The sequence below is a fragment of the Cervus elaphus genome, chromosome 24 (assembly GCF_910594005.1).
Source record: "Cervus elaphus chromosome 24, mCerEla1.1, whole genome shotgun sequence".
Lineage (NCBI taxonomy): Eukaryota > Metazoa > Chordata > Mammalia > Artiodactyla > Cervidae > Cervus > Cervus elaphus.
The window spans coordinates 58,690,080-58,762,168 of record NC_057838.1 but is presented as its reverse complement, the minus strand read 5'-3'; the positions used below and the strand labels follow the sequence as shown (position 1 = coordinate 58,762,168).

General features: G+C 42.9%; 2 protein-coding genes and 1 pseudogene across 3 annotated transcripts in view; 1 reads left to right on the top strand and 2 right to left on the bottom strand.

Annotated features, from left to right (window-relative positions):
- Nucleotides 1-9,745, bottom strand: part of TKT (transketolase) — a 23,379-nt gene extending 13,634 nt beyond the window's left edge. Inside the window, exons 1-2 of the mRNA XM_043885251.1 lie at nucleotides 9,496-9,745; nucleotides 83-200 (exon numbers count right to left, since the gene is read on the bottom strand). Of these exons, the coding sequence (XP_043741186.1) occupies nucleotides 83-200; nucleotides 9,496-9,602 (225 nt within the window). The 5' untranslated portion in view covers nucleotides 9,603-9,745. The remainder of the gene's footprint in view (nucleotides 1-82; nucleotides 201-9,495) is intronic.
- An 11,102-nt stretch (nucleotides 9,746-20,847) lies between these two features.
- Nucleotides 20,848-63,383, bottom strand: DCP1A (decapping mRNA 1A). 2 transcript variants are annotated; one of them, XM_043885252.1, is made up of 10 exons: nucleotides 63,167-63,383; nucleotides 60,497-60,537; nucleotides 58,146-58,273; nucleotides 42,845-42,911; nucleotides 37,558-37,696; nucleotides 35,489-35,602; nucleotides 29,097-29,846; nucleotides 27,097-27,162; nucleotides 25,126-25,344; nucleotides 20,848-24,821 (listed from the first exon to the last, which is right to left on the bottom strand). In XM_043885252.1, exons 1-10 carry the CDS (start codon nucleotides 63,359-63,361, stop codon nucleotides 24,741-24,743), a joined length of 1,800 nt encoding a protein of 599 aa, XP_043741187.1. In that variant the 5' UTR covers nucleotides 63,362-63,383; the 3' UTR covers nucleotides 20,848-24,740. The 2 variants fall into 2 exon arrangements, with proteins under 2 accessions (XP_043741187.1, XP_043741188.1); XM_043885253.1 differs by lacking the exon at nucleotides 35,489-35,602 and having other exon boundaries at nucleotides 63,167-63,321.
- LOC122683390 lies at nucleotides 30,073-30,224 on the top strand (annotated as a pseudogene).
- Nucleotides 63,384-72,089: the final 8,706 nt, after the last annotated feature.

Sequence of the window (72,089 nt, the reverse complement as noted above, 5' to 3'; positions counted from 1 at the left end):
GGCTGGGCTTACATCAGGTCTCCTCCTCACCGTTCCAGGGCCCACCCAGGCCCAGGGGAAGGGTGGTGGGCTGGCCTCCTACCTTGGAGAGAACAAAGCGGTCGTTGTGAGGGTTCCGGGGATCCAGGGCCTTGTAGCGCATGGTGTGGAAGAAGAGGACAGCCATGATCTCAGCAGCGCTGCAGCATGACGTGGGGTGGCTGTGGCCCGGGAGAGACATGGACACATGTATCACGGCCCCAGACCCCTGACTTCAGGGCTCACCACACCCGAGCACTGCGGGTGCAGGTGTCAAGGAGTCACGGGCCTGATTTGTCAAGGAGTCACGTGATCTGGGCCCTGGGAGGGCTGCATGGGGTGTCAAGGAGGCCACTGCTGGCAGCATGGGGGTTGCACCCTCAGAGACATGGAGGAAGAGGGGCCCAGGAGATGGTGGTAGCCCCTCTAGGACCAGTGAGCTAAATTCCAGTGGGACTGCCCAGGACTCTGCCCACTTGCCAGGGCAACTTGGCCTCCATGGCCCTCACGGATCCAGGCCCCCCATGGCTACGGTCAGGGGTTAATGGACTGAGACTTCCAGTAGACTCCACCCATAGGGTGGGGTAGTCTGGCAATTGGGGTTTTAGGCTCTCCAAGAGCATCACTGGGCTACTCAGCAGCTTTTTAATGGGCATTCTGAGGGCTGGTATAGCACCAGAAACCATGCTTTCATACAGAATTGAAAAGGCAAAAGCAATCTCTTATCTTCTACAAAGGATACAATCCTAAAAAAATAAAAATTCCTTCTGCCTGAGACAAGAACTGGGGTGGGGCTGACAGTAGCCAAGAGCCTGTCCTGCCAGGTCCTGGTGGGGTCAAGGGGGCTGCCTTTATTAGGCTCTTGTTCTATTCACAGCACACTTATTTGAATGGAGACTGGGCAGAGGACTCAGCTAGAGATAGTACATCTTAGAGATGAGACTTGTTCAGGTTTCTCAGGACCCACTTGGGTGATTCAGCCCCAGCCCCCAGGTGTAGAGACTAGGGTTCCTGGCAGGACATGCTATAATTCCTGAAGCCCTCTGGTCCACAGTCTGATTACAGCGTCAGCCTCAGGGCACGTGTCTCCCAGCCGCCCCCTCCACGCTGCAACATGCCCACTGCCAAACCCAAGGGCACATGCACCATCTGGAGTTCACATGGGCCTCCCTCCTCCCTGCAGCCGGCTCCCCGCACGGGTTAGGGGTGAGTCACTCCCAGAGCAGACACATTAGTAGAGAAACCCGGAACTGTCCATGCTGGTTTAGTAGCCACATCCCCAGCACACAGTTGACTTATACTTAACCATTTCTACGAACTCCTGGGTCATGGGGAAAGACACTAGACCTGAAAGAGGGAGGTGAGGAAATGTGAACGAGAAACCTCTTCCCTGCCTGGCAGGAACCCAGCTTCCCTTGTCCTTAGCACAGAATTCAGTGGGGCAAGGGGGGGGGGGGGATGGACGGACACCCCAGTCAACACCGGCCAGGCTGACCTCCTGCCCTCCCCTCCCTCCGAGGGCAGCCTCATCCCTGAGGAGCCCTGTTTCAAAAGTCAAGATCCTATAAGGAGAACAGTGGGGGAAGGATGCGGGTAGACAGCAGGCCAAATTGCTCCAAGAGATAGAAGGCAGGCCCAGGATGGGGCTCAGCCTCTCCTGCCCACCAGTGGTTTCCAGGAAGAGGCTTCAGGGATAAAGGGCCTGGCAAAAGCACTTTCTGCACATGGCAAAAGCATGCTCGCCTGGGCAAAGTTGACATGGAAGGAGGCAGGTTATCCATGAAGAGACACCAGAAACTGAAAAGTACTTGATTTTAACCAGGCTTCCCTAGTAGCTCAGTTGGTAAAGAATCTACCTGCAATGCAGGAGACCCGGGTTCGACCCCTGGGTCGGGAAGATCCCCTGGAGAAGGAAATGGCAACCCACTCCAGTACTCTTGCCTGGAGAATTTCATGGACAGAGGAGCCTGGCAGGTTACAGTCTATGGAGTCACAAAGAATCATGCAGCGCATGAGGGTTGACCCTATAATATTTTACTCCCTTGAAAGCCTGCATAATGGACACACTGCTGGCCCTACCTTCATAACTGCCAAATAAAGACATACAGAGTAAGGGATGCTTAGGGTCCAGGCATCCGCCCACCCCCCCACCCCAGAGCTTTCAGGGAATTCCCCGAGAGGTGTCCCATGGTGGGGATATGGGCCACTCCGGCTGTGTGACTTCAGCTTGTGCTTCAGCCCCCTGTGGCTCAGCTTCCTCACTTGTAAATGGGATGCTATGTGGGGACATCCTGGGTCAAGGAACTAAGACAGTGAACTCAAAGTGCCCAGGTCACCATCAGCCACCACCATCTGCTGGAAGACCAGATGCCACACTGCGGTCTTCAACAGCACCTCCCACTCATCAGCAGGCTGGGACTGAGACCCTCTGCTGAGCATGGGGCAGGCAGGCAGGAAAAAAGCTGAGGGTTGAGATGGGGCTCTGCTGAACTCCTGGGAGACAGTTACTTTTAGGCTTAACCTACTAGAGGAGCGCCAGTGTACAGACTCTGTGGCCCGAGGACCTGTGCTTCCCCAGCAACTCCAGCCTGCCCTGGGGGGGCCTACCTCACATGCTGCTGAGGACACACCTATTAATATAAATGAGCTAGAGATGGGGAGAGGCAGGGACAGGGTGGGCAGCTGCAGGGAACTTTATCTGCTAAGCAACTCTTTGTGATGCATGGGAGTTACAAGGCTGTTCTAAACCCTGTCTACTTATTCCCAATTAGTTCAGTCTATGAAGGTGGTGCTGAGGGAGCTGGGCCTAAGTCTCCCAAAGCCCTCCCCACCCACCCCAGGGGAGGACACACCTTCCAGATGTTCCCTTCTCCCTTCCCCCTTCCTTCAGCACTCTGTCTGCTCACAGGTTTTCCTGCAGAAAAAGTGCAGAGAAGATCCCTCAGCCCTCTGGCCGGGCTCCACTCCATTATCAAGAGCTAATACTGCCAGCTGCCATGACGGCCCTTCTCCCGGCCCTACACATACCTCAAGGCCTCAAACAATGAACAAACCAGGGAGGCGAGCTCCGCCAGCCTCTCATGCCTCAAAACAGGAAGAAAAATAATCTGTTATGAAGAAAAAACTAAGTTCCTGAAGGAAAAAGTGAGAAATATGAGTTGAAAACACAACAGTGAAGATCCAACCTAAAAAGTTAAAAAATGCAGTGAGCTCAAAGACAGTAGAAGGAAAAACAGAAATTTATGAACTACGAAGCAAATGCACGATTTTTAAAAATCGAAGCCAACAGTAAGCTCTTCAGAAAAGAAAAAAAGATAAAAGGTTTAGCTAACTTCTGTTAAGGCAGGATCCAGAAAAAGGAAAGGGTGCTATTAGAAGTGGAGGAATGGGCATAAGAACAGATGATAAAATACTCCAAACAACATGATACAAATAAATTTGGAAACAGGAAAATGTCTAGGAAAAAATGATTTACCAAAACTGATTCAGGAAGAGATAGAAAACCTAAGTAACCTTTTAACTATTAAAAAGACCAAATCAACAGCTGTAAATGCACATTCCCTAAAGCCCAGTATCTCCACTTCTAGGACCACACTCACAGCGAAACGTGCAATGATCAGATCTGAAAGCCACCTTCACATCTATCAAGAAGATACTTAATGACAACAAATTTCTGGAATACTATGCAGCAATCTCAATAAAATCTCACAAATATGACACGTGAACAAAGCTCACTGCAGACAGATCTCTACCAGGGAAGGCCATACTGTTTATGAACTTATACTATAAGGAAAATAATAAAATGCAAAACTCAGGGTATAGCTCGTTCTTGGGGGAACCCTCCTTCTATGAGGAGGGAGAGACACCCAGTAGGTTCTAAAGCCCTGTAATATCCTAGTTCTTAAGCCTGGTGGAAGGTATACTACCAGGTCCATTATTTATAACATGTACATCAGTTATACTCTTTTTTAAGGCATATGTTAAAAAAAAAAAAAAAAAACCTCAGGAGAGAATCCTAGGATGCCAAGGCAGAAGCAAACGTTAGAAAGCCATCCTTGTTCTTCCTGTTCCAGGAACCATGAGGGGTGGCTCCTGCCTGAGAAGACTGCCTCCACGCTTCAGATTGAGCCTTTTCACTGTAGTAGCCTCGGGCCTGAAGAGCATCTGGCACAAACAGTGCACAAATAAATGATGTGCCAAGCTTCTAAGACCCCAGGGATGTGAACTCTCTGAGACTCAGTTTCCTCCGTGTAAAATGGAGATATAGCAGAATCTGAATGAGGTAGTTTCTATGTGTAAAGAGCCTGGCACAGTGCATAGAAAAATGGCAACTGCTCAGTAAAATCCTAGCTCTAAAAATGTCAGATATGAAATCTAACCTCCTCATCTGAGGATAAGACCACTGAGGTCCACAGAAAGGAAATGCCTTGCCCAAGGTTGCAGTCTACCATCAGAAGAGCCAGAAAAGCAAAATGCTAAGAGTAAGTGAAGAATGAATGGATAAACAAAATGTAGTTTAACCAAACACCTGACTATCCAGCAATAAAAACAAAGTACATTCACTACGTGCTACAACATTAATGACCTTCCAAACATTGTGCTAAGTGAAAAAAGCCAGACCCTCAAAGATCTCATTCTGTAGGACCCCATTTATATGAAATATCCAGATGAGTTAAAATGGGAAGTGGTAAATTCACTACAACTTACTGCATTAATAACTCACTGTCAATACATTAAATCTACTAGAAGCCTCTGAATCATACACTAAGAATGCCATGATATGAAAATTATACCTCACTAGAGCTGTAAAAGGATGGTTTTTAAAAAGAAGAAGGTGCTCAGGGCCCAGATGAGGAAGTTCTTGAGTGGCCACACTCCCTTACCCAGTTGTGCAGTCCTTAGAGATAACAGCCAGGCCATGGGTGCAACTGACTTCTGAGCAAGAAGGTCAAACAGTGCAGGCTCCCGTCAGCCAGACCCACATGCTGGGGGAGCTACCAGCTCCTGCAAGCCCGCCTCATGGAGTGCACTTGATCTCACTGTTCAGGGAAAGAGTACAGAGTCTGCAGAAGGACCCAGCATCCAGGGCAGGCAACTGTCATGTGCACAATAAGGGAGTTCCTGATGTTGTGGGACTGGAGGCCAAGTCCAGGGAGGGGTCAGAGAGATGGTGGCCCAGGGGCCACAGTGTCATCAGCTCATGGAAGCCAGGAGAACGTCTCAGGCCCTGAGTAGGTGCACCAGGTTCTCAGCTTCAGGGAGCACCTCCCACCAGCCCTGCTGAGCTCAGAGGCAGAGAACAGAGTCACTGCAGGACAGCCAGATGTCCTCACAGGGAGTTGGGAAATGCTGCTTGCTGCTGGGGAAATCCCAACAGGCTTGTTCTTGCCTCAGTCAGGGCCGAGCTGGGGTGAAGACAGACCAAATGGAGAAGGCCTGGGCAGCAGTTCTCTGCCCAGATAGGCTGGGCCCACAGGGGCCCTCTGAGCACTCCAAGTCCCTCATCACCAGAGCTGGGTGGCAAGGATGCACTTTCAGCCACTTTAAGGTCACAGGGACTCTCTCCAGGACATGAAACCCACAACAGGTGGTGGCAGGACCCCAGAGTTCACTCATTCTGGTCCCCCAGCCCCATTCTCAAGAAACCCAGTTTGAAAACCATCTAGCTATGAACTTCTTTAGAGATGGGGAAACTGAGGCCTCAGACGGAACAGGGTCTTTTCAACAAAGGCACAGTCATTCGGCACACAGCTACGGTGAGATTCTTGTCTCTCTGTGCCCACCAGCTGGGCCTGGCCAGACCTTCTGTTCCTGAGTACCCGCCCCAACGCTGTGGGTCAGAGCCCTGGGGACCTCTAAGCACGGACTGAGCCTTCAGATTCAGGTTTGACTCTGATGGAGTCCTCAGATAACACTTAGCACTGTTTGGATACTGTGAGTCTAGCGTGGTTGGTGAGAACTATGAAATCTCTACCAACAGCCTTAGAAGTCAGGGCCCCTCTGACAAGGCCACGGAGTGTCATCTTTTTTTTTCCTTGGCTGCACCAGGTCTTTTTTTGCAGCATGTGGGATCTAGTTCCCTGATGAGGGATCGATCCCAGGTTTCCTGCTTTGGGAGCTCTATGTCTTATCCACTGGACCACCAGGGAAGTCCCTGAGTATCATCTTTTAAAGACTGGGTGACTTGGACCGTTGCCACGGCGACCACAGCTCCTCCGGCACGCGGAGGGAGGGCGAGGTGACCTGGAGCAGCTTGGCTACTGCACAGTGAGCCCTTTGTGCAGGCTATCCCTCAGCTCCACGACACAGAGGCCAGTGTCCTCACTTTCCAGGCCCGGGGACGTTCACTGTCACTTGCCCAGTGATGGCAGAGGAAGGGGAAAGTTACCAAGATATCAGGACCCCATGGTCCTCACCGACTCACTATCAATCCAGCATCTGCAGTGACCATGCAAAGCCTTTTGGTCAAAGTGTTGTTTGCATCACCGGGGATGTAAGCTCCCCTAGGAAGGAGACAGCCTGGCAGCACGGTCCCTTTGACCATGATTGCACAGTGCCAAGGCCTCAAAGCTGTGCCTTCACTTTGCAGAGCTCATGCACTGTCATGAGGGAACTGCCTCAAAACAAACATCTTGGAGGCCTGTTCAAGTCTTCCTTTATTGGTTTTTTTGTTTGTTTGTTTTGCACACAGAACTCTTGGCACATGCCTTTCAAAATCTCTTTTGACAGAGGTTACATAGTAATGTTACTTCCTTCTGAAAACTCAGTTTTCTAAGTATTTCTTTTTTTTTTGGTCTTAAGGCATGTTTCTCTTAAGTATTTCTTTCCTGAATCGTTTAGGCTTGCTCACAACTCACAGGAATCACTGTATCTTTCACTTTTTTTCTCTTTGTAAATGGACACTTTGAGTTCAGTGAGTTCTTCCTTCAGGCATTACAGTATAAACCTGCCTGTAACTCAGCTGCCAGATCCACTATCTTTTCTCAGTAGAAATCAGAGTTTAACTATCCAACAAAGATCCATGCAGAAGTACCACTAGACACCCTCTCCCTTTGGGAGCCCCCCACCCCAAGTTGTAAGTATTTGTTTCATTTCTCTCCAAGTGCTTTCAAACTTCCTGAGATGCCCATCACTGAGCCTGGTCTCCCCCTTTCCAGTTTTTCTCTTCGCTGGCCTGGTGCTTCCCACCTGTCCAAGAAGTCTTCCTGGTAACATGAGCCCCTCACTGGAGCTTAGGATTTTATGTTTTATTAAAAACATATCCCAGGAGAGGGTGAGATGTATGGAAAGAGTAACATGGAAACGTACATTACCACATGTAAAATAGATAGCCAACGGGAATTTGCTGTGTGGCTCAGGACACTCAAACAGGGGCTCTGTATCAACTTTAAGGGGTGGGAGGGGGAGTGAGGTTCAAAAGGGAGGGGATACATGTATACCTATGGCATCTGGTCCCATCACTTCATGGCAAATAGATGGGGAAACAGTGGAAACAGTGGCTGACTTTATTTTTCTGGGCTCCAAAATCACTGCAGATGGTGACTGCAGCCATGAAATTAAAAACACTCCTTGGAAGGAAAGTTATGACCAACCTAGACAGCATATTAAAAAGCAGAGACAGTATTCTGCCAATAAACGTCTGTCTAGTCAAGGCTATGGTTTTTCCAGTGGTCATGTATGGATGTGAGAGTTGGACTACAAAGAAAGCTGAGCGCAGAAGAATTGATGTTTTTGAACTGTGGTTTTGAACTGTGGAGAAGACTCTTGAGAGTCCCTTGGACTGCAAGGAGATCCAATCAGTCCATCCTAAAGGAGATCAGTCCTGGGTGTTCATTGGAAGAACTGATGTTGAAGCTGAAACTCCAATACTTTGGCCACCTGATGTGAAGAGCTGACTCATTTGAAAAAGACCCTGATGCTGGGAAGGATTGAGGGCGCGAGAAGGGGACGACAGAGGATGAGATGGTTGGATGGCATCACCGACTCAATGGACATGGGTTTGGGTGGACTCCGGGAGTTGGTGATGGACAGGGAGGCCTGGCGTGCTGCAGTTCATGGGGTCGCAGAGAGTCGGACATGACTGAGTGACTTAACTGAACTGATGACTGATTCATGTTGAGGTTTGACAGAGAGCATAATTTTGTAAAGCAATTATCCTTCAATAAAAAATATATATATATACATATATATATATATGTATATATATATATATATATATATATTCTGTATGAAATTAGCCAGAAGGTAGAATCTTGTCTTTGTTCTACAGACTTAATCTGGGAAGGTCCCTGGAAACCATCCCCAACCCAGACTTCAAAATCATTTCAGGAACGCATCATGAAATGCTGTCTGGGCAGCCTGGTCCCAAGTCCTAAAGGGCTGGAATCCTGGAAACCACCGAGTTGTGTAGGAGTTACTACTGTTCCCATTTTACAGAGGGGGAAACAGGCTCTGAAGTGACTCACTGGCTGACTTTCTTAAGTACCCCAGCGGACGCCTCCAGCTGCACAGTGACCGGTTATCATTACTGTCCCTGCAACTGGCCACCTTCAGAGAAGGCTCCCTGAGATGGACAGCAGCCTTTCTCCGCCTCTGAGCCACAAGGGCAGGCGGGAAAGAGCGTTGGGGGATGGGCCTGTCTTGGGGAAAGTGCATGTGGAGGCTGGCTCTGCATGTTCACCCCAAGGCCCTGAGACTTGGTTCTTGGTTCTCTTAGCCTTTCAAACCTCCCTTCCTCCACCCCATCCCCTTCTCCTGTCTCCTCAGAGGAGATCTCACTTAGACCTTCAGTTCACAAGGTATGCAACGGCTCTGCATCCACGTGGCGACCTCCCTGCTCACCCTTACTCCCCTAGAGTCGCAGCGCTCTCGCTCCAAACCCAAGGTGGCAGGAATTTGATTCTTAACAGGAATGTGAGGTGGCGACAGGGACGGGTAGTTTGAGGTAGGGACAAGGCCAGGGCCCCAGGCTTCCCAGCAAGATGAGGGGTTAAAACAGGCGCTCTCGTCTCGGGCAGAGCCGGTTCAAATTCCAGCTCTCTCTGCGCCCGATCTCGGCCAATTGACAAATTCGGAGCCTCGGTTTCCTCACGTGTGGGCGGAACGTTATCAATTACCAGGGGGTAAAGGGTCCAGGGGCCGCGTGTGCCGATCGCAAGCACAGGGCCTGGCTCTCGGCGAGACTGCACTAATGGTGGCACTCTCCCCACGGCGGACGAGGGCTTTCCACAGTGCCGAGCCGCGTCTCTTGAGCCTTAGAGCGGAGGGGAAGGAGGGGCCGAGCCGGCCTAAAGCGCGCAGAGAGCCGGGCCCCTGCGGACGGAAGCCGGGCTGAGGACCGGCGCGGCGGAAGGATCCTCCGCTCCTACCTCCCGGGCGCGCGCTCCACCATCCGACCCCCCGCCCCCACCCCGGCGCCGCCTCCGTGGTCGCACTGTGCAGCGCGCCCCGGCGCCGCCGCCCAGCGTCCCAACTCACCCCGATCCGGCCGCCGTGGTGGCTTGGATGGAGCTGATACGCAGGCGGTTGGCCGTGTCCTTCAGGGCCTGCAGCTTCTGCTGATCAGGCTTATGGTAGGCCTCCATGGCGCGGCCGGGCGAACGGGCGGGTGGCGAGGCAGAGGACGCAGACGGGGAAGCTAAGACGTAGGGCTGCGGAGCTGCAAGCAGCGGCCGAGGCCCGAGGCCGCTCGCGGGCGCGTTAAGAGTCCCGGGAGCCGCCCGCGGGGCGGGGCGCCGGCATCACCCCAGGTTGCTCCGCCCCGCCCCGCCCTCGGACCTGCGCGGGCAGCTCCGCCCCAGCCCTCCAGCGCTGATAGGGAAACTGAGGCCGCGGCGAGCTTGGGCGTTTTGCGACCCGACCGTATGCTGTCCACCCGCCTCGCCTCTCGGTTCCTTTTTCCTTCCCCCCGAAATTTGCGGGGCAGCTTCGAGCTGCCAGGCTCCTGAGTCAAGCGGCACTGCTCTGCCGGGATTAACCACAACACACAAATAATGTGATCGTAACTCCAGGTTCTAGGCCCGGACCAGAATTCTCCTGTTGATTCGAATCCTCCCTGCAGACAGCTCTCCTCCCTCCCCATAGCCCTGAGCGAAACTGACAGGGGAGGCTTCACTGGTAATCCCGTTTTAAAAATGATCAAATTAAAACTGGCAAGGTCAATTAAAGTCACAGGGCTATTGGGTGCTGGGCTCAGTACTAGCAAACGTGCCCCATCCTCAAGCCCTAGCCCCAGAGAGGGAGGCCAGGACTTGAGCCTCGAGGGGGATGATGACTATGAAAATGAGATTACAGAACAGTGGTAATGGCTAGGGGTAAAGAACCCTCCTGACAATGCATTAGACGAAAATGTTGCGGGTTCGATCCCTGGGTCGGGCAGATTCCCTGAAGTAGGAAATGGCAACCCACTCCAGTATTCTTGCCTGGAGAATCCTATGGACAGAGGAGCCTCGGGGGCTGCTGTCCACTGGGTCACAATGAGTAAGACACAACTGAAGCGACTTAGCACTAGTAATAATATCAGCTAGTGTTAACTGAGAAATTACTAGAGGCAAGCCCTTCACAAGTTATTAGGACCTGATAACACAATGACTCTGAGGGAGGTCATTGGGTTTGGTCCCAGCACCTACAGGGTGTAGGGACAGAAGCACTGACCTCTGCTCTTACCAGGGCCCTTGAGCCCCAGGGGGATGAGGGTCCCCAGAGTGGGAGTAGGGAGGAGACAGTTATCACAGATTCTGTCGGTGGAGTCCACCCACCTCACTTGCCCCATGAGGTGGATACCCTTTACTATGTCTTGTACAGGAAGGAGCTCCATTTTACATTACTGAGGACAGAGAAAGGGACCCCCTCAAATCAGTGGCTGAGGAGGAGGCTGTGTCAGATCTGTGGGAGGCAAGTGGCCAGTCCTTGCTCGCCTGTGCCCTCTTGTCTTTTGCATGGCCCACACTCAGAGCTCTGGGTCATGAGGAGCAATGGACTGAGTGTGAGTGAGTCCTGCAGCCCATCTCAGTTGCTCCTTGCCTGTTCCTCTGCTGGCCTGGCACCCAGATGTCCAGCCAAACCCTAAGCCAAGTGCATCCCATGGGCCTTGGCTCCTGCTGGCCCAAACCATGGAGGCTTGCCCACCCAAGATTGGCCCCAAAGCTGGCAAGGGCTGCAGGCTAGATCAGAGTGAGATAGCCCCAAGGGTATGCCACGTCAGAGACCAGACATGTACCTCTGCCCTCAGTCTGATAAGAAAGGACACACCTTTGAAACTTTTGTAAGCTCTGTGCCTTCCTGCAGCAGTTATTCTACATACAAATCCCTGGTCACCACATCTAACCTTCTGAATCGGAATCTCTGGAGAAGGATTGATTGCTGTTGTTATTTAGTCACTAAGTCGAGTCTGACTCTTTACGACTCCATGGACCAGACCACCAGGTTCCCCTGTCCATGGGATTTCCCAGGCCAGTATTCTGGTGTGGGTTGCCATTTCCTTCTCCAGGGGATCTTCCCACCCCAGGGGCTGAAATAGCACTGAGCCACCAGGAAGCCCTATGGGGCAGGGCCTAGGACTCTGCATTTCTATGAAGACCCTCAGGCAGTCCCGTTTTGGTGTTCTGCGAACTCTCCAAAGGAAAACACCAGGGAGATGTGAGTCCAGTGCCTTGCTGGTTGCCCCATGGGGCTGAGTGAAGCACTGAAAGATCAGCTATGGTGGGGAGATGTCTGCCATGTTGTAAACGAGTAAAGCAAGGTACAGAACAGCCTGTAGAGTGTGATCCTATTTCTGTCAAAAATAAATGAAAGTGTGCACGCGCATCCATGTGTTCTCATGCACATGCATGTTCGTAAGTGTGCCTGGGCAAAGCAGAGGCTGCAAGGATGCGCTTCAAGTCACAGGGGACTTTGGAGGCATTGGGACCTTATGGTAAAAGCTATAATTTCCACCTGTGGAAGCTGGATAATTATCCTGCAGCCATAAATGTGCCAGAAAAACCCACTGGTTAATTTTTCTCTTCATTTCAACAAGAGTATTTGGTTTCTATGAATTTTTCTTTGGTTGGAATTATTTGTTAGTAAACACTGTTGACTTTTATAATCTGCACCCCCACCCCCAACCTGCCACAAAAAAAAAAAAAAAAAACAACCAGCCAGCAAAACCAAATTCTATCTTGAAAAATTACTGTGTCGATTGGGAGATGCACTTTTATGAATGTGCTTTTTCTTATCATTTCTCGTGATTATGTAAAGCTGCTTCTGTGTTTCATAAGCCAGGCCATTGCCCTGATGTTTTTGAGCTGGGAGCAAACCTCCAGGCAGTGGGGGTGCTCACCAGTGGGGGCCCCTCCTGCCCTTGCGCAGTTGTCTGCATGAAAGGCAGGGCAGAGCTATCGTGATGTGCTCCTGCACGTCCCCTGAGTGGACACCAATGAGGCGTGAACGGGCCCTGAGCAGCTGTGTTCCTGAGTGACAGCACTGGGCATCACTTTGGCAGCTCTGGTCTATGTCATGCTCTTGGGGCAGGCCTGGGCTGGCGCTGGGGGCCCAAGCCAGCACTGAGCTTGCAGTGGAGCCAACAAGCCAGTCTGGGTCTTCAGGACACTTTCTTTGATTCACATCCAGGACTGAAGGCCGTGGGGGCCTGACGTGATTCCTGTGTGAGTGTGTGTGTGTGAGTCCAGCCTGGTGTTCCCTAACGCCCTGCAGAGGGCCCACTCTCGGACACTGTCTAACAGGAGTGTAGGTTGATGAAGAACCAAGCTTTAATAAATCCATCTCTCCTTTTTTTTTTTTTTTTTTAAATTTTATTTATTTATTTGGCTGCTCTGGGTCTTAGTTGTAGCATGTGGATCTAGCTCCCTGACCAGGGATCGAACCTGGGCCCCCTGCACTGGGAACTCAAGAGTCTTAGCCACTGGACCACCAGGGAAGTCCCCATCTCTCCTCTTAGTGCCCCAGATTTCCTTCCAGAGGCATTTTTGGTGAAATGCTTCTTTTGATAATGATGTCCCCAGGAATGTGAGCTCTCACACAGTTAACTCACAGAACCTCTGACTTTTCTGATTTGACTTTTGTTATTGTCCTTGTTTTTTAAAACACGTTTCCCCACTTCAAAGGTAAAAGGAAAGCATGCTCATTGTAAAAACCTGGAAGGTATAGAAAATTTAAAAGTAAACTAAAATTGCACATAATTCCACTCAAAGAGGAACCACTGTTAAAAGTCATTGGTTCATTTATTTATTTATTTTTTTTGCCACATCGTGCTGCATGCAGGATCTTAGTTCCTCAACCAGGGATCAAACCCCTGTCTTCTGCAGTGGAAGCTCAGAGTCCTAACCACTGGACCAGGACTTCACTCATTTGACAAATATTGATTTATTACAATTGTTATGTAGAGAATAGAATAGGGTCAAGGGTTAGGGAGAGGGGCTGGAGAATAGAATTGGGCATCCCCTCAATAGGTGTTTGCTATCTTTTTTTTTTTTTTTGATATTGTCAAGATCATATCAAACTTACCATTTTCTTTTACATTCTCCCATTCAGTTCAGTTCAGTTGCTCAGTTGTGTCCGACTCTTTGCGACCCCATGAATCGCAGCACACCAGGCCTCCGTGTCCATCACCGACTCCCGGAGTTTACTCAAATTCGTGTCCATTGAGTCGGTGATGCCATCCAGCCATCTCATCCTCTGTCGTCCCCTTCTCCTCCTGCCCCCAATCCCTCCCAGCATCAGGGTCTTTTCCAGTGAGTCAACTCTTCACATGAGGTGGCCAAAGTATTGGAGTTTCAGCTTCAGCGTCAGTCCTTCCAATGAACACCCAGGACTGATCTCCTTTAGGATGGACTGGTTGGATCTCCTTGCAGTCCAAGGAACTCTCAAGAGTCTTCTCCAACACCACAGTTCAAAAGCATCAATTTTTCGGTGCTCAGCTTTCTGCACAGTCCAACTCTCACATCCACACATGACCACTGGAGAAACCACAGCCTTGACTAGATGGACCTTTGTTGGCAAAGTAATGTCTCTTCTTTTTAATATGCTCTCTAGGTTGGTCATAACTTTCCTTCCAAGCTGTAGCGTCTTTTAATTTCATGGCTGCAATCACCATCTGCAGTGATTTTTGAGCCCAAAAAAATAAAGTCAGCCACTGTTTCCACTGTCTCCCCATCTATTTCCCATGAGGTGATGGGACCAGATGCCATGATCTTAGCTTTCTGAATGTTGAGCTTTAAGCCAACTTTTTCACTCTCCTCTTTCACTTTCATCAAGAGGCTTTTTAGTTCCTCTTCACTTTCTGTCATAAGGGTGGTGTCATCTGCATATCTGAGGTTATTGATATTTCTCCCGGCAATCTTGATTCCAGCTTGTGCTTCTTCCAGCCCAGCATTTCTCATGATGCACTCTGCGTATAAGTTAAATAAGCATGGTGACAATATACAGTCTTGACGTACTCCTTTTCCTATTCTTCAAAGACATCATATTGATTAGCTGTGTATTGTCACATCATGGAGCTATGTCCTCATTTATGAACCATCCTTTAGTGATGGGTATTTGGAGTGCTTCCAGGTTTTCACCAAGATATATTACCCTGCAGTTAACATGTGGTACCTAAATCCTTGTTGTCCTGGTAGCTTAGCTCTGAACTGGGAGTTCTCAACTAGGAAACTTCTAAGTCAGAGGGTGGCAACCATTCCAAAGCCCTTGATACGTATTTGGCAAAGAGCTCTCCAGCAAATCTGGTTCTGTGACTCTGGTACTTCTGCCTCTTAGTAGATCCGTCCCAGACTGTGCCTGGGGGAGAGGGTGGCGGGAGGGAATCCAAGACCCCCATGGCCTTGGATGGATCCCTCACGTCTGTAAAATGGGCTCATTCTTACAATAAACAGAGATGTATTCTTGTTTTCCCTTTCTTTCAAGGGTGGGAGCCTGCCTTCATTTTAACAGGACCGTGAGCTCTCTCTGGTAGTGGTATGTAGGCAGCAGGAGTGATTGGAGACTGTACCCTCCGAGAGAATTCTGAGATGACTTTTGTAGATGGTTTTCTCCAGGACAGCTGCAAACTCTGGGACGTGGGCACTGGGCAGGGCACCCCATGATAGGAAGGCAGTGGTGGGGAAAGGGAACCAGGTCTATGTGTATCCTTGGGTATACACTGTGGAACAAACTGTTTTCCAAAGTGATTGCACCATTATATAATTTCACTAGCAATGGATGCCAGTTCTGATTTCTGCAGATTCTTGTCAATCCTTGTTATTGTCTTGTCTTTTTTATTTTAATCAGCCTTGTAGGTGCAAAGTGGTATCTCATGGTGGTTTTGTCATTTACTGCTTTTTAAAAAAATTATACAAGTAATAACACATGTCCCTTGCAGAAAATTTGAGAATATAACAAAAATATTGTGATGGTCTGTTTTATGTCATTCAGCTATGCTGTAGTCCCCAGTTATTCAATTAAACACTAACCTAAGTGCTGCTGTGAAGATACCTTATAGATGTGATTAAATCCCATAGTCAGTTGATTTTAAGTAAAAGAGATCATTCTAAATAACCTGGGTGGTTATCTAGAATATCTGATTCAGCTGGTTGAAAGGCTGAAAAAGAAAAACTCCTTCAATGGCAGTTCCACCTGAGCCCAAGGGTCTAGCCTGCACTTCCTGACAGGTTGCCCTGCTATTTGTGACTTACCTGATCAGCCACTCTCCACTCTCCCTGCCATGGAGCAATTCAATTCCTTGTACCAAATCTCTTAATATAGACAGTTTCTGCTTCTCTGCTTGAACTCTGATACACAAAGAGGAAAACTTCATCCCTCATAATCCCACCATCCAAGGTCACCGAGGACAACATTTATTTCCTTCCAGTCTTTTTTCTCCTTTTTCTCCATGAATATAAATATTTCAAACAAGGTCATGACCCCTCTGGTTTACATCACTGTGCATCTTAAATTCTTTTCCACAGAGTCCACGTGCTCTTCTCCCCCAGGATTATCACTGGGCAGAGGAAGGTTATCCACTGGCCCCCCTTGGTTGGACATTGCTTTGGCATTTGCACTGTAACAAAAAATATGTATGCTTTCAGAACAGCTAGCCCTAGCTTCCAGGAGAGAGGACTTTTTTTTTCTGGTTTTCACTGTGTCCTTGGCCAATCTCAGGACCAAATTGGGTGGTTGACCCTCTGAATCACCACCAAAGGCCAGGGCTGCAGGCACCTGGCATTCCTAACAGGTGAGCACCAGGCTGGAGCCCAGCCAAGCCAGGCCTGCTTTTCTTGCACACAAAAGAAAAGTGCCTAGTCACTGCAGCTTGTGATCTGAGTAGCGGAGCCTGGGCACCTCCCCTGCGTTGGGAGCAAGGAGTCAACCCCCCTCAGCTCCTGTCTGGGGGCACCGTGCCAGGCTGGGCTCCGATAGTGCTATTGACAATCGGGGCACTTCCAGGGCAGCTGGCCTGGCCTGCAGCGTGGAGTGGGGAGAGATGTCACCTTGTGCCTTGTTCTGATTGCTCCTGTTTCCAAGCAAGCCGGGCACTAGGGGTGGTTTTTGTTCCAGATGTTTTATTTTTGTTTTGTTGTGGTGAGATTAAGTGGATTTCCTCCTGGGCAGTTATTGAATAGCTGAAGTGGTAGTTTTTTAGGCGAGGACTCTGGAGAAAGGCATGGAGATGGATCACTTCCCTGTTCAGAGCCACACAGCTCCTCCTGGGAAACAAGAAGTTGTAGGAGTGCTTGGCTGGGAGGAGCAGTCAGCAGTTATAGGAAGTCCCATGCCCGAGCTGGCTGCTCCGCACCCAGGGGAGGCGCCCAGGCTCCCTACTCAGATTACAACACAATGGTTTTTTTCTCCCCACCCCACCCTCAGAGTTAGCAACGACATCTAGTCAGCCTTCCTTCTGGTGACTTTGATGAGGCCTCAAATGACGTTTTGATTCACTCATGAATTTACTTATTTGTTGCATTTGCCAAGGCCTGTGTGCAGGTACTGTGCTAGATGTTTGGAGAAGATGATCCTGTATCAGTTCTCAGCTCACAGGTCATATTAGGTCAGTGGGGGCCATGCGGCTCTGCCCCTGTGATCTACACAAAAGTATTGCCTCCTGAGGCTGCAGATCAGGGAAGGCTCTGAGGAGGAGGTGACCACCAACAGTAAATTTGCCCCCAAACTGTACCTGTGTCAAGCTGGCATGGGTGATGGGGATTGAGACAATAAACTCATTTCAGATCTGGGCCTTGGCTTTCCTGCTTGGCTGTCCTGGCAGGATGCCTGTAATCCACTCTCCCATTTTCTTACCCTCTCTGGCTTAGGGCTGAGAAAACCCTCTGAGAACTAACCATACCTGTGAGTGAGGAATAACAGAAGGGGACTGGGAGCAAGGCTGCTGTCACTTCCAAATGTGCTCCGAAATTCTCCAGGGACCCGAAGCCTTTCTCCATGGTCCACAAACCCAGAGGGAGGTGGTGGGCATAAGTCCACTTCAACCCTTGCCTCTGCTGCCCTCTAGCTGGGTGAGCTTGGACGGACGGTCTTTGGCCACTCACTCAATGGCCAGTTCCCTCATCTGTGTCCCCCAGGTGGTCAGGAGGGTGAAAGTCACTCTGCTCCACAGCGCCCTGCATCCCTGCTCTGGGCCACACTGTGGTTACAGAGGGGCTCCCCAGTCCGCAGTTTCCTACGGAGCCACAGTCTAAGGGGACGGGGCAGGTGTGTGTGCGTGTGGTGTCCAGCACTGGGTTTGAGACAGAATAGCTCTTACCCGCAGCCCCGAGGGTCAGATGGGGACCAACAAATAGGGTCTGTGCGTGTATGTGTCTCTCTCCCATCTTCCCTCTTAACTTGCTCTGAGGTTGAGCTACCAGTCATTGCACAGGTCCATCATTTAAGGGTGCTAAAGTCCTTGGGAGGCGTTAATAACCTCACCATCTTGGGCTGGAGCACAAACAGCTCCTCAGTCTCCTTGTGGGCAGGAGCGCAGGGAGACAGAGTGGGCAGTGTGTGTCGGCCTTGGACAGGCCCGCTATGGGAGAGCCGCTGTCTTTTGTGGGGGAGGGGAAGTGTCGGGGTGAAGGCCAGGGCTCTGATATATGGGGGCATTTTGAGAATTTGTGTAGTCGTGCCCAAGCATTTACATATTTAATATAGAACATCTGATTATAAATCACTTTAAAACTTCTCCTTTGTATTACGATATTAATTTAAAAATTATGTAGGCCTAGGTTACCTTCTCTGTGAATTCTGGGTCAAAATGGTAAAGGTGAGGGGCTTCCCTGGTGGTCTAGTGGCTGGGAATCTGTGCTCCCAAAGCAAGGGGCCTGGGTTTGATCCCCGGTCAGGGAGCTGGATCCCACATGCTGCAACTAAGACCTGGCACAGTCAAAGAAACAAATACTTTTTTAAAATGGTAAAGGTAAAAAAAAATAAATAAATAAAATGGTAAAGGTGAGATGACAAAATATTTGTTTAAAATGGGGTGAGGTGCCTGCTGGGGTGCATGCAGCCCATGGTGGAGACCACAAAGTAACTGGTATTGCCGGAGCCCCCTTTCCCATCGGGGAGCCTGTCAGGGTAAGGGGTCAAGTGGAAGTCAAGGAAGCCTCTGGGTGCCAGCAGGACAGGAGAGGATGTTAGCCTGAGAGAGGCTGGAGGGCCAGTCTCTGGGGGTAGGGACACCTGATATTGTTGTTCAGTCGCTAAGTCACGTCTGAGTCTTTGTGACCCCATGGACTGCAGCATGCCAGGCTTTCCTGTCTTTCACCATCTCCCAGAGCTTGCTCAAACTCATATCCATTCAGTCGGTGATGCCATCCAACCATCTCATCTTCTGTCATCCCCTTCTCCTCCTGCCTCAATCTTTCCCAGCATCAGGGTCTTTTCCAGTGAGTCAGCTCTTCCCATCAGGTGGCCTAAGTACTGCAGCCTTAGCTTCAGCATCAGTCCTTCCAATGAATATTCAGGGTTGATTTCCTTTAGAGTTGACTGCTTTGATCTCCTTGCAGTCCAAATGACTATCAAGTCTTCTCCAGCATCGCAATTTGAAAGCATCAACTCAGATGCCAGATATAGAAACAATAAACGGGGCTTGGTCGCAAAATGTGTAGGGATCCAGATTTTGTACCTGCTTCAGAAGCCAGGGCCCCATTGCCAACACTCTGAGAAACTCCACAGAACATGGCGTGTGGCTTGCTGGGGGTGTCTCTAGAGCTCCGTCTGGCAGGGTCAAGCAGTGCCAGACTCATCTTTGTGGAGTGGCAGGGACCTGGGTACAAAGACACCAGTTCCTGTGGAGTGTGGCTGCCTTCTCGGCTCCACGTTCTGGAGCTCTTTTCAGATGGACGGGCTGACATGAGTCTAACCAGAGCCCGTACCCCTTCTTCCCCTTCTCAAGATGACAGGAAGCTGGTGTGTTTCGAGCCCTTTCTGGAGGCTGCACTTTGAATGGCCTCCTCCTCCCAGGGATGTGGGGAAGATTAACAAACAATGCACACAATCACACAGCACACAACAAATGTTGGTTATGATTCATCATGGGACTGTATTTCAAATTTATTCCAACTTAACTGAAAGAAATGTTTGTGAAACATGATGAGACTGTCGTGTTGCTTCTGTTATCACCTCCTTCTGAGCCATTCTACCAGTTGGGTATAACGTATCTCTTAGCAGCCATCCGTAGAGAATTTATTTGCCTGGTGAACCTGAAGTGATGTGTGTAAGCCCCATCCTCCCGCCAGGTGGGAGGCTTATATCATGAGTTCTGTTTGCATTGAGTATGGCAGCAAACTCTAGGAGGTGAGGCTCTTGAATTGATTTAAGCCCTTTAGAAACCTGTTGACTTCTTCCCATTACAGATAACAGAGACCCCCAAATGCCTGAAAGAGGGAATGCAGGCTGGGCTCCGGGGTTTGCCTGATTTAGTGACTGTTTCTTGCTGCTCTTCTCTTTTGCTTTCCAAGAACCCCGCTTCATCCTTAGAGGAAACCCTGTGGCTGGATTTCCAGTTGCTCATCCAGGAGAGACAGGCTGCTTCCTGTAGCTCTGACAAACATAGAAGCCCCAGCAATAGCAATCTAGAGTAATTTATCATGGAGGTAATGGAATCAAGAAAGGAATTCTAGACTAGCCCACCAGTCTGCTTGGCTTCAGGTCCCTAACTCAATGCTGGCTTAATAAGCAGCAGCCTTTGGCACATCCTTGTCACTCTTGGCTTCAATTCCCTTCTCTCTAAAATGGGTTATTGTGAAGATCAAGAAAATAGCTGCAATGTTTATGTGTTGAATGAGCATGCAATTAGTGGTGACTGAGTATGTATATAAAAGTCATAAAGCAAGGTTTAAGCATATGCTCTGCTCTATGAAAGCAGGCAGGTAAAGCAAACATTTTAGGGAAAATTTCATTTGGAAACATACTGGGTTGGCCAAAATGTTTGTTCACGTTTTTTTCTGTAATGTGTTATGGAAAAATGCAGATGAACTTTTTGGCCAACCCAATACTTAATGTGAACAGTTTTCAGGGACTTATGTGATTAACACTTTTCCACCCTTTTCCCTATTTCCCATAACAATCACAGTTTATTTTCTTCCCTCCCTCGTTCCTTCCTTATCAACCTAGACACCAGGCACATGAATTGAGTGAATCTGAGAAGTGACCGAGTCCCCTGTAAAAGTCCCCTATAAAAGACTATTTCTCGTCCTGATTAGACCTGTACCCTCTATCTGGGGAAACCTTCTAAGAATATATGCATTTGTTTTGTCCTCTCACCCCACTACCTCTCAGCAGTAGGAGGCTCTAGCACAGTGTGACGACGCATCCAAAAGTTCCTATTTCTGTAAGTTCAATAAAAACACAATTAAAATTGAGTAGGTGCTAAAACTTGGTTTTGAACTTTTATTAAAAAAATATATTTGCAAACATATAAAATTTAGGATGAAAAATGCTCATCTGAAAACAGGTAATAACTTAATATTTGCAAACATACACAGATGGTATAAAATCCATACCATTAAAAATGTTAATGATGCTGCATTGCGCTCATGGAACAAAAATCTTGCCACAGTCCCGGAGCTTCTCAGGCCCACATTCAGGGCAGTGAGACTCTGGTACACTGAAGGTCATGAGAGCCACATGGCCAAAGCAGGAATACAGAATAAAAAACCATTGAGAACATATATTTTAAAAACACGTTTCTGAAGGAATCACACAGATAAAAGGGAAACACAACTCTGCATTTCCCCCTTTCAAAGTGAACAGTATTGCATTAGAGCATTTTCAAATGAAGATGTCATATACAAAACCAAGTGAAACATTGCACATGTCTCTCTTGCTGGAAAAAACAGGCTCCTGGAGGCCCCGGCCCACTCAGGGAAATGTTCTCAAGCACAGCTTTTAAAGAGCTCAGTGTAAGCTGCTTTACTTCTTTCAGATCTTAACATTTTAGACACCTGAAAACACAGGGCGCTACTGGTTCCAGCAGGCCCTTTGAATACAACTGAAGAAAACCAAAGACAGGTAAGAAAGAAACGTGTGCTCAGCAGCAAACGTGCAGCAAGAATGCAGGACACACGTCCGTGATTCCTCGTTTTCACTCACACGGACTGAGCCCACGCGTGCCTGTGCCGCCTCTCATTCCTCTGTGTTTCATTTTGCCCAGAGTTACAGTAGGATGGCTGATTTTTTTTTTTAAGCAGTTAGGCACCTTCAATTTCATGTTGCATTATTAGTAATACAATGGCAGTTATGGCCTCTACTACCAAAATGAGAAAAACGTCAAACTACATTCTTTGGGGAGGAGAGTAATAAAGCTGCATGGTTTAAAAATATCTACCTAGTAGATCTGATGGGGTTAAGATTTTTTACAAGAACACACAGGTGGAAAAAGAACAATTCTTGACATGCAAAATCGGGTCCTATTCTCAACTAAGCCTGTGCCTCCTCCCGCAGAGAAGTACTCAGGTCAACTTGGGCTCTTAACAAAACCTGGCTCCCAAAAGCCTTCCAAAGTAAGCTGTGGACATTCACATTCACATGCAGAGGGCATGAATGCTTTTCCTGGAGCTGACAGTCACTGGACAACATGGGATTCCAAGTTACACCTTACCGACGGGGGAGATACACAATGAGGAGGAGCTTCTGCCTTAAAGGAACGAGGCTGTTTGGGAAGTGGGAGTCCACTCAAAGATACCACAGTAACTGCAAGAAAAGAAGAGCAGGGCCGCCCATTCGGGTGAGGGTGGCTCTACAGGCAGACACGGTGACCTAAGTGCAGGGCACCCGGAGTTCTGCAAACCTTGCAAGAAGCGTCTTTGTTTTGGTGTCCATTTTGACTCAACTAAGGTTTAAAACTTAAGATTTCAGTAAAGTTACTGCAGCAATGTAAACATGCAACCTAAACTAGCATGAGGTTCTGGACAGAAGTCTGAATGAGGGGTAAGGCAACTGAACTGTGACTTTTGGCCCAGGGTCATCCAACTGACACTGTTCAGGCTTGGCCTGACTTCTCTACTGACTCGTTCTGGCCTGAACTTCCTGGTTCTCATGACGGTGAACCTCTGGCCTCTGAATTTTCAAAATGCTTTGAATACATAAATTTGGGAGTTGAAACAGGCTTACCCTTTTCAAGTCTCCATGACTTGGGCACTTAAAAGTTTCCTTTCACATTAAGGAAACCTCATCCCAGATTCTCTACTGTCTGTCCGACTCATTCCTTGAATTAAAGGGTGAAAACGAACAGATTTGATCACAGACCCTCTTCAGGACAGTCTCTCAGCTCTTCTGTAATATTGACCCTACTCAAAGCATCATTTCAACGCAAACGTCTATCATAATAAGAACCCCTTGATTCTTCCGCTCACCAAAGCCCACCGAGACTTACACCTGGGATGCGTGCTAACCTGCCAGGGCAACTGTCTTCTGAGAACAGTCGTGGGGGCGCCCTGGACACCATCTCCTGGGGTCAGCAACATTTCACATCTTACTGTAACTTTCTCTTTCCTGGGTGATGCGCAAGCAATTCATTTTTGGTTGCTGAATTTACACACTACCTTTGAAAACAAACTATTCCTAATTCCTATGAGAACTTAGAAGGTTCCTTGACTTCTGCACAATTCACAAATAATAGGTAGACACAATAGAAGACACTAAATTGGGAAGCAGAAAAGTTGCCAAGGAAGCACGTTTAGCTTAACAAAAGCCAATCAAGGTATTCTTTATGCTAAAAAAGACAAAAAACAGAAAACAACCTAAGCGCAAACTAAAACAAGTATGTAATTCACAAGTAATTTTCTAAAATCTCAGCTAAAAGGAAAAAAAACCTATGGATTTATGATTGAGTTACCATTAAAGCTTAAATGATTGTTCCCAAGGAACCATCATATCTGTCAGCATTATTCACAGCTAATCCTTAAGCTAGCTGGTTGAGCCAATTGGGTTTTTACCCCATCATTAAATAGTGCTCAGAAAAGTAAGCAGTGCATCTTAATTGGTTAAATACTACAAAATGACCTGTATCGTAGAAACGAAGACACTTTCATTCAAAGAATATCTTAAAATTACTATTGCTGAAATAAATCAAATCTACATTAAAATATTACTAATCACCATTACATGCCATAAAAGAATATAAATAAATCATGGCAGATCAATAGCAGCATAACAAAGCATCTTTACATATTTTCAGACTTTGGGCTGCAGAAGTACTTACAGCCTAAGAATACATTGGTAAAGTTCCGAATATCACACTTGGTTTTTAATTCCATATTCTATAATAAAGTAAGGGCAGTGTGAATAACAGTTCCCTTTTCTGCATAGCTTTAAGACTATTCTCAGTAGACTTGAGGAATGGAACCAGAATGGCTTTGTCAGATTGGTCCACTGGTCCTTTTGTCAAAGTGTTAAGGGAAACAATTAACAATGACTTCTCATTGTGTTTAGACAGAAAAGGAAAATAAGGCTATGATTCACACACAAGCTTAACATTTTCAAAACCACTGGAGAGTTTAACTTAAAGTGAAGATTTCTGATAGAATTTGGGTGTTACCAGTCCCAGCCTTTACTTCAAAGGTGTGCCATGCCTGCTCCCACCTCATCACAGGGCCGGCAGGGCCCTATTCAAATGTATTCTCACAGTGGGAGCCCTCTGCATGGCATCACCGGGGACACTTAAAAATAGAACACAATTAATAAACTTCAGAACTTTTAAGGCCCAAAAGGGGCATTCATATAAAATACACTTCACTTGAACAAATCAGTCCTAATTTGCCAGCTTAACCTCTGACCCTTAAAATGCAAAGCTACTCTGCACAGAGCTGACTTCTGCTCTGCTCAGAACTTGACTAACCAGCCCGAGGATCAAGTTTTTAGAAGGAAGTGCGGGAGGGGAATGGGGGTATGGGCTGGGCTGACTGCCGCAGGGCTGGTGACCTCTTTTCCCTAAGACCTTGAATACGAAAGTGAGCTGAAAATCAGATTCCTTATTTCACAAACTTGTTTAGAACTGATGAAAACACCCACACAACTGAACACAATGGTCTTTTTTTTTTTTTTCCCCAAAACAAAGGTCTGCTGGTGATGCTTCACAGTGAAACCTCCATTATCACTGAGAACGTCACTTGGAAAACATTCTTAAGCAATGAGTCTCTTTCTCATAGGCTCAATTTTAGAATTCTCAAAACTCAATGTTGCGTCTAGAAGTTTCCATGATGAGGCCTATTTGTTTCTGAGGTCGATATTCTGCCTTCAGAATTACTCTGCTCTTGTCATAGGTTGTGGTTGTCTCTGTTCTTGGTCAGAACCTGTAAGTAGACTTCATGAAGTGTGCTGAGGAAGCTGGAATCATTCTGGAAGAGATGGTCATGTCAGGTTTACCTCCTTAGAGCTTACTGCCATGACAACAGCTTAGGAAGAAGTTATACGCATGCTCTGTATAACTAATTATGCCAAGAATCCCACCACCTAGAGACAATCATGAGGAATATTTTGGAATTCACACAGATCTATTTTTCCACTTCGAGAATTTTTCCACAGGGAGAGAGAAACACTGGTCCTAGCTGGTCTTGGATTTTCTTTATGAATTGATTTTTTAAGAATTCATACAATTATTTTTTTACAGAATGAAAATTTGAAGAGTAATATCCTACATACCTTGATTAGATGTATTAATGTATCCTGGAGCTGAGACTTGCTGAGGATAATGGAAGGCTTTCTCTGATTTTCTGTCGTTCCAACAGTGAGAGGAGAAGGGGAGCTGGCTTTCCTCTCAAGGTCTGAGGACCTTGTAACTGTCTGTTGGAAAACACTGGGGGACAGCAGGACTGAGGATGCTGCTGAGGTTGTTGCAGGAACCAGAGGGGGGCCTGTCACCTGCAGGGGAACAATGGTCATTTTGCACCAAAGAGTGTGGAAGTCAGCAGCCAGGCCCAGAGTAGGGGATGCCTGATAATAAGCATAAGCAGCAGGAGACTGGAATGCAGAGTCCAACGGTTAACTATTTAGAGTTCAGATAAAGATTCAGAAGCAGTGTCTAAGCATTTAATGTCTGGTTAGGAAGCTTGTTAGCAGAAGGATGAAGAGTCCATTTACATGATAAGGATGGCCTAGAGCTGTTATGAGAAGCCAAGCCCCATCACTACAGAAGGGGAATCTGATAACTAACAGCAGGGTAGGCACAGTAAGAACAGTCCTGAGATAAGCTGAATATGTAAAGTTTTTCCATGAGGGACACAGAAATGCTTAAAGGAGGGTGTGAAGGAACTTTCTGAGGTGATGGAAGTGTTATATAACTTGGTTGGATCACTACCCAAGGGATATACGTGTATTAAAACTCAATTTAAGAAATCTGCATTTTATTATACATAAATTTTAATTCAATAAAAAGAATTATATGAAGCATTGGTTATATAAAGTTATATGAAGCATTAGTTTCTTTAGTTGTGTTCAATGTATTTATTATGCCACCACAGCCATCGAAGATACAATTTTAAAAACATAAAACTAATATTTACCTTCTTCTTTCATTTAGATATACTTCTGGGCTAACAATGGCTAACCAGCAGAATACACAAAACAGTAATAATATTTTTTTTGAAAGTGAAACTTGCTCAGTTGTGTCCAACTATTTTCAACCCTGTGGACTGTATAGTCCATGGAATTCTCCAGGCCAGAATACTGGAGAGGGTAGCCTTTCCCTTCTCCAGGGGATCTTTCCAACCCAGGGATCGAACCCAGGTCTTCTGCATTGTAGGCGGATTCTTTACCAACTGAGCTATGAGGGAAGCCCCCCCCCTTTTTAACTAATTCTCATATTTTGATATACTCAACAAGAAAACTATATTTTTTCCCTCCTATCTGTCACCCTCCTCATTTACAAAGAACCAAAGCTGTCCATAGTTTTGAGAGTGCAGTTTCTGGGTTCTGAGCCATCTGTGGTTATTTTTGGTGCAACACTGGGCTGAGAGATCACCAAGAAGTGGTACGCCAATCACCATTCAGCAGGACAAGCTACAAAGAAGACCTGCTAAGACCAGTCAGAAGGTGGCTTTAGTTTAAAATCTTAGGCTTCAGGAGAGGTGTTAAGGCTCAAAGGCAAATGGAACCTTAAAGTTTAGGAACTGAAAAAGATAAGTGTGCCTGTCAAAGTTGGTAGGTAATGGAGGATGAGGACAACTTCTAAAAAATGAGGCAGGGGAGAGGCAGCAAGGTGCAGAGCACACAGGCATGGGAGGTTTTGTCAACAGGGCAATGGGAAGCCAACGAGCAGGGCAGTGACACTGCCTTCTGTTTACTGGGACACCACAACTCTCCCAGGGCAAAGACTATCTCCTATCCACAGGGACGGGGCTGACCTGCTCTCAGCCGTCGCCCATTCACAACACAGAGGGAGTGAGTGAGCGCCCCTGCCGTGGCCGACCTTGCACTCCCATACACACCCTCAGGGAAGACATCACTGAGGATGGATGACTTGAGGACGGCAGGGGCCACAGCAATGAGCTCTGCCTGGGAGAGTGGGGAGGGACATTTAAGAGGGGCCTAGGTTTGAAAGCTGCAACATTTCACTTCACACTCAGCAGAAGAACTTAAGACATACTATGATCTTCAGAAAAAGGGGATCCTTACCGGGATGGCACTGGATAACACCTTAGGCTGGGCAAAAACTTCAGGATCCTGGTTTTGCTGCATAGACTGCAATGTTTAAACAGAAAAATGAACAGATGTAGCCACTTTTCATTTAAGATTTCTTAGTTACTGGGGAAAAATCTAGGTTAGCAGCTGTAAGGAGGAGTTCAAACATGACCTGGTTCCTAGATACCTGAGGGAAGTGGCTGACCAGAATTTGTGACAATGCAGGATGGGAGCTTTGGGACAGCCCCCAACTCCCCTCAGTTCCACCGGAGAAAAGGGGTGTGCAAATGTCTCGAAAACGTCTCTATGCAAAAAGCTAAAACCTGTGTCTCTTATAAGAGTTGGGACAGACCAAGCATATTTTTGCTGTTGAGACTGTGGAGATGCAAGATCCTGGCAGCATGAAACCTGATGAGGCGGCTCACACTCTGGACAGGTGGCGCTAAACAGTCTTCACACAGAGCCACACACTTCCACAGATAAATGCTACACCTATTCCCTGGGAGACAAGAACTTCCTGTAGCAGAGCAAATATATTAGGACTCAATATGGTCCCAGGCCCTGAAATTCGATACAGCCACATAAATGAGAAAGAACATGTTTGTAAGCTTCCTCTGCCAGGAGGCATGCTGGAGAGCAGGGTGCTGTCCCAGAGGCCAAATCTAGAGGGGGCGGTATTTACGACTGCTGGTTGTATTTCTAGAACAACAGGAATAGTGGCAGTAGACACATTTCAGGGGTGTTTTATCTGTTAAACAGAACATTCTCACTGCTCCTTATACTGCAGACAAACGGCAAAAATGACAATTTAATCATGTAACCAAGACACTAGGTTTCGTTTTCTGTATAGAATTTTAACAGAATGGAACAAAACACTCCATTAACTAAGAAATAATGTTATACAGCAGAGCCAGTATAATATTATTTGGTAAAATGTTAAAAAGAGCTGAGGATTGTAATTATTAAAGGGCATGAGACTAAAGCCTTAAAAGGCTCTACCCCCTTTCAGTTCTGTGATCTTGCACAAGTCACTGCAACTGTGACCTGATGTCCTCATTTGTAAACTCACCAACCTTAATAAATCACTGAGGGACAAACCTCTTCTTCAGCCCTAGATCCAATCCCCCACCAAGTCCCACTCATCCTCCTTCTTAATAAATCCACATGTTCACATGCCCCAGTACAGGCCCCCACCAGCTCAAGCCTGGGTGACTGCCCCGACCTCCTTTCTGATGGGTCGCCCTCCTTCCATCGTCTCCTTTCCTAGCGTGCCACCCTTGGCTCACGCACTTCAAAGACTCTCCAGGGCCCTTAGAACAAACCTCTAACTCCTTGACACTATTTACAAAGTTTTACTCATCACCAATACCTGCTTTCCCATGTTTCTTTACACACAGATCCAGTCAGACCACAGTTCAAGTTCAACAAATGCCCTCTCGTGCCTAGGCTTCTGCACCTGCTATTTTCCTTGCCTTCACCCACTCTTCCCAACTCTGGGTCTGGCTAATTTCTACTGAGTCTTCAGATCTCAGCTGATGGCCAGTTTCCCGAGGAAGTTTTCTTTGACTTCAGACCTCCAAATGTGGGATGCTCTTATGGCAGCCCTAAGGCACCTGGCACAACACAGGCTCTCAGTGAGAGTACTGAGGGAGCAGGGGACGAACAAAGTTTGGGATGATCTGGATCCACGGTCTTGAGTCAAATAAGGACTCCTAGACGTATCGGGCAAAAATAAACAAAAAAACCGCTAAAATGCACACCCAGGAAGGAAAATACAGTTTCTCAGCTTTTATCAGCTGAAATTATTTTGGGAAGTGGAACTCAGCTACACCACCAGTTACTGATGGTCTGGTTGATCACTGCAGGGCTTCTCCTCTCCTATCCTCTAGCCCCTGGTACACTCAACAGTTGTGTCTTTAAACAACTCTGTCTCCTGTCAATCAAAATGCAGTTTCATCCCACTAGGTTACAGCCACCCAATCTCCCGCCAGTACCTGAAGGGGAGCAAGCACCATGTTGCTCAGGGAGGCTGAGGCTCTCGCTGCTGTCCCTTTAGGGGAAGGCTCAATGAAGCTCTCAGGGGTGGCCAGCTGGCCGGCTGCTGGAGAAAAGCTGGGTGCTGCTGCACCTTTCCCAAGTGACTGTGTCTGTATTTGGTCATGCTGCGGGGTCAACCTGAGTTTCTGGAGAAGATCAACGCTTGGGAGAGATGGACTGGTTGTGTTTGTCACGCTCAGCGGGGCCCTGAGTGGGCTCTGGCTGGCAGTCAGGCTGGCGTGGCTCAGCTCAGGGACAGGCTGACTCAGGAGTGGAGACCTCTGCCTAGGTGTGGTCTTCACTGTTTGCATCATGGTGGTGTTTCGGGGTAGGCTGGGGGGAGCCTGTCCAGTAGAGGCTTCTGCTGGTAGACTGGGACTGAGCACAGAGTGCAATGGGATGGCGTAGCTGGGGGCCTGCTTTTCACTGGCCTGAGTGATGGAAGCAGGAGTTATTAGCACTGGGGTGGTGACTTCGGGCTGGACTGAGGGGTGGACAGCAGCATGGACAGCCAGGTTTTCTGACTGAGAGGCCCCTCCAGGCTCAAAAGAAAATGGTAGGAATGAGTTGGGCTCTTTCTGGGAGGCATCTCCTGGTAGCTTCTCCACTTCTTCTGAATCCAGACCCACAACTGTTGGCTGTTCCTTTGACAAAGAGGTTCCAAATAATTCTTCCACTGTCAGATGTTTGTGTCCAGATGGGGCAGACTGAGAAACAAATCAAACCACCCAATGAGAGAAAACTCTTGCAAATCAGCGTAACTAAATTTCTTTTCCATCAACCAAATCAGTTTGCAGAAGCAAGGATAGGCAGAGTCTGAAAATAGGAAATGGAACAAGCTGACGACGTCCTCAGGATTAAGGCCAAGAATGCACCTGGTATCCCCAAGGTGGTGAAGAGATATCTACATTTGTAATAAAAATCAAAATTTTAATCGCTTCTCGGCCTTTTGGCTAAGATCAAGTGTAAAAATAAAATTTTAGGGACTCAGATGACAGTTTAGAATTCACCTTTTTTTGCTTCACAAACAGATGTAAGGTAAAGGGGCAACTACTTTGCTCAAAGTTAATTTGCCCCATACCAGTCACACATGGTAGGGAAATTACATTCAAGAGGATATGAGGACCAAATGATGATCAAGCAATCCTACCTTTATGTTCATATTTTTTTAATAAAAGGCAGGCATTGTACCTCAAATACCAGAAAATAAATTTAACTATTAAAAAAAATTAGTATAGGTGATATAACATTATATTAGTTTCAGGTATACAACATAGTGATTCAATATTTTTATAGACTGTACTTCATTTAAAGTTACTATAAAATATACTATATTCCCTGTGCTGTACAATTTATTGTTGCATCCTATTTATTTTATACATAATAAGTCTGTGCCATTTAATCCCCTACCCCTATACTGCCCCTCCCAATTTAACCATTTTTTAAATAGCAACCTTCCAATTCCCAAATCACAGATGCTGAAGGAAAAGGAAAGCATTTAAGCCTGAACATGTTAAATGTACTTATATTTTAGTGATCTGGTTTACTGATATCACTGCAATGATTCAGAGGAGTTATATTCATAGTTCCCACTTGTCAGCTTTCCTGCACCTTCCCTTCAAGCAGTATTGCTGAATTCATTTAACCTTTACTTGCTAAGTATGCAGAGGGTGCCAGGCCCTGCTCTGACCTGGGCGCAAAGGACTCCTTTCATTTATTTTATTTTTTGGCTGCACTGTATGGCTTGCAGGATCTTAGTTCCCCAATCACGGACTGAACCAGTCCTCTCTGCAGTGGAAGTGCAGAGTACTAACCACTGGACCCTCAGGGAATTCCCAATTACGTAGCTCTTAAACTCCAACACTTTGGCCACCTCATGCGAAGAGTTGACTCACTGGAAAGACCCTAAGGCTGGGAAGGATCGGGGGCAAGAGGACAGAGGATGAGACGGCTGGATGGCATCACTGACTCGATGGACATGGGTTTGGGTAGACTCCGGGAGTTGGTAATGGACAGGGAGGCCTGGCGTGCTGCGATTCATGGGGTCACAAAGGGGGACACGACTGAGCGACTGAACTGAACTAACCACCATATTTTTTTACATATACATATGTGTGTGTGTATACACACACACAAACCAACATTTAGATATACCTACTTTAAAAAACACATATCATATTGCAATGATCTTGTAGAAACTTAAGAGTCTTTTCCAGTGAAGAATAGTATTTTATAAGAAAAGGAACAATCAAAAACCGGACATGGAGAAACCTCACCATGAAATACATCTTAGGCTTTGAAAATGATCCAGGTAGCAATTTTTATCTATCTAGTGAAACAAAAATGAACTTTTAAAAAACTAAAATTACCCACATTTACATGTGAAATGTTTCTATACTTGAACTTAAGAACAGGTATTTCTGGTAATTTAAATCTACTTCATATTAAAAAATGAAGTCATATGGTAGTATGCAAAAGAAGCATCAAGTTTCCAATTTCTCCATGCTGCCTCCCTGCAACATCTGCCAGGCCAGAGACAGATTATTAGACTTGATGGAATATGGTGTGTGGTAAAGCATCAGGTTTCAGAGGTACCCCATATAAGGCAGAAGAAATGAGGTTACAAGGCAGTAAGAATTATCACAGACAGACTGCTCATTGTACAGAGGGCCCTGTACTACACACTTTGCATGGATCACTCTATTAATCGGTGAGGGCAGTACTATTATTATTGCCATTTATGGATGATGCCCAAGTACAACAGAACCAGATGCCAACCTAGTTCTAACAACACAATCCATATTCTTTTTTTTTTTTTCAATCCGTATTCTTAACCATTATGCCACTGCACCATTATGTCCACCATGCAGATGACAGGTTATCTAATCAACTGAATGGTAAAATGATCCTTTGGGAAGGAGAGGGGCAAGTAAGACCTGAATAACTAAGAGCTGGTGACTGGTCAGATTGTACCAACTTTCGGAAACATGTAACTGGCTGAATTAGTCGCCAGAGGCTGAGGGGGCAGAGCATGTGTCTTTATACAAACTCCCCAAAGCTTGAGAGTCTCTGAGCTTGTTTGGACAGGCCCCTTTCCATGTTCCTCTGCCTCTGACAAGAAAAGCTGGCTGCATTCCTCTAGCTGTTGGGCTTACTTATTCATGGATTCATTTTCCATCATCCACAGAAAAGGTGAAATTTTATTCTTTACTCATGTCTGAATATACTTACAGTCTGGACTCTGAGTTCAGTAATGCCTCACTTAACTCAAATTTTAATCTGACCATTCCCTTGTGAAATGGAATTCAGTGAGTGACAGTATGTATGGGACTGAAAAAAAATTTTTTTAAAGAAACTATATCAGGTTTTCCATTGTTCCTCGCTCACCCCACAGCTCTTGCTGTTTACAGAATTTCGTATTTCTGTTTGAATTTACTGTGCCCATGTCAGATTTCCTACTCATTAGTGCGCTGGGCACACTAGAAGGTATTATTATTCTTAATCACAGGAACAAAAAAACAAAAACAATACAAAACAAACTAGGGAAATTGTACCAAGGAAATTTTAGTAAGTGAATAATGAAACTGAAATAAAATGTAATACTATTAATATTAAGGCTTGACAGCATTATTTGCTCCTCAGCACTAGATGGCAGTGTTACTAAACCAATGCACTATTCTGTGTACAGGGCCAGTTATGGATCTCAGCTAATTTTAGATAATTACAATGGCTTGACAATATCCAGATCTCAGTATTTTACAAAATGCTGTCACTTTGGCCTATAAAATGGAGTCTTTTTGGGTTCATTCTTTCATTTGGGTTTCACAGTAAATCTGTGAGTCAGGTACTGCCAGAATCCTTAATCCCATGATTCAGAAACGGAAAGGAAAGTGACTAGCCCACTGGACATTCATGGCTGATAAGCCAGGCCAGAAGGAGTCTGCTCCTTTACTTGCTGCTTCTCCTAACACATATTTTTTAAAAATTAAATTTTACATAACACTTTCTTTTAATATATGTTTGACCTTCAGGATCTTAAATTCAAATACAGTAAACATGGAGCAAAGAAATGTAGTGTACAAAATCTGGTTTAAAGAATTTACCACCTGCATCCCTAGGAACATTATAGATACACTGATAATAGGAATGTAAAATGGTATAGCCTCTTGGAAAACAGTATGATGGGACAATTTCTAAACTAAAACATGCAGTTATGAAATTACCCAACATTTGTACTCTTGGGCATCTAACCCAGAGTAAAGGAAATTTAGGGCTTCCCTGGTGTCTCAGCAGTAAAGAATCTGCCTTCCAATGCAGGAGACACAGGTTCAATCCCTGGGTCGGGAAGATACCCTGGAGAAGGAAATGGAAACCCACTCCAGTATTCTTGCCTGGGAAATCGCATGGACCAGGGAGCTGGTGGGCTACAGTCCATAGGGTTGGAAAGAGTCAAACACGGTTTAGTAATGGAAAGGACAAAGGAACAACAAAGGAAATGTGTGTACAATGTTCATGGAAATGTCATTCACATTAGCCCCAAACTGATAACAACACAGCCACCCTTTAACACAGCCATAGGGTGAATGGCTAAAAATGTTAATTCCACTCAGTAATGAGATTTGGAACTATAATATATGTAACAATTTCAATGAATCTCTTCAATGAGTTATGCTGAGTGAAGAAACATAATCCCCAAAGGTTATATATTGTATGATTCCATTTATAGAAAATTCTTGAAATGACAGCTTTATAGAGCTGGAGACATATCAGTCACTGCCAGGGTTAGGGATGCCAGAGGAAGGCCAGGAAGGTGTGACATGTAAATCAGTGTGATAACAAATGGGCAACACAAAGGATTCTTGTGGTGATGAAGTCCTCTATCTTGACTGTGGTGGTAGATACACAAAGCTCTACATGAGATAAAACTGCATGGAACTAAACATACACATGAGGCCTCCCAGGTGCTGCTAGTGGTCAAGAACCTGCCTGCCAATGCAGGAGACAAAAGAGACATGGGTTCCATCACCGGGTTGGGAGGGTCCCCTGGAGAAGGGCATGCCTGGAGAATCCCAAGGACAGAGGAGCCTGGAGGGCTACAGTCCATAGGGTTGCACAGAGTTGGATACCACTGAAGCAACTTGGCATGCACGCAAACACACACGTGCACATACCCACAGAAACGAATATGAATAAAACAACTGAGGAAATGTGAACAAGATGGGTATACTGGGTTAATATTCTGGCTGTGATATTGTACTATATTTTTCAATGATATACTGTTATCAATGGAGTAAATAGGCAAAAGGGACATGGATCTTTCTGTATTATTTCTTATAACTGCGTAGGAATCTGTAATTATCTTAAAATAAAAAGCTTAAAAAACTATGGCTTTTACTCTTTCTGTATTATTTCTTACAACTGTATATGAATCTGTAATTATCTTCAAATAAAAAGCTTAAAAAACTATGGCTTTTACTTGACATCTGTTCACTTATCAAGTCATCAGTTTTAAAGAGAATTACTTCATAAAAATATAAATAAAAAAATAAAAACAAAGAGAATGATTTCATTCAACAAATATTTACAGTGCTGGGTGCTGAGGATACAGTAGCAAACAAGACAGGCAAGACTGCTTGTCCCCTATGATACTTGGATTTTGGTGGGGAGGGGACAATCAAAAAACTTTTTAAAAAACCACAAACCCTGATAGCTGGAAGAAAATAAAGCACAGCAGAAAAGGGGTAGGGAAGGATTGTTATTTAAAATAGGGTGGTGTGAAAGGCCCTCACCTATATGGAAGATACTAGAATGGGAGCAAGGCTTATAGGAGGCAAGTCTTTCAGGCTGTGGGGACTATAACTGCAAAGCCCTGTCCTGAGGCAGAGGCAGGTCTGACGCATCTGTGAAAAGGCAGAAGAGCCTACAAGGCTGGGAACACGGCAGAAAGATAGAAGATGAGGCCGGGGTAGGGGGGCCAGATCAGGTAGCGCCATAGGGGTTATTGCCGTGACCCTGGCTTTTGTTTGAGTGAGGTGAGACACCACTGGAGGAAAGCCACGGTCTAACTTAGGTTAAACCAGGATTTACTTTGGCCCCTGGGTCAAGGAGAGGAGAGGGAGTGGCTAGGGCAAAAGCTGGGAAACCAGATACGAGGCTACTGTAAAACCCGGATGAAAGACAGTTACGTGGACCAGGGGAAACGACATGAGAGGATGACATCACGCTACTGCCTGTATGCACACACTCTGACTGATGATCAACGGATCAAACTTGTACTGCATCCAAGCCCTTACAAAATGCTGACTCTGTTGGGTTACTCTGGACAAAGCTAGGGCTTGCCCGTACAAACCTTATCTTGCAACCCAGATGGTGTCTCTTCTAGTGTCTCAGTGCTTCCCAGATTGGAGATCTGAGTACTTGGCTGCAGCCCAGGGCTGGAGATATTTGAGTCGCCCATCTGATTCTTAAATTAAAAGGAAAAATACATCATGTGAAAAAACTTGCTATTGTTTGGTTTACAAAGGAGCATTCAAGGTTACTGTTAACAGAAATATTATTTTAAAAGTCAAGGATAGCCCCTCCTACAAATGCCAAATGTTTGCTTTGGACCTGCATGTAAATATGTAAATTAACTGGACAATAAAATTTCTAGAAAGCTGAGCACATGATTTTAGACAACAGTGTTTGTAACAACTGCTATTTTTATAACCCCTTTAAGGACAAACAAACAGCATTACTTTATTATGTATTCTTTTCCTTTTTTTTTTTAAGTTAATATATGGTAAAAGTAACTTTTGAAATGTATCACCAGGCTTCCCTGGTGGCTCATATTATAAAGAATCTGCCTGTAACGCAGGAGACCCTGGTTCGATCCCTGGGTTGGGAAGATCCCCTGGGGAAGGAAATGGCAATCCACTCTAGTATTCTTGCTTGGAGAATTCCATGGACAGAGGAGCCTGGAGGGCTACCATTTCTTTCACTTTCAAAATTAACTTCTGAAATATATAGTTTTGTGTACCCATTACCACAGTCAGGATATCCGATCACCTCCCCAAACTCCCTTGTGCTATTCCAATGCAGTCGTGCCCTTTTTCCACTCCTGCCAACCAGAGACTGTTCTCTGGCGCTAGTTCCGTCTTTTAGAGATTGTCATCTAAATGGAATGCTGGTTTCCTTAACTTAGCATAATGCCTTTGAGATTCATCCAAGTTGTTGTATAGATGAATGTGGCAATCTCCCAAGCTTCTACCTAGAGATAAAGGGTCTATTTGGAACCATCTGAGGCAGAGGAGAGCTCATCCAAACACTAAGAAGTGAACTCATGGGCTGCTGCTAAGACTGACACCATATGATTAGATGACAGGTGAGTGTAGACAAGCAACAATACTCCTATTTAAGGAAGTGCCACCTATTTATGGATGGCTTCAAAAATAGAACGAACACATTATGAAGGAGATATCAAAGATTTAACTAAATCCACCCCCCCCCCAAAAAAGACTTAACTAAATCCCCAAAGGTTTAATCTTAATACAACTCCAGAAATTTTATTTACTCCATACCATACCGAAGAATTTTCTTTACAGTAGTAACTATTGCGTTCTCCATGTTTTCTACCTTTGCAATGTGCATTAACCAGAAATCATATCAGATTTTTACACTGCTCATGTGACCTAGAGTTCCTTTGCAGCTCTGCGCACAGAAGCAAGGCTTCAGTTCTTTCTTTCCTCTGGAGATGACTTGCTTCCCAGCGTGAGGAGGAGGGCAGGCCATCTCCTGGGGTGTCTGCTCTAGTGTGCTGCCCCTATACTTTCTGTCCTATGTGGCACCTTGATCTCGTCATCACTGGGAAGGGGTGACAGAGCTCTCAACTTATTAGCTGTCACTACAACACAGAAAGGTCTTTTTTACAAACAGAAGAAGGCATCTATGTAGACAACCCATATCTCATTAAGGGTATGGGAGGGAATTTATGGTAATACACGGTAACTTAAAAGCTCAGAAATGGTTCTGAAATTTACCTCATCCAGTTTCCTAAGAATCAATCAATTCATTATAGAGATGACTGCCTTTCCTGTATTAATTTTCATAGATCCATAAATTCTTTGTAATTCTCTACGACAGACATTGAGGAATCTGGTAGAACTTGAAACGTCTCATGGGTTCTAATGTACATTTCTTTACCCAGGAAGTGGGACCTTTTATTTTCCAAAATCCTTTCCTCCCACAGTAATTTTTTAGGAATAGAAAAAGAACACTGAATTTTCAGAGGTAAGAAAATCCCCTTCCTTATCTATAAGACATGTTCTCTTTCTGAACTACTTATTCCTGCTGGCCCTGGAGGTGACCTCTCCAGCCCACCAGACCCGCCACAGGTCTCCTCCCTGCTCTGGTTCTCCTGTTCAGCACACAGATCCTCACCCTCTCGTATTCATCCTTGGCTCTGCTTAGCATCTCCAGGATGTCGATGGGCCTGTGGTCACTGCAGCCATTGGCCTGGCTGGGACTCTGCTTATCCCGAGCTGCTTGCTGGGACCGCCGTGTCTCCTCTTCTACCACGCTAGAGGAAAGAGAGTCAAGTTTTAGAAAGACCTTTTTTGACACAATATGACCCAAGATTTTGGTGTCCATCTTCCAAGGATACTGGAAGACTGCCTCATAGTAACAATGCCTTCCTCAGAACACAGAGCCTCAGCTACCTCATTCCAGTAAGACATGACTGACTACTTTCACTATCTCACTCACAATGTACCAACCAATATAGTTCACCATTAGAAGGCCAAAAATACAGAATTCCTTTCCAGATTTGGTAGAAGTAGATACCTCTAAAATCTACTAAGTTACTCATTATTTTTCTCTCTCTCTTTCCTACAAGTATCTCAGGATCAGTCAAACTAACTGGTAAAGTAAATCTGAAAATGGACAATGCCACCAAGACAAAGGAAGGCTGTACAGGTGAACATCTCCTATGGAGAGTGTATGTTAATAATGGGGTAGCACGGAAAGATTAGCATCTTGAAAATGATGGTCTTGGTCAATCTTCAAAAATCAACTATAACTCTACAAGTAAACAAAAGAGTTTCCTTGTTGTCTCCTTAAAAATCACTAAGTGGTTAACTAAGGTCAGGGTGATTGTGGCAATGCTCTTTATCTTGACTAGTGCTACTTAAGCTAATTTTGCACTTGAAAATATATATTAAAAAAGCATGAAAAGTCAAGGTCTAAGTCAAGGGTTGCAGTCTGCAAGTCTATCTGAGGGGTTTCATTTCTTAGGAACATCCTCTCTCCCTGCCACATCTTAAAGTCTGAAGCAAAATGTGAGAAACTAAAAGGTGGGTGGTGGGCATATGAATGTTTTATTGTTTCTTATATTTTTCTTCAAGCTTGAAATTAATGTAATAAATTTTAATAAGACAACTAATCTTTTTTTCTTTTAAACATCCATTCAGGTTTCAAGTCCAACTGTAATGAACAGGCCTACTTGCCGTGGGATAGTATAAGCACAGTCACAACTTGATAACTGAATTAATTTGAGAACTTTCGGACACTGATGATGACAGGCAATAAAGCAGTAAAAGGTTTTTTTTTTTTTTTTTTATGGACTAAGAGGCATAGAACAGGGTACCCAATGTCAGTTTACTGCTTTAAAACAGCCTACCTAGGAACTTCTATTACTGTGTGTGGGATGGTTCTTTTATTTGAAAACATTGGATTAAACAATATTAAACACAGATTTTTTTTTTTTTTAAACAGCAACATTATTCTGAGTTTTTAACAAGTTACAATGTATTATGATCCTCCAAGGATGGTTTAAAGCTTTCCCCAAACTGGGAAGTCCCTGGTGGTCCAGTGGTTAGAACCCCACACTTTCATTGCCAAGGGCCTGGGGTTCAATCACTGGTGGAGGAACTAAGATCCCACAAGCCTAGTGACGCAGCCAAAAACCAAAAAATACTTATTATTTAATACTCAGTTACAGGCCACGCCAACCATCAAGGATTGGTCACACAGCCCGTTTCTACCCACTACTTGCTACACTGTCTGGCTTGCCCATACTAGTATTTACCTCTCTCTGACCTGGACTGGATTTGTGATCATTAAAAAAAAAAACATTTCCAATAATCACCAGTGTTCATCCACCCAACAGGCTACCTTATAAAGCTCTCCACTGCTGAAAGCAGAAACTGGCTGGTGGCATGGAAGGGACACCCAGCTTTGGACTCTTAAGGCCTCTTCCAATTCACACTCTGGGAAGAACAACCCTGCCCCTCTCCCTTCCTCTCAAACCCCCAAGTATGCCCCGAGACTCTTTGAAAGATCAGGAATAGGGCTCACTTCTATGAGTTCTCCAAATTTTATAGTCTATGTATAGGCAAACATTCAGATTAGGTTTTGTTAAAAACACTCTGGCAGACTGAATTTCCTCTTTAGGAGAGGCAACAGTTTCCAAGTTAAGTGAATTTTCAATTTTGCTACTTATCAAAGAGAATTTCCAGATTTATTTATAGAACAGGTCTAGAAGTTTACCTGTTCTCCGATATATCTTCTCAGTTCTTATTAACAACCTTTTGGAATAAATCAATGTTTTACTTCAAGAATTTTTGTTATATTGCAGCTGTTGAAACAGTGGTAGGAAGAACTAGATTTAACAGAATGGGCAGTGGCAGGCACTTTTATTTAGATGCACAATATATCCCAAAGAATTTTACCTGTATCTCTGACTAACAGAGATGACATTCTGAAATATTTAGCAAAAAGAGGCTGTATGCAGGCAAAGTCAGAGCAAAGAAAGACAAAGATAACCTTTTTATCTTTGGTGACCAGAACGCCATTTATCACAAAGTTAATGTGAACATATTTGGTATTCTCTTCAGCCATAAATAGGCCAGACACTTGAAAACTCACTATCAACAGTTTCATGCAGGCATTTGCTAGTCACTTTCAATACCATTGCTTCTAGTAAAATAAGCTGAAAGCTTAAGCAAATGTCCCTCTTTTGGGCATCTCTAGTGAAGGAAACCTGAATGCCCTTCTTTTCCTTTTCTGCTTCCTGTTTCTACTTCCTCACCCTATTTTTATGTTCACTACAGTATTTTCAGATAAGCCTTCCATCTTCTGCTTTATCTATGATCTGAAGTCTTGCCTTACGGGTAACGCCTATTGATAGAGAATACAGTTCAAAATGCTTTCGTGCAAATAACTGTTAGCGCTAAAAGAGCCAGGGTCTCTCACTTTAGGCCCAAAAGCTCTCAATCTGCAGGAGAAAGTCTATGTATTAACATACTCCAATATATAGATATTTAAGAGAAATACTGTCAATTTCAGGATAACCTAAAATCAACAAATCTCTTGTCTTCTAAGTTATCAAAAACTGCCTCTGCTGTTCCTTTCAAAACTACAGACAGTGGTCATTAAATAAATGGCTTTGTAAAAAAGTAGCTTTTATCTTTTTTTTTTTTTTAAGAGAAAAGTTCTAAAAAGAAAAGTCTGGTTGTAGAAAGCCAATGAATTTTCAAACGAATGACAAAAGTTCACGTGGAAGAATGTCCTTAGGGTCACACCTACAGCAAACAAATCGGGAAGCAGATAAAAACCCAGCTGAGACATGTTAGCAGTCCTGGACTAAAATGTGGCCCCAGCCATGTGCACTTCTTTTAAAATGCAAATATACCTGGAAATGGGGGGTGTGGGGCCTAATTTTTTATTTATAGTTTAAGAGGATTTAGTTTAATATTAGACAAAAGAAAAAGAAAAAATCAACTGTTTTCTCCCAAACATGTAGGTAAAAATTTTGCAGAAGAACAAAGGGACTTATGATTTGACGGAGGGGGAAGAGAGGCCAGCATTTCTGAGGAAATGCAGGCAAAAACTGAAAAGAAAACTTAAATCCACCAGAATTCGCTGCCCACCGAAGCATTCTGTCCAGGGCGCGGTAGCACTTCAGGCCCCTCTAACACTAAGTGTCGTGGATTCCTGGAAACCAGAATGGCAGCACCAGCAACATAGAGGGATGGCTTCTGTAGGCCAGTCTGAGAAAGGACAACGACCATCCCTCAGAACATCAATTCAATGAAAATCAGTTTCCAAGTTCCAAGATTCTGATTTATAAAAGCTCTCCTGGGACATAACCCATTAGAGGACTGGGGATTCTAAACCTGGAATCTGTATCAAAAATAAGTTCTCTTAAAGCAAGTAGCCCGGAGAAGGCAATGGCACCCCACTCCAGTACTCTTTCCTGGAAAATCCCATGGACAGAGGAGCCTGGTAGGCTGCAGTCCATGGGGTCGCTAAGAGTCGGACATGACTGAGCGAATTCACTTTCACTTTTCACTTTCAGGCATTGGAGAAGGAAATGGCAACCCACTCCAGTGTTCTTGCCTGGAGAATCCCAGGGACGGTGGAGCCTGGTGGGCTGCCGTTTATGGGGTCGCACAGAGTCGGACACGACTGAAGCGACTTAGCAGCAGCAGGAAAGGAAGTACCCATGGATGCATGCGGGGGTTCTCTATCAGTTACTGAACACAGCTCCACCTGCTACAGTGGAAGTCTGGAGAGAACCGAAGTCAGGTGCACTGCATGTGGTGGTGAGGCTGTGCTCTGGACACAGAGAATACCTCTGGAGTGAGGCAGCTGGATGGTTCTAACCACATGTTTAAACACACAAATTTAACCAGCAAGGCTCTGGTTAAATTAGGATCTGTCTGCAGAACAGAATACAAAGCAGACATAAATACTAGAGAAAGACTATCTAATGTGCTGGGAAAATGCTGTGGACATGAAAAGTCGGATGTACAGCGTAATCTTACTTTTGGAAGTGTAAAGAAAAAAAGTGTTGCCTGCCATTCCAGTTCAAGAAGGATCAAGCCTATGGGCCACTGCAGTTACCCATAGAGTGCGCCGTGAGAGGAACTCAGGATGGAGAAAAACAGGAAACATTCTGTATATACTGGCCCATAGATAATTAAGATGCATATCCAAGGAATCATTTCACTGACCCCAGATTCTTGCATCTTCTCACATATAGGAAAGCACTAAAATCTTCATCATGACATGTCTGTTTTTTTATTACTAGGAGTAATCTTTCAATACTTGACTATACGTTTTTCTCAGCAAAAAAGTTCACCTGTCCTCATTTTATTGGCATTCCCTTCTCTAGCTCCCTTGTCTTTGCTTTTATTTTTTTTCAGAAGTATTTTAAAATTCTTGCTACTATTGCTGAGGATCATATTTTAAATTCTTTTTTTCTGATATGACTACACTAATATCATTTTTTTGTTTGATTAATTTGGTAATAAAGCAGTCTTTAGATGGTTCCAATTATGTAAATATTTTTCCTAGATATTCTCTCTTGGAGGTAGTATCTCTTAAATAATTAGATGAGGCTACCTCCCAGGCTATAGGCCTTAATATAGTCACCTAATAAAAATTAGCTCATAACTTTTTTGTTTTGCATTTTTCTTTCAGTGAACATAAAAAAGAATAAAAAACAATCACACATCAACCCAAGGTACACGTAAAAAAGACTGGTGGTAGTAAGATTATTGATAATTTGAGATTTCTTTAAGTTTTTCTGCCTTTTTCAAAACTTTGACAATAAAAGGAAATCAGGGGAAAATATATGAGTTAGTGGACTCCGGTAACAAACAGAAGGGGGAAACATTATTTTTTCATCTCCCATATATCACTATGGTGTAACAGAAATACTTACTCGGCCATGAGTTTGGCTATGCGGTGACAGTCATTCTTGTCATAAAACCAGATACTGTATATTGACACTTGAAAAACAAAAAAAAGATAAGGAGAAATGAGGTTTCAGTACTTGAGTATATGGCAGTAATATATTATTGCCATAAAATGTCACAGAATTTACCATCAGACCCTCAAACTGTTAACAGTTCCTCTAAAGAAAAGAAAAAGCCTCCCCGCAAAATGTTTAATAATAAATTAATAAAGTTGGGCCAGGTAAAGTATACAGATAGTTGGTTTTAGACATCATTATCAGATCTCACTGAGCTTAAGATGACACTAAACTATAAGATGCATTATTATTTTATGTATTAGCAAGGGAATAAATGCTGCCAATTAAACTAGGAGTTTCCAGGTGGCACATTAGTAAAGACTCTGCCTGCCAATTCAGGAGACACAAGAGACTAGGGTTCGATCCCTGGGTCAGGAAGATTCCCTGCCTGGAATAGGAAATGGCAACCCACTCCAGTATTTTTGCCTGGAAAATTCCATAGGGTCACAAAGAGTCGGACACGACTCTGCAACTAAGACACACATGACAAACTAAGAAACAACAATGATTGTGTGGAAAGGGAACAGTGTCTACCATTCCAGTAAATGAGGAATGTTGTCCTTCCCTGCTGGCAAGCCATCAGCCACTGAAGCGCCCCCACGGTGAGTGCTAAGGGAAATTCAGGATGGAGACAAGCAGGAAACTATGTGCTCTGGATACTGGCCCTAGATAGCTGTGTATCTAAGATGCCTACCCAAGGAATAATTTCAGTGAGCCCAGTTTCTTGCATCTTCCTGTACAGAGAAAAGCACAAAAATCACTAACCTGAAGTATCTGGTTTTTTGTGATTAGCAGTAATATTTCGATGTTTGACTACATGTTTTCAGCAAAAACTCCTATATACCCTGGCTCCTCCCTCATCTCTTCATAGCATTTTTTGGCGTTATCTGAGAGGCCATCCCCTAGGCCCTAGTTCTCAGAAAAGTCTCTGAATAAAATTTAACCTGCAACTTTAACGTTTTATTTTTCTTCACTTGGTAACTAACTGCAAAATGCCTTCCAAATTGACAGTCAAACGTGAAGAGAAAAATTAATGAAAACCACATTAAACCACATTCCAAAACCAAACACCAGAACCTTTGAGTCTCTTGAAATTTAAAAATATAAAATTAACACCATGTTATGGTAAAACAAAACTTTAAAAACAAACACCCACCCCAGAACCTTCTATGATCAACTCTGCTCACATGTGAAATGGAAGTGCCCAGGCTGAGCTACATATCACACTTCTTTTCCAATCTTTTATTCCCAATATGGTGATCACGACTAAGAAAGCTCCCCAAAACAGTGGTGATTAATAAACAACAAGTTCCTACTGTATAGCACTATATGCAATATCCTGGGATAAGCCAGGATATATTAAAAAAAAAATAGGATATATTAAAAAAATGTAGAAAAGAATGCCTATATGTGTATAACTGACTCACTTTGCCAAACAGCAGAAATTAATACAACACTGTAAATCAACTATACTTCAATAAAAACATAGAGAAAAACCTGGTGGATGGATAGATGGAACTTTATTATAAAGAACATAAAACTGCTATAAATACTTCTCGAATATATTTTTACTTTTAGCTTTTTATACAATTTTAAAGGTTATTTCCATTTATAGCTACTATACAATTTTGGCTAGATTGCCTGTGTTTTACATATAAATACTTCTTGCATAAGGAAGATCCTTATTGCCAAATTCAGACTTAAATTGAAGAAAAGTAGGGAAAACCACTAGAGCATTCAGGTGTGACCTAAATCAAATCCCTTACGATTATACAGTGTAAGTGAGAAATAGATTTAAGGGACTAGATCTGATAGACAGAGTGCCTGATGAACTATGGACAGAGGTTCATGACACTGTACAGGAGGCAGGGATCAAGACCATCCCCAAGAAAAACAGATGCAAAACAGCATCTAAAATAGCTGTGAAAAGATGAGAAGCAAAAAGCAAAGGAGAAAAGGAAAGATATACCCATTTGAATGCAGAGTTCCAAATAGCAGCAAGGAGAGAGAAGAAAGCCTCCCTCAGTGATCAGTGCAAAGAAATAAAAGGAAAACAATAGAATGGGAAAGACTAGAGATCTCTTCAAGAAAATCAGAGACCCAAGGGAACATTTCATGCCAAGATGGGCTCAATAAAGGACAGAAATGGTATGGACCTAACAGAAGCAGAAGATATTAAGAAGAGGTGGCAAGAACTCACAGAAGACCTGTACAAAAAAGATCTTCATGACCCAGATAATCACGATGGTGTGATCACTCACCTAGAGCCAGACATCCTGGAATGTGAAGTCAAGTGGGCCTTAGGAAGCATCACTACGGACAAAGCTAGTGGAGGTGATGGAGTTCCAGTTGAGCTATTTCAAATCCTAAAAGATGATGCTGTGAAAGTGCTGCATTCAATATGTCAGCAAATTTGGAAAACTCAGCAGTGGCCACAGGACTGGAAAAGGTCAGTTTTCATTCCAAACCCAAAGAAAGGAAATGCCAAAGGATGCTCAAACTAAGACACAATTGCACTCATCTCACACGCTAGTAAAGTAATACTCAAAATTCTCCAAGCCAGGCTTCAGCAGTATGTGAACTGTGAACTTCCAGATGTTCAAGCTGGATTTAGAAAAGGCAGAGGAACCAGAGAGCAAATTGCCAACATCCACTGGATCATCAAAAAAGCAAGAAAGTGCCAGAAAAACATCTATTTGTGCTTTAATGACTATGCAAAGCCTTTGACTGTGTGGATCATCACAAACTGGAAAATTCTGAAACAGATGGGAATACCAGACCACCTGACCTGCCTCTTGAGAAACCTGTATGCAGTTCAGGAAGCAACAGTTAGAACTGGACATGGAACAACAGACCGATTCCAAACAGGAAAAGGAGTACGTCAAGGCTATACATTGTCACCCTGCTTATTTAACTTATATGCAGAGTACATCATGCAAAATGCTGGGCTGGATGAAGCACAAGCTGGAATCAAGATTGCTGGGAGAAATATCAATAACCTCAGATGTGCAGATGACACCACCCTTATGGCAGAAAGTGAAGAAGAACTAAAGAGCCTCTTGATGAAAGTGAAAGAGGAGAGTGAAAAAGTTGGCTTAAAGCTCAACATTCAGAAAACCAAGATCATGGCATCCAGTCCCATCACTTCATGGCAGATAGATGGGGAAACAGTGGAAACAGCGGCAGACTTTATCTTCTTGGGCTCCAAAATCACTGCAGACGGTGACTGCAGCCATGACATTAAAAGATGCACGCTTACTCCTTGGAAGGAAAGTTACGACCAACCTAGACAGCATATTAAAAAGCAGAGACATTACCCTGCCAACAAAATTCCGTCTAGTCAAGGCTATGGTTTTTCCAGTAGTCATGTATGGATGTGAGTGTTGGACTATAAAGAAAGCTGAGCGCAGGAGAATTAATGCTTTTGAACTGTGGTGTTGGAAAAGACTCTTGAGAGTCCCTTGGACTGCAAGGAGATCAAGCCAGTTCATCCTAAAGGAGATCAGTCCTGAGTGTTCATTGGAAGGACTGATATCGGAGCTGAAACTCCATACTTCAGCCACCTGATGCAAAGAGCTGACTCATTGGAAAAGACCCTGATGCTGCGAAAGACTGAAGGCAGGAGAAGGGGACGACAGAAGATGAGATGGCTGGATGGCATCACCAACTCAATGGACATGAATTTGAGTAAACTCCGGGAGCTGGTGATGGACAGGGAGGCCTGGTGTGCCTGGAGCCCATGGGGTCCCTGGGGCCCTGGAGCCCATGGGGTCACAAAGAGTCGGACCCGACTGAGTGACCAGACTGAACTAAGACTACAAACGCTAAAAGCCCAAGTCAAAGTAAACACACGGACAGGCACGGCTCACCGCTACCAGGTGTACCCGCACTGACATTGCATATCCCAGGCTCCATTCCATTTCATATGACTCTGGCACAAGAAGGGTAGGTATGCTTTTATTTTTTTAAATTAAACTTTCAGTTTTGAAGCAATTGTAACTTCATGCATATTGTAAAAAATAAACAAAGATGCTGTGTGCCCTTTATTTCCTCCAACAGTAACATTTTGTAAAACTATAACATAATATTACAGCCAGACTATTGACATGGATACAATCAAGATACAGAACATTTCTATTGCCATAGAGATCCCTGTTGCCCTTTTATGGCCACACCCATCTCCCTTGGTACCCCTCCCCATCTCTGACCCCTGGCAAACACCCTGATCTCTCTATTTCTATACTATAATGTTGCCATTTCGAGAAATGTATTACAAATGGAATCACAGAGGCTGCAACTTCTTGAGACTGACTTTTCTGACTCAATGTCACTCTCTGAATATTCATCTAAAGTTGTCACTTGCATCAACAGTTTCCTATTTTTTGCTGAGTAGTATTTCTTGGTCTGGATGTACCAGTTTATTTAACCATTTATCCACTGAAGGTCAACTGCACTGTTTCCACTTTGGGGCTGTTATGCGTAAGGCTGCTATGTTTGTGCATAGGTTTTTGTGAACCTAAGTTTTCATTTTTCAGGGTTAAATGCCCAAAAGTATAGTTACTGAGTCACAGTAGTTGCACGTTTAAAAAAAAACTGTTACACTGTTTTCCAGTTTTATACTCCTGCCAACAGTGTCTCTCTGTGTCCTTGCCAGCATTTGCTGTTCTATTTTTAATTTTACGCACTCTGATAGGTGTGTAGTGGTATCTCATGGCGGTTTTAATTTACATTTCCCTAGTGGCTAATAACACAGAATGTCTTTTCATGTGCTTGTCATCTATATATCCTATTTATTTTTTTTTTAATTTTAAAAATTTTTTTCTATATATCCTCTTTAATCAAATGTCTATTCATATCTTTTGCCCCAATGCATTGTTTTCTAAACTTGAGAATTCTTCATATATTTAAGAAACCAATTCTTTGTCAGACGTGGTTTGAAAATATTTTCTCTTTTGTCAATAGCTTTTTTTTTCTCATCGTCTTCATAAGACCCCTCTAGAGCAAAAGTTTTAATTTTGACAAAGTCCAATTTATGAGTTACGCCTTCTGTGGATTTCAAGTCTTAAAACTCTTTGCTGACCCCTAGTAAATCGGATTGGGGCTCTGAAAAGACTCCATTTATGGCAATTACACACAATCATCTTTCTCTAATATGCCTCTTCTGACCCGGCTAAGAACACACAAAACACAAGAGACCAAATACAAAAGACACCAATTTTTCTCTAATGGACAGAAGGATGATATGCAATACATCAGGCTCAGAGAGGAACACACAACATTTTGAGGGGGCTAAGCAGAGGCATTTAAGTTTTCATAGAGGGGTTTGTAAACCAAACTCTTAGGAAAGAATTCCATATCAATAATCAAAATAAGTCCACCAGATCTGTCGACTTACTCTGACAAATCTTTACCTAAAGTCCCACTCTCTTTCCTTTGAAGAAATACACTATATTAGAAATAATATGCACATTTTCCACATTTGTGCATTATCAAATACACTGCTAAAAAAGAGTCAAACACTTTCAAAGGCATGCTGCAGAAGAAACAGAGATAAGGAAGCCATAATGATAGCTTAATGGGTAAAGGATAAGAGTAACACTCAATTCTGCCAAAAGCAGACATGCAGAGGTGCGGACACGCATCCAACAATCAGCCCTGTCTGCCAACATATCAGATGCTCAGTGCATGCAACTGGCAAGGAGGCCCAGGGAGCTGCCGCTGAGCCTGTCACCGTCACTGTGAGCAAACACAGACAAGTTCACCAGATAGCTAAAACCATGGAAGACCTTGTCTCCACACCAAAGCTAAGTACTCTTCCCTCAAGGGAACTTACATTGTAAGGCCCAACATATTCTGCCAACCATCTGCTTGCTAAAACATTCTGATATAATTTTCCTTGATTAATTATGCCACAGAGGATTTAGACGTTTGGCAATACAGTATAATTTTGCTATGGTAAATAATAATGGCATCATGTTTTGTAAGTGGCTTTTCTGAAGATGAAAGCCAATTATTCAGTTACTGGACACCCACCACATATCATGGCTGTTAACCATGGTCCCAATTAGTCATGCTGTCACTGAAGAGTTAGGGGGTGTGACAGGACATTTAAATACCTTTACATTGTACTTCCATAAAAAATATCAAAATACAGAAAAGCATATTCAAAATTAACTGTTTCCCTTGCTTCTCAAATGACAGCCCTCATCTTCTGAACGTATGAAAAGTGCAACTGACAAAGATCAAAGTTGTTGGATTATTTAACGCTGAGAAATTTTCAAAGGCTGAAGGGCAAGTCATCTGTTTCCCTGGAGAGTCCTGTTTGAAGATTCAGCAGCCAATTATGATCTGATGTCATACCTCATTCTGCTTCTCCTCAGGAGTGGTGTATGACACACACGAGGTCAAGAAAATCCAAATAAATCTGGAGCCCTTATAAAATCCCTTGAGACTTCTAGCAATCTGGTAAAATGTCACTAAAACAGAGCTGGGGGCCACTTTCATGCACGTGTCGTCTTTTTGATTCATTTATTAGTTAGATCTGACCTACTTTCTAAAAGGATCTGAGGAGGCTGGAGATTTTCTCAGTATGCTGCCAAGCTGACAAGGGGGTTTGATAAAGCTGTTGGCAATGGTGTTAGGACTCACACAACATTTCTGAAGATGGAACCAACAAAGATCCTCTAGACCAGGAAAACAAACACAACAAAATGTACTTTGAACATAACCAGAAATATTTACTCTGGAATAAGGAAGACTCTTCTGATTACAAAAGGACTGTAAGAACAGAATAGATGACATATACATAAGCATGCCCTGACAAGTGAAAAAACAAATGCTTTGACAGATCATTTCCTTTAAGACAAGAATAAGGCTGGTGGCTCCATAGCAATATCAAAAGGTTGGGAAAGAGACAGAAGAGAAAGTCTCTGGGGTGGAGGTTAGAATACACACATACAGGTGAAAAGTTACAGAGTCAAAGACTGCTGGACCTGGGATCACAACACAACAGTGTGGTAGGTGGCAAACAGGCAGGTGAGGAAATGCTGTCAATCTGTAAGTAAGGCTGCTAAGTATAACTGGGTTGTAGCAGCAGCTTAACTTTTTGAGGCCAAAGAGTAGACATACTTAAACACCACTGAACACTAACATGGCAGAAAAAGAGCCCACTTTCTAAAATTTAAATTATGTCCACTTAGTAAACATTGATTAAAAGACTTCTTCCAGGAAATTAAAAATGCTATTCTGCAAGCTCTTTAGTTTATTTTTAAATTTGGTACCCTTCTCTAAATCAAGTCCAAAAATATTTACCAGCAACACTGCTTCCACAGTTCGTTTTAACTGTAATTTCAGTATAGGATTCAGCCATATGAAATGACCACTAAACTTTTTGGGGGACTAGGAAAATAAACCCAAGAATATCACAAGTGATGATTCCTATTTATAAACTTTTTACTCTGTAATGATGGGTAACCCTGAATAAAACAGTGAATCATACTAGGATTTCACCTCTGCTTTCAGGATTTATCGTCACTATTGCCGCATAGCACTTGCCATGAATAGAGGATACATGGTCAACTTTTAACATCTTTACAATTGAAATAATAATAAATTATAAAAATTGCTTTCACCTGAAAACACTACTGGGGGGAGGGGGAAGCCAGTAATTGGGCATAATGAAAAGAACCTGCTTTGGAAATTCTCAACTGTTCATGGACTCAAGTTAACAAGAAGGTACCCGATGGAGGCTCTACTAGAACACTACGTAGTGACCTGTAACAGCTAGGAAGCATTCAAGATTTTTGATATGTCTGACCTAACAGCGTCACCAGATCAACCTTGGAGTCTAAGTCACTGTTTTCATGGTGTTTTACCTCTTCAGTCTACGTTATGTGACAACAGCAAGGCTCTTCCTTTATCTTGGTTCAGAAGGCCAGACGAATGCAGCGCCAAAGATTTCTTCCTCTTACGCTGATTGCAGAATCATACCAGCCACAGCAGCTGCTGCTGATGGGGGAAGACTGCCTGCCTCTTTTCAGGCTACGTAAGAAGCAGTGTGTACTGGATTCAAAGATCACAAAGTATGGACTGTGGAACTTTAGAAACTGTTCATAAAGTCTTCTTTTAGCCTGGTGGTAGAACTCACATTTTTTGAGTTGCCAAACTGTAAAACTACTCTTGCAAGGAAATTTCCTGTATTGTGCTTTAAGTTTGAAGATTTGCACCAAATGCCAACAGCCACCTGGCATCTCTACTGCTCGTGCCCTTGAACTGAGAAAGGACAGAGAGCAAGAAAAACACACGTACACACTACAGTATTTCTTCTAATAAAACTTACCATTTGGCAGCTCCATTTTCAAAGCTATGGAAATGAATCTCCCTGCGTTTTCTAGTGATCTAATTTTAATTAAAAATGCTCTATATCAAGAGACTGATGCTCGATATAAAGGAAAAGTGACAAGTGAAGCGGAAACGAAGGGGTACTTCGCACAGATTTTTGGAGGTAAGTTCTTTCAAAATATTAAACAGTAATAAGATTTTTATTTTCAATTGTTCCGGTGTGGTGACCTGCTGTCGCTGTTAAGCTGGTTACAGGGTGTCTATGCCTTAAGGTACCCTCTCTTTTCACATCAAACTTAATTCTGTCCTTAGACAAGTGTGTGATGGTGGTTTTAGCCAAAAGAGAAGTGATTATTTTACTCTGTGTGCATGTTAGACTTGACATCTCACAATTAAGTCACAAGTACATATACATATATGTACAACAAATTCCAGGTTACCATGTTAACCCTGAGACATACCCACAGAAAAGAAAATGAAAGTACCCTGACACTGATCTTGGGGGAAAGCACCTTCTAAGACAAACATACTTAGTGAGGTTTTGTTGCTTGTAGCCAGTGCTCACCAAATGCTTGAAGGAATAGTGGATAGTATGAAGCACGATTTCCTTTCTATGGAGATAAGTGTTTCCATGGTAAGATCAGAAATGTGAAGATAGTATAGTTACTTTTTCAGAGGCCCGCTGCTATATGGACAACTACTTCAGTACCACTTACTGAACTGGAGAAAACATTCTTCTCAGCATTCTTTTTAGACGAGATGGAAAGGAATTTAAAACTACTGGCCCAATTATTTCATTGAATCCATTTATTTCTAAGTTTTGTTACATTGTTTTTTTTCCCAGGAAACTGTCTATATAATCCAAATTTTAAACTTCTATGCAAAAAGTTCTTTACAGTGGTTTCTTATTTTATTCTCTATCCTTAGTTGCTATATATATATACACATAGTATATATTATTCCTAATATTGCCATTTATGTCTCTCCTTCTCTTTTTGCTGTTGGATCAATCAGGTCATAGAGGAGAGCTTTTGTTTTGCTGATCTGCTCTATTGCAATTCCTACCTATGTATGATAATTTTAATAAAAATTCTATACATACTTGAAAAAAATGCAAATTTTTGAACTGCTAGAAGCAGGGTTTTTTCCTTTGTCCATTAGACCAAGTCTAACTGTGTTGTTTAAATATCCCATAACCTTACTAAATTATCTGCCTTATCTGTCAATTACTGAGGTGGTCTGTTTATATTTCCCACTATAATTAGGGATTTTAAACATTTGACATGTAATGCCGACAAATACAAGGTACACATCAATTTAGAACTGTTTTTTCTTGTAGGCGATTTACTTCTTTTGTCATTATGGGATAACTTTTATTCCTGATGTTTCCTACCTCAGATTCTATGACATGTGATTAACACAGCTACATCAGTCTTGTTTGGCTAATAGTTACCTGACATATATCATCCTATCCTTTTACTTTCAACTCTTCCTGGCTTTGGCGTTTTAAGCTTTTTGAAAACAGCATTATTGGCAAATTCTGTATCTTTATCCAATCTCAGAATCTCTTTTAACTGGCAAGTATAGTTCACTTAACATTTGTTTTAATTACTGGTTTATTTATTTCTGCCATTTTATTAGAACTGTGCTATTTGCCATAGTTTCTATTTACTTTTTTCCTATCTCAATTTGTACTGGTTTAAAATTAAGACATCCTATTTCTGTTCTGCAGTGATTACCCTGAATCTTTTGATCAAAACATAGCTTGACTTACAAGTCTATTGGTCATCAATTTATTTACCTTCACCTCAGTCTTCATAATTTTTTGATTTGGAAAGTTTTTATCTTATATTATTGCTGTCTGGTATTTTTGCTTTACCTTTTTAGTACCTCTACTCAAGCTAGGCATTTTATTTTTTTATACAGTCAAGGCTTATTTTGTTTTACTGTTGCTTAAACCTACTTACTTCTGTATTCAATTTCCTTCTTTCTGAACTACAGCCTTTAGAGCTGCACTGGTAAAAATAAATTAACTAAAATAAATTAAGAACTTATAGTTAAAAACAGAGTTGTACTAGGCACATTTCACGGGTTCAACAGCTACCATACCGTACTGCTTTGGAAGCACATAAGACAAAGGTCTGCGGGAGTTAACTTCTGTTTTTGTTGAAAAATTTCTTAGTTTGCTCTCTTGAATTACTAAATAGATGGTTGTTTTTTCCTCAGTACTCTGAAAATAAAATTCCTTTGTCTTCTAAACTCAGTAGCTGAAATTAAATATGCTGTCAGTCTAACTGATGCTCTTCCTAAATAATAAATCTCAAGCAGCTTTGGCTGCTTACGTCTTTGCCTTTGATCCAGGTCTGTATTTATTTTGCCATGTGTCCAAGTCTGTATTTATTTCTATTTATTCTGCTTGGGGCCTTATTTTTTTGCCTAAATCCAAGACTTATGTCTTTCATGGATTCTGGAAAATTCTCAGTTATAATCTCAAATATTCCCTCTAAAAAAAAAAAAATTCCCCCTTCACATATTTTATCATTCTGAAATTCTTCTCTGTCATATGTTAAACTTTCTAAGACTTTCCAACCCTTTGTTCTCTGTTAAATTTTTCATTTTTCCCCTTTCTGGACTGCATTCTGGATAATTTCCTCAGATGTCTCTTCCAGGTACCCAATTCTCTTTTCAGTCTTTATAAATTAACTGTTAAATCAGGTAGAGAGTTTACTTCAACAACTAAAATTTTAATTTCTAGAAAGTTTTACTTAGCTATTTTTCAAATCTACCTGTCACTTTATTTTATAATCTACATCTGATATTCCTATCCATTAAAGTCTCTAACTGATCATATCATTAACCAAATGATAAAATTTGATGATAATGATAAAATTTGATGATATAATTAAAATTTCTGGGAAGGGCTGGCTGTTTGTTTTCCATATGCTTTACTGACTATGAATTATGTCTTTGCATATATTGTGATTTTTGGACCATGAGGCTTACCAGTAAGATCCTGTGGCAGTCTTGATTAAGAATATTCTCTCGAAAAAAGTTCTGCATTTGCTTTTGCCAAGTGTTCTAGAGTATTCAACAGGTGAGAATCAATTTTATGTTAATTTTTTGGCCTGGGTAAGAAATTACACCAAATGAGTATTATAACTTGAACCTCAAATCTGAGATATGAGAGAGGGCTCTGGCTACAATTTTCAGGGGAGAAATCTTCCCTCTAGTTCATAGCACAGATTGAGGTAGATAAGCTTGCCTATCACCTCCCTAGGATGATGGGCTGATATCTTCTTAACTTACTAATATACAACTCATTAAGGGACCTGGATAATAAAGTCTTTAAGATCTTTCAGTGATAAGACCACTTGGTTTAAGTCCAAGATAGAGACACAGTCTATAATATTTTAATTTGTAAGTGCCTGACAAATTACATATATGATGCTTCCTTAAGATAAGCAGGTCAGATCAGTGGTTTAAGTGATTTATCCAAAGTTACAGTTGGGAAAATGGCAAAGCCTAGAATAGAATTCTTTTCTGCAAACTCCACGGCAAAGAGTGTTACCATGGCAAACCCACCCTCAGGGATATCTTCTACAGCCCTTGCATCTAGAAATCATTTGTAAATTTTAAAAAGAAATGATTAAATGAGAGGCATACAAATCTACAGCTGCCCAAGTACGTTTCTGTATGGATCTATGCTTCAGAACTCTGGTGTCCAATATGGTAGTCACTAGTCTCATATGGCTATTTAAATGCAAATTGATTAAATAAACTTTAAAAAATCTGTTTTTTCTTGGCTGTACCAGCCACATTTTAAGTGTTCCACAGTCACATTGGCTGACTGGTGACTGCTATATGGGACAGTATCGATACAGAGCATTTCCATCATCACAGAGTTCTACAGGCCAGTACTGCTCTAGAAAGTGGACTGATGAAATAAGTTATTTTACTGTTGTAGCAAAGAAGAACGAACATTGGTTTTGAAGCTCAAGAGACCTAGATTTGACTTCTGCCTGTTACTTATAAACTTTGTTGACTCTTGAGCAAGTTTCTTAACTTCTCTGGGACTCTTGTTTCCTCATCTGTAAGTGGGGAATCAGAAATAAAGTGCTGGGAATATTTTTGCTTAGTAACTACAGAATCTGCAGTATCCTCAACCCTTATTGGGGTCTTATGGCTGGCAAAAGGTATAAAAATAAACTGCTTCCAAAAGATGCAAGAGAATCACCAAAGCTAAACTTCTAGCAGGTGCAAGCATTTGCTGTGTAAGATTTTACCTTTCTCTTGGGATGGTGGGGTGGGGTGTTAAAGAAAAACTAGGGAATTCCCTGGCAGTCCAGTGGTTAGGACTCTGTGCTCTCACTTCTGTGGGTCTGAATTCCATCCTTGATTGGAGAACTAAGATTCTACAAGCCACTCAGAGCATGCCCCCCTCCCCCTCACCAAAAAAAGTTAGACCTGGAAAAAGTTATAGCTCAATATTCTATCACCTCTAAAAACTGCTTTAAGAGGAAGAGGCTGGATCTGAGGGTGTAGCTGGAATAAAACAGGTCAGGTGTCTTGGTGGTATTTCCCATGAGAAAATGACAGAAGAACAGCTACACAATCATGTATAATTACCTGTATACACATCAGACACTAATTAACTTTTTATTTAAAGAACAAATCCCTAAACAATTCAGTAGCTTGCTGACCTGACAAGACTACTTGATACTTTTAAGACTAGGGAGACAAAACAGACTCAGCAGAGGCTTCAACAGTCTCAAAATCACTTTATGCGGCCCTGTCACTTCTCCCCAGTACAGAAAGGCCTCTAAATACTTTCCCAAGCTCTTCTTCTAGACTATTTCTAATATATCCACAGTATTGTTCTTGACCTTTTCAGGCTTGTCTCTGGCTTAAAAACAAACTGATGTGCTCCTGAATATCTTATTAGCAATACCAGAAACTGTTAGGCCCTTAAGAAATAATTCCATGCCTCAATTAACTGAGAAGCAGAATGATCTGGGTTAAGTGAGTCTTATGTTTAACTAAGGAAACCTTTGTTTCAACCTCTTGTTGAAAATCTTTCTACAATAAAAAGTATTAGTGCACTGTTCCCCTCAAGAATATTCTAATTAACGTAAGAAACACTTCTCATGATTTAAGGTCTTATCATTACAGCAAATCAATCTATGACACTATAGTGTGGTAAAACTTATAGTACTGATCCCAAGTAACACACGAGAAATTTGCTAGATTTTCACAAAATAAAACATTAGCCTTTTTTCTTTACAGTTTGCCTTCATTTCTTCCACACACGGACTATAGAAATATTTCCAGATATTTTAGGCTCCGATTGGTTAAATTTTGGTTAATCAACACAACACTAGAAATCAACTACACTCTGATAAAATTAACTTAAAAACTTTTTGGTTAATCATGGTTCACTTTTATTTGTGTTATCTTGCACTTCAACTTCATAGGTACCTTTACTTGTTCAATACAATTTATTTCAGGCTTATGCTAAATGGTAATTAAGTCCATGGGCCTCTGATAATTTCCCCTACTGACTACTTTACTAATCAAACTTATATTAGAGGCAATAGCTAGATTAAGTTTTCAGGTAATAAAAAGCAGAATTAAACCAATTTTCCTTAAATAAAAAATTGGATCTGTGCTGCTTTGCAGAATTTCCCCTTTAACAGAATGGTCAGCATAAAGAAAACAGCTATTTGAAGTAATTCTTACTGTTAATAATAGTTTAAACAAATCCATCCATTCAAACTAAGAAAGATAATTATCTGGACAAACCATTTACTGAAAAGTCAAGAGACAGATTTTATTTTGCTTAAAAGTGAGCTAGGGAGAAGAATTTGGGGCTTTTAATTTCAACAAAGACTTCTCACTTCGCATTCAGGGAATGAAAAGATGCATACTTTCTAGTAGTTTTTTTTTTTTTAAACATTTTATATTGAAGACATTCCCCCAATCCTAGTTACCTCGCACTCAAGTGAGATTCAAACTTTTATGTTTTAAGTTGGAAGCAAAGCCTCTCCAGCCGTCTCCTCAGATGATGGCTGCAGCACAGTCCCCTTACCAGCATTCCTATCAGCAATGCCAGACAAATTGTCTGTCTGCTGTTCCCAAACACTCATACCTCCAATTCCCATGTTGAAATACAAGAACCAGGTGTACTTTTTAGTATTTACTTCTTAAAAAGGCCACTCTGGCTTTGCTGACTACACCCAGCCATTTTTTGGTCTATAAAATGCCTGAAAGGACCTGCACTAGGAAGAAGCAAAAACGGTTCCAGTCCTCTCTCTCCAACCAAGCAGCCGCACTCACCTCCGAGTCTCAGCTGACTTACTGCCTGTCTACCCTGAAAGTTATTATACTATTGACATTAAAGTACAATAGCTCCTGGCCCAGCACTTGTACCCAACACTCAACTAGATAAATAGACTGAAAAATACCACAATCAGGGCAAAGACACTCCTTTCTTTGTGCACAGAAATATCAGTATCTGTCTTTAAGTTCTTTTGCTCAGTGGCATGGGCAGCCAATAACACATATTACAACAAAAACAAAGGCTGAAATTTATTTTCATAGAACAAATAGTAGGAGTATAATGTAATACAATTATATAGAATAATATAGTTAACTACTACTAAAAAATAAGTCACTGTATACAAAAAAAGTGTTTCAATTTTAGAAGCTCAATTCAAAAGCTCTGATCTTAGCAAGAGACTCACTTATAACCACAAGAGTATAGACCATAGTTTTTATTGTATCCTGAATTTCCAAGAATACTGTGCTGACAGAAACTAAAGTCCCTCAATTAAGTGGCAAACACATGAACTATAATTAACAGACAGATACTCACAACTTGCATTTCTATACAGAAGAAATGGTTCATGGAGCTGAAATTCCAAATCTTTATTCACTGGTTCAACTAGATTGTGCATATTCAGTCGATTCACAATGGTGAAACCATGGTAAGGTGAAGCTGACCTTAGATTTAATAGAAGAAAAAAAAAAACAGTAGTCATTAAATTTGCTGAAATATTATCTACTCTTTAGTTCCATTTTAAAGAATGAATGGAATATTGCATTATACAATATTATTAGCACTTAAAACCATAAACAAAAAATTTAAGTCAGATCATACCCCCACTCCCCCCCAGGAGCTTTCAAGGACTGTCCCTCAGAATAAAGGCCAAGGTCCTAAGTAAGGCCATCCACCCAAGGCCTTAAGTGATATGTGCCCCCTTGACTTCAACTCCTGTGCCTCTCCCCTGTTCTTCCTGCTCCAGCCACACTGGACTCCTTACCATTCTTCCTATAGGTATGTTTCTACCTAAAGACCTCTCTCTGGGCTACTTGCTCCAAATCTAGCTATCTCATTTTCCGCAAGCCTCCGTTCAAACGTCCCATTCTCAGTGAGGCCTACCACAGAACTACCCTTTCCAATGCTCCCAAGCTCAATACCTCTAACCCTTCTCTCTTTTTCCATACCACTTTTTTTTGTATTTATCATCCTTCTCCACTAAACTGTACCATGCAAATAGGATTCTTATTTTTTTCAGATAAGTACCAAGAGAGCCATATAGTAGATATTTAGTGAATATATGCTCAATAAAAATATCATTTATTTTAAATATAGTACAGGACTGGTTACAATAATTATTGCCCACCATCACAATGATTTTGCTTATATCAAACGGGAGAACTATTGAAAGACTTGAGCTAGTAAGAAAATGTTTTGAATCCTACAAGAAGAAATATCTTTGGTTCCCATGTCAGGGTGATTCAGCACACAATCCTTTAGGAACTTCTCACTTGTATACGACACATTTCTCTGTGTACATGGGAGAGGTTTTAGAATTCTATTCTACAGATTAGGAAACAAGCTTAGGATGATTCAGGCCTGCACCCAAAGTCACACAAATAAAAACCAGGACTCAGCTTTTAGGTTTTCTGATTCCAAATCCAGGCTTCTTCTATGCTAAGGTCTCTCCAAAGGGACATTCTGACATCTGGTATATATTTATCCATTTCATCCATAACATGTTCTCAGATTTCCGAAATAGTCTCTCTGGCCTCCTTTTATTGGAATCAATACAAGTAGAAGCTTCCATAAATTTCATTGAATCAAGTCAGTCACTAAATTTCATTTTCTGTAATTGGTGAATCCACACTGTTACAATAAGGCCAGGAAAGTGCTTCCCAAGTACCGAGGTTCTAATAACAGTTGAAGAGCTTCTAGAGATTTATACTGGTAATGAATACTACCACGTTAAGGGTAAAGGTCTTTTTTTTTTTTAAAGGAGAAAGATGAGTAACAGGGAACAAAATGTCAAAAAGAAAGAGTAACATTAAAGCACTTAAAAGGAAGAAAAAAATCAGTGTTTTTTAGACAAGATCTCAAAGGTGCACAACACAATTTAGAAGAATATTTGACAAATTCTTGTTGCAATCCATAAATAATTTACCACATACACACACACACACGAAAAAAACCAGGTATCAGTAATCCCACTGAGTTTCCTAAGCTTTAGAAACCAAGAGAAGGCATCTATCCCAATCAGAGCAAGGGTTAAGAGGGATCCAGGAAAACAAGAAACTCCAATGACTAACATACCCTGTCAATTGCCTTTAGGCCAAGAAAGTTGCCAAACAAAACCAAACCTGCAATTCACAAACCAATCATGTTTAAGACAATTAATTCTCAGAAAAGCTGCAAGTTAAAAATGTGCAGTTATGAGTAATCCAGACTTTCTAAAGGACTCTCGAACTACAAATACATATTACTAGACATTGTACACAACTCAAAACTTTTGGGTAGTTGGAATGGGTAAAGAACCAGAGTCTTAGAAGATAACCTTTTTGTTCAGTAATCACAGAATAGTTAGTCCCTGTATTATATTTTTCTCAGTTACATATCTCTGTTTTCCTAATATGGGGGGAAGGAGAAAGGCATCTGTTTAGATTCATTCATTACTACAAAATGTTTTTTATTTTGCTAGGTTCCTAAATAAGTTCTGTTTGATTCTGAATCACAGGAACTGTCAAAGAAGGGACATTACTTGGTTAAGATTTCACAGCAAGGGATGGGTGAATACTTGGAAGGGTTAAGCAGGAAGGTTCCAAAGACAAATTACAATAGGCCTGAATCACTCTATATGACATTGTTCACCATCAAATTTTAAAAAAATAGTTTTTTTTAAAGCTTACCTTCGATATACAAATAAGGTCCCTTCTATATCGGTCTTCTCCTGTAACAGATAATGAGTCAATTAGCTTTTTTCCCCATAATCTAACCCCAAGTTGTCCCAATGGAGAAGTGCTTCATGTTTAAGATCAACTTATTTATTTTAAAATTAATTATTCTCAAATTAATTAATTAATTTTAAAATTAATTACTCTCCACAAACTACTGTTACCAGTTTTTTTTGTATCTTTTCTAGTCTACTGATGCATGTTAACTGATATGCAATGTTATCCAGCAACATGCCTGCATCTATAGTAACTTTCCTTTTCTTTTTTAAAATTTAAAAGGAGGAAAAAATCTAAAATTAGCTTTCATTTTTTAAAACTAAAATGTTTTAGCCAAATATCTTAATTTTAAAGCCAAAGTCTGTACACAGTCATTACTTCACCTTTTAAGTTTATCAAAGTTAGTAGGAGGAAAAAAAAAGAAATTTTATCTTACAGGACACTGTTTCATCACTTGGGAGATTTTTGCATATTTTCATGAGTTGCAAATTTTGTGGTTAGTTAAGAGCTACTGTCAAACACAATTAGTTTGTTATTCTTAGACCTTTGTTGAAGAATCATGAATACTGAAATTATACTTAGTATAATTTTTAGAGCTCTTACAAATAATTTAAAACTTTTTTTTTAGCTTAAAGTAAACATTTTGATTAAAAAAGTACAATTCATCATCTTTCATTTGCTGTGACAAGTGTATTTAGGTTTTAAACAGTTACAATGTTTTAAAAAAAAAGAAAAAAAATTAGTCTACAGTTCACAGTCCAGATAGGATCTAGTTTAATACAATCAGCAAACTATTAGCAAACTTAAATGTTAGTCATATAGAATTGAATTTGGTGGGATGAAAAAAAGAACTTTAAAAGATATTTACCATCTTGATTTCTAACTCAAACATCATCATGGAATTTTTCCTTACGTATTTCTTGCCTTTCAAACTTTAATATAAGAAATTGGTAATCAACTGCTTCACAATTAAAGAAAATTTACCCAAATAAACAATTATGTAAAGTTACAAATCACTGCCATGATATAAATGAATAATGGCAGCTTAGTTTTCAGTTCAGGTTATTTCAGTTTGTATTTTGTATTTAAAGAAGAATGGCACAATTAAAATTCCAAAATATTGGAAGTCTGTGACAAACTAGAAATAATAGCTTGTCAGTAATAAGCCCATGCTCCAAATATTCACCATTTGTCTGCAATCCACATTCCAAAAATTTTTATGTACAGCAAGAAAAGAAAAATGGTCCAAAACAATTTAAACTAAAGCAATATCTAATAAAACAGTCACACTTAAAAAAAAAAATCTATAATTTTGTTCTGTGTGGCTTGCCATACCTCCTTCTATTCCAGGAGGTGGAGGAAAGCAGATACAAAGTGAAGGAAAGCAGATACAAAGTATAACAAGATGACTTTGAAAACTCTCCACATCTGATTTAACTGTTTATAAATGCGAAATGATTTTTCACAAAATTAATGATTAAATGTAACCCATGTATCTGCATTATGTTGTAAAGGATATATTATAATAATCTTTCCGTTTGTTAGTACAAGGACTTCAATCCTTATTGAAACGTGAACGTGAATCATTTATTAATTCAATCCAACAGACATTTACAGATTACTTTCTAAATAAAGCCTATATAACTAAATGAGTCAATCAATTAGATTCATATTTTTAAGGGAAATGATGTTACGTTTATTTATGTATATTTTATTTAGCCACTTGCGTGGCTTGTTAGATCTTAGTTCCCTGACCAAGGATCGAACTCTTGCCCCCTGCAGTAGAAGCGGGGAGTCCTAACCACTGGACCGCCAGGGAAGTCTCGAAATTCTGTCATGTAAACAACCGAAGCTTCAAACCAGCTAACAAATCAGTAAACTAACTGAATGTAACTTTTTGCAACCTATCTCGTGCAAAAAAATGCAAAAAGTACTTAGTTTGATGAGAGCATTCGGAGGTGACATCACCAGCAGCATAGATGAAACAAACACGGGGTCTCTTATCCAAAGGTTTCAAGGTAACGAAATTAACATGCAAGCCCTTTTCCTAAGTGTCTCGAAATCTTTTCCAAACTCTGGAAACAGTGTAGTTTGATAAATGCGGGACTTATCCCCACCCTCTCGCCTTTCCAAGAACTGAAACTAATTGGATTTCAAGCTTTAAATCCTAATAACCTCTGCGAAAGGGGTTCTGATTTATCTATCTGTTGGGGGGAGAGGAGTGTTTACTTTATAGATTATGTATATATAATTTATCTAACAACTCTCAACGCTTCAGACAATCTTAGAGGTATCTTTCTGACTCCATCGGTCTCGTATCCTCCAACACACCTGCAAAGAAGGGAGGTCGCCCACATCCTCGAACTGGACCCCTGGGGACTGATCCTTCTTCAACCCTCCCCCCTATCAGCTTTCCCCCCGGATGTCTGGACCTACTTCCCTCTCTCCTCTCACCCAATCCCCAGCGGCGCCGACACCTCTCAGGCGCCGGCCAGGCTCTCCTCCAGTCGCTGGCCTTGCCTCCGCCACTCTGGCCTCCCGCATCGCCCCCCTACCCAGGTCGGTCGGCGCGGCCCCTTTAAGAGGAGGCGGCCGGGAGAGCGACTTCAGCGGCCTAGCTGCACTCACCCACTGGTTGGCCTTGGGGCAGAAGGTGTACAGTGCGACCTGGCCCGTGAGGTCTGCGATGCTGGTGATGTAGGGGTCGTGTTGCTTCAGGGCCGCTAGGCTCATCTCTTGCCCAGCTCGACTCAGCGACTCCATCTTGAATTCCGGAGCCGAGCCCCTCTGGCGGGGGCGGAGTCGAGGACAGGAAGGTGCCATGGATGCAAAGTTCCCCCAGCTGCGTCAGCACCTTCAATTTCCGCCTCTCCACCGGGCCTCGCGGCGAGGTGGTACGGCAGCTATTATGCTCCGCTAAACCCATGCCCGGGGAGCCGGGTTCCGGGGTCGTCAGGTCCCAGTGGACTGACGGTTCGAGGTTGTGTCCGCCGCCGCGTGGCGGAGCAGAAAGGCCTGGGCGCAGGTTCTTCTTTTCCGCGGGCTGAAAGGTATCGGCGCTCGGATCAAGGCCGCTCTGGAGCTTTCTCACTGTTCCTGCCGGATTAGTTTCCCGCGGCCGCAGACTGGAAACCTAGCTGCGTCAAGGCAGGGCTTCACGGGCGATTTAGAAAACAGAAAAGCGGGGAGAAATGGGGGGGGGGGACCCCGGAAAGTACCCTAGATCGCAGATCTATTAGTGTTTTTATAAAGGAAGTTTTTGAAAAAGCCAAACTAGCCCGTCTGTAACTACACAGAAATGTCTTTTATTGTCAACTTATTTCCTTCCTCTGAATCCCACGAAAATCTTTATCCAGTTTTGGAAAGAACCCGTGAAAACTTTGCCGTGCATCGTTTAAAGCTTCAAAACTAACTCATCCTTTTAGCAAACATCTGCTTAATATTTTAAGGCATTTTTAAAGAGCCAGTTACTAGTTAAAGAGTAAAAGCGTGGAAGATAAAGGGAGCTCTGCCCCTCCCCCGCCCCCTCCCCCGACTTGTTAAAAAAAGAAAAAACCTTTTCTTATACTTAAAAGATAACCGAAAAAAAAAAAGAAAGATAACCGAGAGGTGTCTGTGGCTGCTCAGTGGTTGACTCCACCCTTCCAGCGCACCGGGTGTAGGTTGAATTTTTTTTGACTAAAAAAACGTGTAATAGTTGTATTGTTTATGATTTTACATCCCGAGGTCATTATCGGAAAGATACTTCATGTTTTACATTCTTGGCAGAATCACGTTACATGTACAAATGCAGACAAGGAAACATATTCATTTACTGTTTCTTTAGCAAGTATTTTTGTTAGTTGCTCAGCCCTGTCCGACTTTTGGCAATCCCATGGACTGTAGCCCACCAGGCTCCTCTGTCCATGGCGTTCTCCAGGCAAGAATACTAGAGTGGATTGCCATTCCCTTCTCCATCAGTTCAGTTCAGTCCCTCAGTCGTGTCTGACTCTGCGACACTGTGAACCGCAGCAGGCCAGGCCTTCCTGTCCATCATCAACTCCTGGAGATTACCCAAACGCTTGTCCATTGAGTCCTGCCATCCAACCGACTCATTCTTTGTCATCCCTTCTCCTCCTGCCCTCAATCTCTTCCAGCATCAGGGCCTCTTCAAATGAGTCAGATCTTCGCATCAGGTGGCCAAAGTGTTGGAGTTTCAGCTTCAACATCAGTACTTCCAGTGAACACTCAGGACTGATCTCCCCCAGGATGGACTGGTTGGATCTCCTTGCAATCCAGGGGACTCTCAAGAGTCTTCTCCAACACCACAGTTCGAAAGCATCAATTCTTTGGTGCTCAGCTTTCTTTATAGTCCAACTCTCACATCCATACATGACCACTGGAAAAACCATAGCCTTGACTAGACAGACCTTTGTTGACAAAGTAATGTCTCTGCTTTTTAATATGCTGTCTAGTTTGGTCATAACTTTCCTTCCAAGGATCAAGTGTCTTTTAATTTCATGGCTGCAGTCACCGTCTGCAGGGATTTTGGAGCCCCCAAAAATAAAGTCAGCCACTGTTTCCACTGTTTCCCCATCTATTTGCCATGAAGTGATGGGACTGGATGCCATGATCTTAGTTTTCTGAATGTTGAGCTTTAAGCCAACTTTTGCACTCTCCTCTTTCACTTTCATCAAGAGGCTCTTTAGTTCTTCACTTTCTGCTACAAGGGTGGTGTCATCTGCATATATGAGGTTATTGATATTTCTCTGGGCAATCTTGATTCCAGCTTGTGCTTCCTCCAACCCAGCGTTTCTCATGATGTACTCTGCATATAAATTAAATAAGCAGGGTATCAATGTATAGCCTTGACCTACTCCTTTTCCTGTTTGGAACCAGTCTGTTGTTCCATGTCCAGTTCTAACTGTTGCTTCCTGACCTGTATACGGATTTCTCAAGAGGCGGGTCAGGTTGCCCTTCTCCATAGCAAATATTTATTGAATGCCTACTTTGAATGGGTCGCTGCTTGGGTTGCGAAGAACTGACTCATTGGAAAAAACCCTGATCCTGGGAAAGATTGAAGGCAGTAGGAGAAGGGGATGAGATGAGAGGATGAGATGGTTGGATGGCATCACCGACTCCATGAACATGACTTTGAGTAAGCGCCAGGGGGTTGGTGATGGTCAGGGAAGCCTGGGGTGCTGCAGTCCATGGGGTTGCAAAGACTCAGACACGACTGAGCGGCTGAACTGAACTGAGCCCTTTGGGAAGCGTCAAAATCTAAGACAATTTTCTGGTTCTGGGAGAAACTGAAAGAAGTGGGGCAATGCTAGAGATTTATCACTTGACAGCCAGGGGATGGAGCCAGTAACTTCATCCGTCAGGAGAGTATTTGAAGGCTTGATGGAGGAGGTGATGTTGGAATTAGTGTTTCAGGAATAAGTATGAGTTCATCAGGAAGGACAGGCAAGGACTCCCTTTCATATCACCATCTAAATGGTAGTGATGTGTTCATCCTCACTTGATGGTTGCTTCATTGAAACTGGGTGGAGAAATCACTGGCTAGTTGTTCCACACTAGTCAGGGGGATCTGGTATTAGAATCCAAGGACCAGGCAGCTCCAGGGTCCTTTTCTCCATGCTATGCCTGCCTTTCTTCGTATTGGAGAGAGGGCCCTACATCCCCTGCTCCTTTCTTTCTTTCTTTTCCTTAACTTTTTATTTTATATTGGAGTATAGTTGATTAACAGTGTTGTGTTAGGGGACTTCCCTGGTGGTTCAGTGGTTAGAAATCCACCTTCCAATGCAGGGGATGCAGGTTTGACTCCTTGTCCCAGAAATAAGATCCCACATGCCTCCAGGCGACTAAGCCTGCACACTGCAACTAGGGAAAGCCCACGCGCTGCAACGGAGACCCAGAGAAGCCAACATTTTAAATTTAAGTAAAAAAAAACAAACATAAAAAACCAACAAAAACCAATGTTCTGTTAGTTTCACGTGTACAACAAAGTGATTCAGTTATACACATACGTGTATCTATCCTTTTTCTTTTCAAAATATTCATTGACTTTGGTTGTGCTGCGTCTTTGATGCTGCAAGTGGGCTTTCTCTAGTTGCGGTGAGTGGGAGCTGCTCTCTAGTTGCGATGCTTGGGCTTCTCACGCGGTGGCTTCCCTCGTTGCGGAGCACAGGCTCTAGGTGTGCAGATTTCAGCAATTGCTGCATATTGGCTCGGTAGATGGGGCACACGGGCTTAGTTGTTCGGTGGCACGTGAGATATTCCACAATCAGGGCCTCAACCTGTGTCTTCTGAATTTGCAGGCGAATTCTTTACCACTGAGCCACCAGGGAAGCCCCTTTATTCTTTTTCAAATTCTTCTCCCATTTAGGTTGTAACAGAATATTGAGCACAGTTCTCTATGCTATACAGTAGGTCCTTGTTGGTTATCCGTTTTAAATATGGCAGTGTGTACCTGTCAATCCCAAACTCCCTAACTATCCCTCCCCATCCATCTACTGTCAAGGGAGCATTTAAATAATCAGTACCCTAATGTTTAATCGTAATTTTGGAATAAATAACACATTGCCTTGGTACAAAATTCAAAGGCACACCTGAAACAATTTAGGTTTTTTAACCCTTAGTTTTTAACTTAGATACAGTGGACATATTAGTTTCAGGTTTACAACATAATGAGTTGATCCTTGTATATATTGTCAAGTAATCACAATAGTCCAGTTAACATCCATCACCACTCATAGTTACACATTTTTTTCTTTTAATAACAACTTTCAAGATCCACTCTCTTAGCTACTTTCAAATATGTAATACAAAATCATAGTAGTCACCATGCTCTACATTACATTCTTGTTCCTTGTTGATGAGTTTTCTTCTTACATAGATTTCCTGAAATAATCTAAGACATTTCCTTTTTTAATTATTAACTGTTTATTTTTCATTGAAGAGGACTAGACTAGTGAAGAACACCCAGTTATTTTAGGGAGTTTTCATACTCAGAATAGAAAATTGCTTCAAAATGCATGCATGTTTGCATGGCCCCAATTATATTAGTGTTGACTTTGATGCCCTATATAGCTCTTAAGATATATTAAAGAGAATGTGAGTATTTTGGAATTGAAAATCTTTCTCACTTACTTTGAGGCCTGACTACCTTACATTTGTGAATCAAATATGAAGACCTTTCCTGTGTGTTTCACACAGTAGGCTTTGAGAGGTCAGAGATTACATCTTAGTCTATTACGTCTCTAGTACCTAACACAGCCCCTGGCAAAGAGTAGACTTTGAATAAATACAGTGAATGTTGTCTTAAAACCCAACTCCCTTATGGTCATGGAAGAGAATAGTGGGAGGGATGGGGAGGTGGAAAGAAGTCTTATTCTGCACTGGGAAACCTTTGGTTAGTTTTGCGTTGTGTTCCATGAATGGAACACATTTTATATTTATTTATTTGACTGTGCCGGGTCTTAGTTGCGGCAAGTGAGATCTAGCTTCCAGACCAGGGATCAAACCAGGGCCATCTGCATTGGGAGCTCAGAGTCTTAGGCACTGGACCACCAGGGGAGTTGCAACAATTTTTTACAATAAAACTAATTTTAAATATGAAAACCTAAAACCCATGTCTCTCCCACTCAGTGTTTTTGTGGTAAAATAAATAAATAAAACTCGGCATTTAAATCATGGGCTCTAGGTCCAAGATGGCAGAGATGTTGACTTCCACTAGACCTTGAGCCTCAGTATACCCATGACAGGTTCCACAACAGGCCAAGGCCAACAGAAAAGGCCAATAAGTGGGCCATGGCCCAATTCCTGGAAATCTCCACCTCTTACCCAAAATATTTGGAGTAATCCTCCCACTCATTGGCCTATGAAATTACCCAGCCTATGAAAACTAACCACACCTTGTTTCAGGGCCTCTCACCTTCTGGGATGGCCCAAACTCTGTCTATGGTGTGTATATCTCCCTGAATAAACCTCCTTTCATTTTTAAAAATAAAATAGGACTTCCCTGGTAGTGCAGTGGATAAGTATCTGGCTGCCAAGGCAGGGGACACAGGTTCGATCCCTGGTCTGGGAAGATTCCACATGCCGTGGAGCAACTAAGCCTGTGCCCCACGACTGCTGAGCTCAGGCCCTACAGCCTGAGAGCGGCAAGTACTGAGTCCACAGCCCGCATCTACTGAAACCCACAAGCCCAGAGCCCATGCTCTGCAACAAGAAAAGCCACTGCAGGGAGAAGCCTATGCACCACAACTAGAGAGTAGCCCCCACTCTGCAGCTAGAGAAAGCCCGTTAGCAGAAAGGAAGACCCATGCAACCAAAATAAATAAATAAAAAAATAAGAATCAAATATAAACCACGGGGTCTAAGATAAAGAGCACTAAAATAGAAGTCATAAGATCAGTGTTTTAGTTCCAAATCTACTAGTCATGTAGCTTTGTTAGTCCCCGGCTTCCCATTTCTCCAGTGTCAAATCCCAGGTCCTTGCCGTGACCTAGGAGGAGGCATTGCTGGACCTGTTCTGCTTTCTTGCTATCTCCATCTCCTGTGAATTGCTCTTTCAATTTTTCCATCCCGGTTCATTGACCTGCAGGTGCTAAATGAGTCCTGCCTCAGGACCTTTGCACTTGTTCTCACTTTCTGGAGCATTCTTCTTGCTGATATCCCTATGATAGCTCGTTTCCTAGCTTTCTTCATAGCACTTATCTGTGAATTGTAATTATTTTGTTCACTTATGTTTCGTCTGTCTCATCAGCGCAGTGAAGCAGGAAACATGTCTGCCTTATTTACAACCACATTTTGACACAGAGACCAGACCTCACACATGTTTGTTAAGAGTGTTAAGATGCTTTCTGTCACATAGAGCTGAGAGAAGGGATGGTTGTTTCATCTCTACATCCAACAAAACATTTCTTTGTCATAAGTGCTAAACAGATCATCATGCCTGATTTACTTGTACTGATATATTTTGATTCTTAGGCTCTATGCCTATTGCTTTTGGTATAGCCCAGGACAAGCATTCAGCATATTTTCACTCTTGCAACTTTCTCCCTGTCCATTTTCTCTCCATCTCTAAGTCTCCTTCTTTTCCTCTCTTTCTCCCCTTCTCCTCAGATTAAAAAAAAAATTCTCAAAGTATATGCTTATTACTGTTTTGCCTTTTTAGGGAGAGAAACCAAGCTAACTGATTTACCCAAGTCATATAATGATTCATTTGCTGAGCTGGAATTAGTGTCTTCTAGACTTTGGCCACCTGATGTGAAGAGCTGACTCATTAGAAAAGACCCTGATCCTGGGAAAGATTGAAGGCAGGTCGAGAAGGGGATGACAGAGGATGAGGTGGTTGGATGGCATCACCGACTTGATGGACATGAGTTTGAGAAAGCTCCGGGAGTTGGTGATGGACAGGGAAGCCTGGTGTGCGGCAGTCCATGGGGTTGCAAAGAGTCGGACACGACTGAGCAACAGAACCGAACTGAGCCTTGGTTTCCAGGTGGATCATGCATCATGCTGCTCTTGTGCCAGGCACACTTTTTTTTTAAAATATAAATTAGTGAGGTTTATTAATGAAGGAAAATCCTATCTATGAGATAATGACACATAATAAAACAGTTTCAAGCAAACAAAAAGAGAAAACACGACTGAACTATTGTTACATCAAAACCCATCAAAAATGGGTTAATCTAACAAAAACATGGTAAATTAAGACATTAGACACATCAGCTTGGAGTCACACTTTTAAATTATACTGTCTACACATGAACGAAACTTGCATTTCTTGTGTTGCTGTTTCACTACTGAGATTTATTTTACATGATTGATATCCAAAACATTTTGGACTTACTATTAAGTATAACACTCATTAAATTACCCTTGCCAGATGATTAGGATGGTAGTTCTTTCCTTCAGCTTCTCTAGAAAGGTCTCAGACCTCTGTATTTTAAAATGTTACCCTATAAAAGTATTTTAAATGGTGTACTCAGGTGGCCTGGTGGTAAAGAATCTGCTTGCCAATACAGGAGACACGGGTTCAGTCCCTGGGTCGGGAATATTACCTGGAGAAGGGAATAGCAACCCACTCCAGTATTCTTGCCTGGAGAATCCCATGGACAGAGGAGCGTAGAGGCACAGTCCATGGGGTCACAAAGAGTCAGAGATGACTGAACACACACACACAGATGCTTTCTATAATTACACTTCTGATATGTTGCACTAGTTTAGTCTGTCAGTTCTGGAGCAGAAATAATAATACTTTCAACCAGGAAGAAAGAAATAGCTGTCCCATATGGAGTAATGTAGGGAGAATAAAATAACATGGGATTAGAACAACATTTATTAATAGTTCATCCCTCTATTGCCAGGAAAGATTGCACTTAACATGGTGTTCTTGACAATGTTCTTTGGTAGGAAGGTCTATGTTGTTTACAGTTAGTTTACCGAATGTTATGTTTCAAATTACCAATAGCATAGGAATGTCATAAACAATGGCAGTATATTCAACTGCTACACTGCTTATCCTTGGATCAAAGTGCTTCTTAGGTAGACTGTGGAAGGAAAATAAAAATGGAGTCGGTGTTGCTACGGGAACTCTCTGAAACAGAACAGGCAGGACGCTGAGGAAGTGTGATTGACGCTTGTCTCAGCCCGTATGGAATCTGAACTTCTGACCAGTTAGTGTCCTAATGCAAGCATCCAGAACATCTGCCAGAAACTCAAGATATTTATCACCTCTTACCCTAAAATAACCCATTCTTCCTTAAGGACAGAGATTTCCCGACTTGTGTCAGAGTCAGTCACAGTTCTTGCCAGGCAACTGTAACAACTTGGTGACTTCTGTCTTCAGAAGCGCCTGATTTTTTCTCTTCTAAGGAACACAGTTCTGGTTTTACCCAAGTCTGCGTCTCCAGAATTCTAAGATCTCAAATAAATTATTTTTGTATTTGCCACCTTTTTTTTTCTCTTTGGGGTCGACAGCACACATTCACAAGCCCTCAAGATTGGTATATGGATACAGATCATTGGTACTCAGTTGTGCATGAAGGAGCCAGAGGCACAAGATGAGTTGACCTGTCTCTGGCAGAGATTGTTCACCAACAACCCCTATATCCCTTTCCATTGACGGAGGCCCAGCCAGGCTTCACTTGCCAAGCTCCTCTGGGTTCCCTTTGTCTCCATGACCAAACTCAGGCCAGAAGGGCGTTAGCCGAAGCGCTGTGTGCCTGCCGCAGGCCATGGCTTCCAGGAGCTCGTCGCCCTTCCCGCTGTTTTACACCTTCTGCTGACTGGGTGCTGTCATGGGGAGGCCAGGAGGAACAGCAGCAACACGGGATGCAAAGGGCCAAACTCACCGCCACGTAAAGGAGAGCTGGCCGCCAGCCAGGGTGCCCTCGAGAGACCATGACAAGGAATGAGAAGGAAGCTCTGTTTGGCTTGAGGGATTATGTTATTTGAGGACTTTTAGTTACCCCAGTCCAGCCTATCCCAACTATATTACGGCTCCAGGTTGTTTAGAAAGTCACAAGTCACAAATGACAGTTCAATCTTCTGAAATAAAATG

Bases quoted from the DNA above. Each gene is read 5' to 3' on its own strand.
- DCP1A (XM_043885252.1), bottom strand. From the start codon at position 63,361: ATGGCACCTTCCTGTCCTCGACTCCGCCCCCGCCAGAGGGGCTCGGCT. The intron at 60,538-63,166 runs GTGAGTGCAGCT...TATCTGTTACAG, and splicing joins GCCCCAAGGCCAACCAGTGG to GAGAAGACCGATATAGAAGG. The intron at 35,603-37,557 runs GTGAGGATCTGT...TTTTAATTTAAG, and splicing joins CCAAGGATGAATACGAGAGG to AATCAGATGGGCGACTCAAA.